This window comes from Hibiscus syriacus, unplaced genomic scaffold, assembly GCF_006381635.1.
Source record: "Hibiscus syriacus cultivar Baekdansim isolate YM2019G1 unplaced genomic scaffold, ASM638163v2 tig00112402_pilon, whole genome shotgun sequence".
Classification (NCBI taxonomy): Eukaryota; Viridiplantae; Streptophyta; class Magnoliopsida; order Malvales; family Malvaceae; genus Hibiscus; species Hibiscus syriacus.
Genome location: NW_024063323.1, coordinates 1,794,471 through 1,866,559, shown reverse-complemented (window position 1 = coordinate 1,866,559; position 72,089 = coordinate 1,794,471).

Here is a 72,089-nt window from a genome sequence, read left to right as displayed (position 1 = left end):
ATAGTCCCCCATTTGGCTCAAAATCTCTCAATCTTTCTAGACCTGATCTTGCTTACATCTGAGGATGCCACAACATTTTTAAATGTTACCTAGTAAGACGCTACGCTGGAGCCACATGATGATGTCCCAAGTAACCGGTGCCCGAGCAAACATCTGAACCCCATCCCTAGTCACATACTGAGCCCGAATAATTGAATAAGCCTTACATTTTCGAGTGAGATACCCTTCCAGATAGAAATATTGTGGCAACCTTCATTGCATAGGACAAGAAAATGTCTGAAGAAGACTGTTGGGCATATTGCGACCCAGACTTCCAAAGCTACAAAATACCTAAGTACCCCACTTGATGACCCTGAATCAGACCCTGAGTCAAGGCCTACTTTAATTAGGAAACACACCAGATGCAGTACAGCTGCCACAACACCACTACCACCTTAGATAAGTCGAGGTACCTTGCATTATATTTCTCAACATGTAGCTTAGTTTTAACTTAGTTTTCTTATTTCGTTAAGGATAATGCATCCCTCAAGTTTAAGGGAGGTAGTGTTCTTAGCAGGTCATTTGCATGATAGGGTTAGGAAAATTAATTTTCCATGGCATTAGTAAGAATTAGGATAGTTTTCTAGAATAAGTTGATGATGCTTGATGATGATGAATTCTTATGGCTATTGTGGACTGAATGTACATGACTTTGGAGTTGGATAGGATTTTCTCTAGGACTTGGTTGTTTGTGCTTTTAATTGTTACACGACTATATGCTTGCTATGCTTATAAATTTTAGATTTTTTAAGGAGGGAAATTTTGAATGCCTTAGTGTGTATTAATGAGAATGAACTTAATTACTTAAATTAAACTCACTTACATTTGTTAATTATGCTTAATTGTGAATAAATACTTCGACATAACTATAGAGGAACACTTCTCTTTGCCATGGCATTGTCGGATAACACATTTTAATAAATGGCAGTCACGGGCATACGAGTGAATGAAAGTAATCACGAAATGACTCTACTTGATCAGCTCAGGGATGGAAGGTATGCTCCTATTCATGTAGAGTGTGGGATGGTAGTTGTGATATGCTGACTCCCCTCGTAGCAATGAAATAAATTAATTAAATGTTATGGAAATGGGAGTATTGAACTTGTGCTTAAATGTGAAAACATGCTATGGCACAATAGTAGACTTTCTTTAGAATTTTTCTAACTTGACTAAGCATAGAATGGTTATAGCCACGCACACACACTCGTAAAAGATCTTGTCCTATGGTAATATTCTTGAATTCTCCACTTGTCTAGCTTGTGATGCATATACATTTCTGAGGGTTGAAATTTTATCCCTTCTGATTGTCTTGATTCTGAAAGTTGCCATGACATTTTTTTGCTAACCGCTCCATTGCTAGAGGACAAGCAATAACTTAAGTTTCGGGTGTGATAACTTTGTAAAAATGTTATATTTAGGGACATTTTACTTAAGTTATTAGTTGTTTTAAGGCATATGTAGGTTCACTTAGATGCATTTATGAGCATATAATTTCATTTGGTGGTTTAGATTTTCCATGACAAGTTATTTTGTGATTGGTTCTATTTTATGAGAATGTTTGGTTTAGACGTTGATGCGCAGGTTCTAGGAGCAAGGGTGTGCAAAGAAACTTGTCGTAGAGAAGTGAAAGAAACATGGCATGGCATTTTTTGCGAAGAAAAGAACAAAGAAATTGAAGATATTTCCACATATGATCAGCTGTCATTTTCACCACATGTTCTCTGCTGCTAACCACCTATGAGGGGCCTACAACCAGCTATTGTACCACCCCTTACGTGAGGGAAATGTGACTCAGGGTACCAATGGAATTTTGGAACAAAAACCAAATTATATTCCCCTATTATATATATAATATGATGCCACACAGAAGATAGTTTTCCCCAATTTCCATTATTGAGCTAAAAGTCGACTAAAAAACTTCTCCCTTTTGCTTCCTTTTATTTTTTTCATGGTATTCCTCCATTAAATGAGCTTGAGGGAGTCGCAAGTTTGGCGTCTAAGAGGAACAAGCGACGCTAAGGCAGTTCATGATGGCCAAGGAGCTCATGGTCATGCATTTGGGAGTTTTCCTCTACCTATTTTGCTTTATTTCTCTTTATATTCGATGGGTTGTATGGAACAAATTATTTTTATGGATGATTCAAACCCCATCATGAACTAACCTTATTTGGCGGTGCTTATGATGGATGATTAATTATTTTTCTTTAATGAATAGTTTATGCGTTTATGTTCATGACTTGTTTTGTTCATTGTTTCGAATTACTTAAGATTGTAGGAGGTATGTGAATGGCCATTTCTTAAGTATCATACTTAGTGTTCGAGAGAAACTAAGTTAAGAATCCTTAGTGTTTGAGAGAAACAAGGGGAAGATCAACATGAACAATGGGTTTTAGTTAATAAATAAAACTTAATCTAACTTAGTGTTCGAGAAAAACTAAGGTAGGATTTTAATGTTTAATAGGAGTTGAGCTTAATCGATAGGTTAGATGTTGTTGCTTAGTCCAGAGGATTTGTCGTGGCATTCTCATCTGTCTGGTTCTTTGACTAGAGATAGCATAGGAGTATTCTTAGTGAACTCTATTGAGAAAGTGAACCATATAAATTTAGACCATTATTAAAGGGAACATTAGGATTCCGTAGTAACCCCACCAATCATTCTCATAATAGCTTGTTTATGCGAGGATTACAAAGTCATTTAGTTCATTCTCAAGTTTTCATTTCACTTTGTCTTAGAATTTTTTATTCATTGTCACAACATTTCCATTTGCTACACATTCCACTACTAAACCAATTCCACCCACATACATTTCATTGTGCCTCGACATAATCATTTGTGCATACCACCACTCGAAATATACTTAGATATTTCAGTATTCGTGCTTTAATTTAACTTGCCATTTCCTTCAATCCTCATGGGAACGATACTCACTCACTATTTATTACTTGTGCGACTGTGTATACTTGGACATATTTTGAGTCCAATTTATAGTACTCACAATATGCAATAAATACATATGTCCACTAAAGCTACAATACAATACTCTATAAGGTATGTTGGCAATGCTCCCTGATCGACTCAAGCTACTGACCTACGAACGAAAAAACATCCGAAAGTTGGGCTTAGAAAGGTTAAAATTATAATTGCTAATCTAGAACAACATTACGAATCTCATAAGCATAAGCATGCTAAAGACATGGTAATAATTAGTAGGTACATGCATGGTCTTAACCAAGTGCTACCAACTTATAGTTTAATTGTTCTATCACTGAAATAAGGTTACATGTTTCCCTTAATCCTCTGCTAAGGGCCTCACCATGAGTACACCTGTATTGGGTCTCTACCCACATGAACTGTAACTACTTTATATTCTATAAATATGACACTGACACTGTTGTGCATTATCTAAATACAACACTAACTCTGTTGTGCATTATCTGAATGTCACACTAGCTAGTCTCTGGTCTCACATAGACATTAGAACTAGTTAACCGAGGGAACCTGGTGTCACATAGCATTGGTAAAATTCACACTAGGCTGCTAAATGGCCTCATTGTCTCACATAGCATCAGATAGATCATGTAGGGGGAACCCGGTGTTACATAGCATCAATATAATTCTTGCTCAACTAAAATATTGGCACGGTCTCACACAAGCATCAAGACAATCTTTAAGAATATATGTTGTACTGGATTGATACAACTACACATACATATATAAGTGCCCTAAGGTTATATTACACTGATAATGCCCCACTAGGGCAACTACGGTAGCCTAACCTACTCTTTAGCATAACTAGACACACTAAAGTAAGGTTATCCTCTCACTAGCTGCTATCTCGCTCGTTCTATTACCTAGAACATTATGCAAGAGTTTACTAGTTTGTTATTGCTATTAGTTTATTAGGCTTCTTTATTATGATTATTCATTACTTGAGGCATTTTAGTCATTTTTATCTGTAAAGAAGCATCTACACTCGTTTCATGATTTTTCGACAGTTATTGATTCTGTTGTTCATTGGAAGTAACACTAATTAGCTCATGCCTGACTTTGGTTCATTACTGGGTAACGACACTCTATTTATTCTTATTGCACTTCCCTTCAATACCTCTTGAATTAAAGGGAGGGCTTACACGTTCTCGGTTCACTAAAGTTTCTTAAGAATACAACTTCGCTATTATGTAATTTGACTTACTTATCGTACCATTTATCGATATATTCTATGCAACAGTCCCAGTTCTTAATTATTCAATATGCTCGACTAAAGATACATGATCATAATACGCTTAATATGGTTACTTTGGTTGTAACTCACTCCTATGAGTGGTTGGCCTTTTGTGTCCTTCATGGGCTAATTTTCTCCAATATGGATCATCCTTAGCTCTTACGGGACTTAAAAAGGTTAAATATAACTGTCTAAAGTGAGTAATATTGATATTTTACTTCCAGTATTGATACCATAGGGTCAAGTATCGATACCCTTATAAGTATCAATACCAAAAATGGCTTTTATTACTAAAAATTTGACCTAGTATCGATACTATATACCCTGAGTATCGATACAGTAAGGTTAGTATTAATACTCTCCCCGCAGTATCGATACTCCCAGCTAAAAATGCCTAAAATTTATCTATGTTTATCAGTATCGATATTATTCATCTAGTATCGATACTTGAACCCAGATATACCATATTTAAGCTCGAGAAAAACTAAAAATCATTTCAGAGGTCATAGTTTGGTTCTTAATCATGTTATAAAGCTTTAGGAGGTTACTTAGTGTCTTAAAGTTGTTAGAGTATGCCCAAATACCAATCATATGATGACTGTAATAATACATTATTTACTGATTTTATTGAATAAAGGCATTGCCAATATTATTTTCAGTTATATGTCTGTCATTAACATAAACTGAAGATGATAAAGTCCATATAATAACATTATTAAAAGATCAATAGTCAAGTATTATTATGGGCATGAACAATAATAATACGCTTAAGACTAACATGTTATTGATTGATGACAAGGAGTTTTCATTGACATAGAGATGTCAGAATTGATACATGATTATATTGTTAGAGAACAATGTATTGGATTGACCCATCATGAGCATATGTCTTGGATTATTATGTAACGATCATAACATTGCTCATGGTGATGACTATATGTATGATCCTCAGACTTGGGATCAATGTCGTCCCAACATATATTGTTGTATGTTTTGATACAGTTAAACATGCTTCGTAACTGGTTGCATTATAAAGACTGTTATTGAATATATGTCGATATATGTAGTGTGGTGTGTATAGTTAAGATAAGATTTGTCCTTCTACATAATAGGAAATATATCACAGGCCACTTGATTGAGTGAGACTAGAAATACATGGCCATGCTCGAATAAGTTAATATGTGATATCACAAATTATTCGTTAATTATAGTCTACTCTAGATATCCAGAAACAATAGACGGGCTATACAAGTGTGACTATTATAAGACTTGTGCCTATTCTAGATATAAAGGAAAAAAGGATGTAATACATAAAAGAGTTAATCACGAAGATGATATGTCAAAAAATTATTTCTTGTAACTTAGGTGACACTGATATATTGCTAGATGTCACTCATTGTTTGTAATATTAGAAATTTTCTAATAATTACTACTAACGTTACAAGAAACTACAAGGTCACACCCTAGGATTGAAATGAGCAAAGACGTATGATTTGTTGTATGTTACTAAATTATATCTAGAGTTAAGATATTATATTTGATATACATATGATTTTAATTATCCCAAATATAGTAAGTAAGCATTAAAAGAATGTAATTTAGATTACAACTCTTTTAATTTATTCGGAATAATTAAATCAGTTTTTTAAATAAACATTAAAGATTGTGATTCAAATTATACGTCTTTAATGTATAATTAATTTGAATTAATTAAATAATATTTTATTTATTAATTTGAAATGACTTTAAAAACCCTAAGATGTTAGGGTAATTGATATATTTAAATGAGGTAAGGTCGAGCAGCCATTTTTTACTTCAGCCGTTTTTCTCAAAACCGATTTCGGGAAAAGAAAATTATTCTCTCAATCGGGTGAACTAAGTATAGGCCGAGACGTGTTTTTGTGGAGGCTTACAATTCGAACCGTTCGTGATCACCAGTTCTCGCTGCTGTCTTTGTTGTTTTTCAAGGAACACATTGTAAGTATTCACATCATTTCCTCTCGATTTCGGTTTTACGTACTTGGATCGCTGGTGAGACCATCGAGTTTTGTTTTCGCTACGCCGTAGGGTATGCCGGTCCCAACAAAAGTGACATAAAAATACCTTTTTTACATCTTGAATGTCTTTTAATCATGAAATCAAGTAAAAACCCTAAAAGTCTCAAATACACAAATCTTAGCAATTCTTCATGCTTATGAAATCCTTAACACTCCAAAGGATTAGAAATACATCACCTTAATTAAAGAATCCCGAATTGAAGCTCCATTTTATAGTTATTACTCTCTTTCAAGGCTTGGATGACAAACCCCCATTGTTTCTAGCCAAAACATGCAAACAAGCATTTTGAATCACAAACAATGTTGTTAGAACGTTTAAGGATGGATTTGAATTATGTAAAAGGATCAACTTACCTTTAAGTGGTAGAACTTGGAGAGAAAGAAGGAAGAAACGAGAATAAAGAGAAATAAACGGAATAATATGAAATGAGATAAAAGCTCTTATCTTTATAGAAAGGTGAAATTAGTCCTTCCTTATATTTCTCTTTTTATGAACAATTGGGCACGATACAAACTTGATCAAGCTAACACTTGGCCAAAAAACTTTAATTACAAACCTATGAGGTCTACATACCTCTCGGTACACCTGAAACTACTAGCCTGGAATTTGAGGTCTTACAACTCTCCCCTCTTTAAATGAAACTTCATCCTCAAAAATTTCTTGAATTGAATAGCAACATACTCTTAGGTCATACACTTAGAAGCCTCGAAGGACCTAGACTCTCATGGGGTCTGATCCATCATGAAGGATTCCATATAATATGATATGTAACATGGAATTCATAAAATCTATCTATTATTTTTCTAAAGGGCACTACCTGCATCGAATCTTAAGCAACAATCTCCAAGAGGCCTAAGGATAAAGAATCTTATTATTGCTTTCTAATGTTGGGTGCTCAAAATGTTTCACAAGGAAAATGCTATTCCGTGACTCAATTGCTTTTGATACCCTTCACTGGCTAACCTTACTCAATCGAGTTAAAATACTACATAAAACTATAGCCTTTTTTATTTGCTGAACATAGGTAACTCGTCATGCTACACCTCGAGATCTTACAAAAAATTACAGAACACAATCTCAATGTCAAATACTAAAGATATGATGACAATTCTTAACTTCCTAATGTTGATCTCTACACTTTGGTTGTGCAAGTCTTATTCAATTCTCATCTACACTACTTGTCTGTTTCTTATTTGCCTTCTGATTTACATATGCTCTACTCATCAGATCGTGCATCTAAGGTGCTCATAATTGAAAGCCAGCCACTTGCCTAGAGAAACTAGCAACATCTGGCTTTCATGGAAAGTACACTTCACAAAGAAGAGATCTCATGCAACTGCGCTCTAACTTAAGGATTCTGAGACTCTACGTCTTACACTCACTATCACTTACCACCATTGAGTTATCGATGATGACTAACGCTAGTCAAATGACATTTAACATACTTGATTTCCTTTATTCTCATGCACTGAAATCCATTGTACTACTCAATGTTCCATATTGCTATGTGTTGTGTATAGCTCGAGCTCAAATACCAATATGAATACATCACAAATGAGGCTTGGCTAACCTAGCTAAATCACTTAATGTTCATGGATGAATACATCATGATGAAATAGGGTTCTCTATACCTCGAGCCTCGTAACTCACTATCTTACCTATAGTAACCTTAATACTTAGGGTGAAATTCTAGAACTGTTGTATCATAATGTACACCCTGCTAACTTACTCTTTGTGAGTACTTCGGGCATTCTGCTCCTAGTTAGCAATTGAAGTGCCTTCGCAGTAGCTGAATATATCCTGATATTTCTGGCAAACAAGGTGATCACTATACTGACAAGAGTAACTTGGGTATTCTTAACACTCTCATAGAGATCCTTATCTCCAATGCTGAACTTGGGATTACTAAATATCTACGGGTCAATCACAAGAAATCTCTAATGACAATACAAAATATCCTTAAAGTATCATATCTAACTTGACAACCCACACATATATTCCCCTAGGGAACACACAAGGGTGGAGGATTTTATGGCTCTAACATTCTCTTAGAGTTGACCTTCAACTCAACAATAACTACCCCTTAATCTCCTAAATTTGGACCCACAATCCTGAGGTCAAAGAAACTCTTATGCTAACAACTTCCCTTAGGTCGACTACCGAGTCTAACCCAAGCCCTCAAATAATATCTAAAGTAACCTTGTCTATTCCACTCAGACCCATCGACTAGGCACTTTTATATTTGCACTCATATCATTTACACGAATAATTTTCCTACCTAGTTCACTTGACACCACAAAGAATGCTACACTTACGCCTATTGAAGCACCACGAAAAACTGAGATAGCTAAAAACATGTCTGACATCTCATCTGCAACACCAACATCCTATTTTTTTCTCTCTACGATATGCAAGTTGGATAGTACATAGTTCAATCGAGAATAGCTTGATCAACTATTCTATTCTTGTTCCTGAGCATAGAACTATCATCTCTCTAGGTAGGCTCTCTGCCATGCTGGGCTACTAAAATCGCCTCCCTTAATTGAGTTGAAACATCATCATCTGAACTAGGGCAATCCCTTACCATATGCGCCAAGGATCCACATCTATAACACTTCCTAAAAAGTTTAAAGAACTTTACTTGATGATTTTTGCTACAATGCTCACACTTTGGATACCTAAAAACTCTATCAGAACCTTCAAAGCTCGTGATAGACAGTGAAGATAGTAGTTTTCTAAGAGACAATAAGTCTAACCTCTTACTCGATTAGAGTGACAAACTTGACGTCACTCTTCTCTACTCATATGGGCCTCTGGTTCTCTCATCCACCAACCACGATAGGTCTAATGGTATAGCCCTCAAATTTGGCTAATTCTCCAAAAAACTCTTTCTCATACTTTGCACCCTCTCCATGGCCTTATCCTAAAGTGTAAACTCTAAAAATACCCTAGGTAGGTATGCCACCAACTATGCATGGATATCAATATGGACTCCCTCAAGGAACCTCTTATACCTCAATGATTCAGTTGCAACCAACTCTAGAGTATACAAACTTAACTTGAGGAAATCTCTCTCGTACTTGTCCACTGACCAATCTCCCAGAACTATATGAGATAATTGCATCCTCAAACTATCCATGTGTGCCTCGTCGATATACTTACCTCTAAACTCACTCAGAAACTAATCCCATGTAGGCACCTCTGGCTGTAGAGTTATCTCTATAGTCTCCCACCGGTCGATAACATCACCGTTGAGTAAAGAGTTGACATGCTCTAACTTACCCTCTAGGGTAAGATGAAGCTGCCTCAAAGTTCTTATAGTCTCTCTCAACCATAGATCAGCCGAAATCAGGTCACCGTCACTTGAGCCATACTAGTCAATTGTCATGTACCTCCTTAGTCTCTCTACTAGGGACTCTATTAACACTAATATACTATAGCTAACTGGTAGAACAATCTGCACTCTAGGAATGACATCCACTATCTCCTTGAGTGTGGAAGTTAAACCTCTAAAGAAGGTTACATCTACAACTCCTATATTTAACGAGATCCTATGATCCTCTGTCCCAGGTAGGAACTCATCGCGAACGCTATCAGGATGAGAGGAATGACTCTCTATTTTTCCTTTGAGAACACGCTCGGAACTATTGACCATCAAAATTTTCTATAACACAAATAAAGAAATGAGGCACCATTAGGATTCCAGACTTATACGAGTACTTTCAAACCTATGGGCATGTATTCACTAACACCTTACTATAACTAACCACTGAGTTCTAGGACCGACTCAATCTGAAGCTCTAATACTACTAAATATAACACTATAAACCTAATGGGCTTATAGTATTACATTAGGCCACCGTGGGAACCCTTGATTTTTAAAACATATTCATTTTCTTTTTGAACCATACAACATTGTATCAAAATAAACATACATGATAGTTATAAAAACATTTTATAAATCGGAGCTCTATGACACATAATTTAAAACCAAAATAGTACAAACTCAATTATAAATTTGAATATAATATGCTAACCAAACCTAAAATATAGTACTCTAGAAGGGATGCTGGAAGTCATGGAGCAATGAAACTTTACGATCGGCTCAAGCTATTGACTTGAGAACGAAAACCATCTAAACACTTAGCTTACAAAGCTTAGTTATATAATCACTAATCTATAGTAGCATTATGAGTCTCATAAACATAAGCATGCTAAAGACATGGAACTAAGTAGTAGGTACATGCAAGATCTTATCCAAGTGCTACTAACTTAAGGTTTAACTGTTCTACCATCGAATTAGGGTCTCATACTTCCCTCAATCCTCTACTAAGGGCCTTACCATGAATACATCTCCATTGGGTCTCTACCCACACAAACTATAACTACTGTACATTATTTAAATATGACACTAACACTACTTTGTATTATCTGAATACAACATTGACTCTATTATGTATTATCTTCATGCAAACTGACTAGTATTTGGTCCCACATAGCCATTAGACACAAGTTTGCTGAGGGAACTCAGTGTCACATAGCATAATTAAAATTTTCACTAAGCTACTAAATGATATCGTAGTTTCACATAGCCATCAAGTAGATCAATGAGGGGAACCCGGTGTCACATAGTATCAGTACATTTCCTGTTCAACTGAAGTTTTGGCTTGATCTCACATAACTGTCAGGCTAGGCTTTAAGAATCTCTACTATACTGACTAATACAATAACACATGTGAATCTGAGGGCCCTAAGGCCATAAAACATTGACAATGCCCCACTAGGGCAACTAAGGTAGCATGACTTACTCTCTAGCATAGCTAAACACACTAAAGTGTTGTCATACTCTCACTAGTTGTTATCTCGAATTTTCTCTTGCTTAGAATGTTAAGTAAGGGTTTATTAGTGTAATATTGTTTTTAGTTTATTAAGCTACTCTATTCTGATCATTTGTTATTTAAGTCATTTCACTATTTTTTTGTGTCTAAAGAAGTCTCTACTATTTCATGAATTTATGATAGTTATTGATTCTACTATTCATTGGCTATAACACTAGCTATTCTATTACCTGACTTGGGTTCATTATTGGGTAGCGACACTTTAGTCGTTCTTACCACACTTCTTTTTGATGCCCCTTGAATTGAAAGAAGGACTTATACGTTCTCGATTCATTGATGTTTGCTTTGAATACAACTTTACTATTATGTAATTTAACTTACATATCATACTGTTTGTCAGTAGATCCTCATTATTAATTATTCAATATGTGCTCAAATGAAGATAAGTGGATGATTTACGTTTAGTATGATTACTTCGGTTGTTACCCACTACTACGAGTGTTATTAGACTCCCTAGGCCCTTTGTGTCCTTCACGAACTAAGTTATACCATTACGGATCATCCTTAGCTCTTATTGGCTTTAAATGAAGTCAAATTTAACCATCAAAAGTTAGTAGTATTGATACTCTACTTGTAATATCGATAATCTAGGGTCAAGTCTCGATACCCCTATGAGTATGGGTACCAAAAATGGCTTCTGTTGCAAAATTTGGCCCAATATCGATACTATATACCCTGAGTATCGATACTATAGGGGTAGTGTATCAATGCTATCCCCAGTGGTATCTATACACCAAGCTAAAAATATCTAAAATGTATCTCAATTTATTTAGTATTGATACTCTCTCTCTAGTATCGATACTCAAACCCATAAATTTCTTATTTAAGCTCGAGAAACATTCAAGAATCATCACAAAGGTGTTAGTTTGGTTTTTAATCATGTGATATCACTTTAGGAGGTTACTTAGGGTCTTAAAGTCATATTAAACACCATCTTTACTACAATATCATTTAATCATGAAATCAAACATAAACCCAAAAATGCTCAATTACACAAATCTTAGTAATTCTTCATGCTTATGAAAGCCTTAAAACTTCAAAGGATTAGAAATACACTAACTTGGTTAAAGAATCCCGAAATAAAGATTATTTTGCTAGTTATTTCTATCCTCCAAGGCTTGGATGATAAACCTCCCACTTTTTCTAGTCAAAACATGAAAGCAAGCTTTTTGAATCATAAACAACGTTGCTGTAAGGTTTAAGGAGGAATTTGAAGTAAACAAAGTGCAAGAACTTACCTATGAGATATGAAACTTGGAGACAGAAAAAGATATAATGATACTGAAAAAAAGTGAAGGGAAGAAGAATATGAAATGATAAAAAAAGCTCTCATCTTTGTAAAAAAGGTGAAATTGCTCGTTTGGTCCTTCTTCATATTTCTACTAATAAAAAATCTTATTTATTAATAATTAGGCTAAATCCAAACCTAATCAAGCCCACACAAGGTCCAACAACTTCAATTACGAACTCCACGAGGTGTACATACCTCTCAGGTAAACCTGAAACTACTAGCCTGAAATTTGGGGTAATACGTTATATGTCTCAAGAATTATATTACCCCAAATTCTGGGATAGTAGTTCCGGGTTACCCTAGAGGTAAATGGATCCATGTGAATTTTAAAAATTAAGTTTTAGGTTTAATTGGGTCGAGTTCGGACCCAATTAGTCTTAAAAAGGAGATTATTAATTAGTAGAAAAATGAGAAATGACCAAAAGTATTATTTCCCACATTTTCTCAATTTGAAGTCTTTATATATATCCTTTCATTTCATTCTCCTCATTTCTCAATTTTTCTTCTTCTTCTTCTTCTCATCTCTAAGGATTTAGCTAAGGTAAGAGTTTAAGCCTTTTCATGATCCATTTTCGTTTATATTTCCTTCATCAATATCGTTTTAGTGCATCAAGCCTTGGGTTCTATAGTTAATGAAAAAAGTGAGAGTTTTCATCACAATCATGAAGGAAAGGAGTTTGTCTTATCAAGAGGCTTCATATCGGGTTTGTAGCACCAAGGTAGTGTATTTCTAATCCTTTGGAGTATTAAGATTTCATAAATTTAAAGAGACTACTGAGATTTGAGTATTTAAGCATTTTAGGGTTTATACTTGATATTAAGATGAAATCACATTTTAAAGGTTTAAAAGACATTTTTATGGTACCTAAAGACCCCAAACAACTTCTAAAGCTTTAGAATAAGTTTAACAACCAAACCAAGCCTTTTGGGATATTTTTGAGTACTTGTGAGACTAAAACATCTTTTTGGGTTCAAATATCAATATTGGGATGAACAATATCGATACTGGATAATTTAGAGCTAAAATTAGGGTTTTGAACTGGGAGTATCGATACTGGCAAGGAGAGTATTGATATTGCCCCTGCAGTATCGATACTCAGGGTGACAATATCAATTCTAAGGCCCCATTTTCGTAACAGAATGCATTTTTGGTACTGATACTCATAGGGACATCGATAGTTGACCTTATGTTATCCATATTGCAAGTATATTATCGATACTACTCATTTTGGAAGGTCTGGTTTAATCTGGTTAAGGCCCGTAAGAGCTAGGGATGATCCTAATTAGTAAGACTTAGTCCGTGGGTGATTAAAAAGCTAAGAAGAGACCAAACACACTCGTAGGAGTGGGTTACAACTGAATTACTTTAGTAGACACAATGCATTCAAGTTTCTTCATTCGAGAACATATACAGATGGTTGGGAATGATGATCATTACAGAGGAATGTACCAACTAGTGGTACAATGAGTAAGCAAGTTTCTGAAATAGTAGAAAATGTGGGCATTGAGAACGTCGGTAAACCTAGGAGGTAAGACATCCTTTCAATCCAAAGGGTATTTAAAGGAAATTCAATAAGAGTGATCAGGGTGTCACTACTAAGAGTTGAATTGAGTCAGGTATCAGGCTAGAGAATACTGCAGCCAGTGAGTAGTAACACAAAAATCATCATAAAACCCCGAGAACGTGTAGAGGATTTACTAGAAGTAGAGAATGGCTAAAACTCCCTTAGATATCGAATGAACCGAATAGAATGACCTATTAGATAACAGTAGTAACATACCATTAAGCCTTTGCATAACCTTCTAAGAGAGAGAACAAGCGAGATAGCATCCAGAGTGAAGATGGCCTCACCTTAGTGAATACAATTGTACTAGGGTATACCCAGGTTACCTTAGATGCTCTAGTGGGTATTTTCAGTTCACGAGGCACTTCAAGTGTCAGTGAGAGCACAAATCTAGAACACTAAAGAGTCAACTAGTGATGTTAATGTCATATGACATCTGGGACTTAGGCATGCATGTATAGTTGCATCAGTCCAGTTTAAGTGGTGACGATCGTCTAGTGGTATTGGATATCCGAGAACACGTGAAGAAAGTGTGCAAGGTACTTATTTGGCTAACTATTTGGGCGTAATACCTAACATTCATAAAGGGTAGGTTGGTAGGGGTGATGCCCTTACCCGAATATACCACATTGGTTGTGCAAGGAACTTCAACGGCTAATTTGGGTGCAAGGCCTAACACTCGCTAGGGATGGGTTATCTTGACTTTGTGGGATAAGATACTAGTCAACATTGCATATTGATAGTACATAGTCGAGACAGAGTGGTAGTTGGTCTGAGTAGAGGCCTGATAGAAGCGTGCTCATAGCGAGGCCTTTATCCAATAACTAAGGGAAGTTTTAGACCCTATTTCAATGGCAAGCCAGTTAAGTTTTAAGTAGGTAATACTTGATCAAAATCATGTATATAACTACTTCCACTACTAGAAAAAACCCTTTAATGACGCTCATTGCGCGTCATCTATGGGTGCAGATGACACACAAATGTGCATCATTGAAGCCACCAACATAAATTTCAGATGACACGCAATTGTGTGTCATAAATCTGTGACACGCATTTATGACACGCATTTATGACACACATTTATGACGCACATTTATAACGCATATTGAGAGTCATTGAAGCCCCCGTCATAAATGAAGATGACACACATTTGTGTCATAAATTTATGACACGCATGTATGACTTACATTGCGTGTCATTGAAGCACACATCATTAGAAAAGATGACACACATTCGTGTGTCGTGATTGTATGTCTTAAATTATATATATATATATTTATATATATATATTTATATTGTAGATTGACAAATAATCAAACTAAATCACATTTAATGCCTCATAATACTAAATATATATATCATATTATATATAAGCAATCCATTTGCATACAATATATTCACATTAAGTTATCAAAAATATTGTAGTCATGTCGATACAAAATATCACAGCATAATAAAGTTTTCCACATACGATACCCACTCTTTGCGAATATGATCAATGTCATCATTCGTGTATTCTTCCTTCCAATCGCCAACCTAAATAAAAAATATGAAATAAGTATATAATTTATACTTATTTAAAGTGAAGTATAGAACTATCAAAGAGTACTAAAATGACCAATTTTATATATGCGTTCTTTGAAGCATATGTAAAAATAAATTTTACACATTTAATTAGTAAAACTTCTCATATAAATTATATACATTATCACGGCACGAATTCACAGTTTTCAGGCTTGCTAACAAGTACTTGCATTAATTTGTTTAGAATAGCATCCTACTTCAAGTCCATATGATAGTTGTATGACTAATGTGTATGTATGATATGACAGATGTGTATCCAAAAAGTTTGCTCACATTTTTATTGACCAGTACTTCAAGTCCGTTCTCGACTATCTCTTTCATGAACTTACAAACATAATATCCACACTCGGTACCTCACGACTGACGGGGAAACTACAAATAATTTACAATAAACGATTAGTCAAAGAAAACAAAGAAAATACGACATTGAGAAAGAACATATAACCTTTATTATAAGTTAATAAACAAACACTGAAAGTTATAAATCTCCTTAAATGAATTAAACAATAGTCCTAGTTCACATAAAATTAGTTACTGCTCCCTGCTCGGATTAGCCATGAACTATACTATCTATGATGAACAAAGAAGAATTGAAACCAAAGCCTATGTCTCTCCACCAAATGCATCTAATGTCTAGGTAAGTAGCATTAACTTTACCTTGCAACAGATGCTAGTTTAAACCCATAATACTGCAGTTTTATTTTCCTGCAACCCTCAATTACAACAACTACCCACATAGTGACTACAGTAAAAACACCTAATACAGCAAGCATGTACGTCCCCCAACTCAAGGCACTGGCTGTGGATGCAAGAAACCAATAATGATTAACTCTGAAAAAATGAATATGCGTCATATCCTGCCAATTGGTTTTAAGTTAGACACTTGATAGAGTTCAACAAGATTTTCAGGTTAAAATGAATGACATTTAGAATCTAAAATTTACAGCTAATGGACTTATTCAACTGAAAGAAAGGAAGGCTACTCACCACAGGCAGTACTAGGAGGCCCAACATGACCAGTCAAGCTATCACTTTCTTCCACCAAGGATATGATGCTACAAGTCTCTTTCATGCCATATCCTTAAACTACTATGCAGCCAAAACACCTATAAAATACACACGTCAAAGACCGAGGAATGTAAAGCTATGGTACTAAATCCGACTGATATTGCTTATCAGATGGTTTGGAGACCGATTGAGTGCTTGCTCAAATACAACAATCTTGTACGAAAAGGAAAGCTTAATTATTACCAAACATACCATTCATAATGGCTTCCTTCTTGGAATTATAGGCTACCGTAAATAGTCTCTCCTTTAGAGTGCCAGAAGCCTTTACGGTGTTGCTGATTCTATGGAAGTGAAATGAACTAAATAAAAATCGAAAAACATTAAAAGTTGCAATCAATTTATTTTATCTAACTGTCAACCTCTATTATACTCGGCATAAATTCAATTGAATAGTCGAGGCACACTGAAAAATATTGTTGGTCTAAGAGCAGCCAAATCATCCATTAGTTTCAAAGTGTCCTGCTAACAGCAGGGCAAATCATTTAGAAAATCAGCAAGGAAATAAATTTCTAAGATGAGGATAGGATTATAGGAAGAAACAATATCCGTTTTCCCTTACCGATGATGTACTCAAATTCACAAGGAAAAAATAGAGATGGTTTTAGGTAACTTTTAGATTCATTCAACAACATTGCTATTCATATTCAGGGAAATAGATACAGCCTCATATGTAGATATAAACCTTTTTTAATATCCTTTATTTAATAATAAAAAAATGAGGGAAAAAAGAATCATCATGCAAAATATTTACAAGATAATATATACATATATATATATTATCTTGTAAACAAATCAAGAGAATTATTCTGGACTATCACCCTATCAGTCTTAAAAAGCATTTATCTATGATAGATGAAGTTATCCTTTTAGCATGCCTTGACATATATTCAATTGTTCACTTGATATTGTTCATAATATCAAAAGCATAGATGGAAAAAATGAATAGAGAACATGTAAAAATTATGTTTAAGTTTTATTCCAGGAAAAGGTTGAATATGCGTCATATCCTGCCAATTTCTTTTGAGAAACAAAAGCATCAGAAATTGTTTCTTTCATGTTTATATTGCTAAAGTACCTATAACTGGATGCATAAATTGAATAAAGAAGAGAATATCAAGCAACTATAATAGTTTCTAGTATTGCAAAGCCAAGTGAAATCCACCATCTGCAATGAAAGAATAATAGCATGCTTTGTAAACATCCAAGTAACATTTTCAAGAATTATACATGTAGCAAGGACTCGTCTCACTGCTTGAGAGGAAAAAATAGAAACGCATATAACTCTTAATCTTCTCGTTACCATCCAATCCCTCCTTCCGCAACTTCACTAAGGATGGAACAATATGACAGAGTACCTGTTTTCAATCAATTCAAGAGAACACACATGAGAATGCATCAAAATTAAAATAACTCATAAAACAAAAGAAATTTAGGCTAAAAGCAAGATTCAATGGAGTATCTTTCCATTGGCAAGAAAAGGTATACACATTTTCTTTCTTTCTTTTTTTAATATAAGTTAACAAATATGTCTACAAAGATCCTAGACACTGGTTGCCAGAACTAAACGAACAAGAAAAGTTTACAACCACTCCTAAATACACTACAGAAGACCAACACCCCAAAATATGAAGTGATTCCTAGTCCCGTACATTTATCCAATAACAAGGTAGTAATTTTATTTCAACTAAAAGAATGTAACTCCATAACCCTAATTGACCATTAAACTCTAGAACATTGGCCAAAGAAGAATAACTAGACACATCATATGAGCTTTTTAATACAGGAAATAACTTTTGGCCATTTGTACAACCATATCGTCTTAAAAGAACATAGCAACCATCCTCAACATCTATCTATCTATCTCCACTTAAACATATAACATGAGGGTGTCAAATAGATTTCATAGTATGAAGTGTAGAAAAAAAATATGGAATTTAAAAGTTTACAAAATCATGTAAAACAAATCTTATATGACCAAAGAAAAATTACAAACCTGCATAATTATGGATGCAATGATCTGAGGGCTGATACCAAGCTGAAAAAATGACTGTTTAAGCTCCACAGAAAAATACCCAGATCATCTACCAAAAGCAAAATAGAAGGCCAACACTTCTTTGTCCACGTAAACATGTCTATTTCTAACAATATCAAACAAACTGCTATCACATCATTCACTTTTCTTTTTAAAATTAATTGACACGTCTTGCCAAATATTACAAAACTATTTGAGGATTAAGGTTCCACCACATTTAATGAAACTACGTTGATTATACTTGTGAAACAAAAATTAAATTGCAGTTCCTCAGTGTTTATTTCTAAAGAATGCAATTTCAAAACTGTGAAAAGTCAATTCAAAGAAGTACTTAAAAGGTTAATCATTAAATGGGTGAGAAAGTATTTCAAATGCAAGTAGTCTAATAACAACTGATTGCAGAGCTGGAAAATTAGAAAGTACATAAATTTTGAATCCATAAATAGCAAGTATAACAATACCTGGTGTTTCCCAACCTTGATCAATTTGATACGATCTCCCATGAAAAGCAATTACCGAAATGTTAAAACCCCATGAAAATGACATAAAATTGATAAAGTTTCCCAAATAATTGCATTGAGTAAGCACGGGAATCATTACTAAAAACCAAGTAAGCTATATCCAGCCAATTACCTATTCTCCACGAAGGAAATGATGGCTTGTAATGTAGCTGAGAAACCAGCTAGTTTGTGTTCATCTCCATATCTGGAAGTGAAATGTACAAAAAATTAAAAGTAAGATCCATTAGCAAGCCGTTCATTTTATTTGTGCAGATTTTGCACCATCAAGTGTTAGCATTTCTAGGAACTACTAACACACCTAGAATATATCGGTTTACCAGAATTACTCAAAATAAAGAAGTGTTTCTTCCTCTTTCTCTATGCTATCAAACCATCATCCTGCACTTCATTCCTAAATTAAACATTATACAATATAACAAAGATTGTTTGAAGTTACTTCTTTCTTTTTATTTCCAAATCAAACCATGAAAGGCTAATAATTCTTACACTCAAACAATAAAATTGTTATCGACTGATCCAAATTCCAAAACCTCATAAACATTCAAAACTTTAAATTTGCTGAATTCGGGAAAAAACAAGCTAAACCATTTTTTTTGTTCAACAAGGAAAAAAACTGGAGTGGCTAACCTCATCAACATGGCGTTTACCCGGAACCCAAGGGGAGGCCTGATTAACGGTGAATCCCATTACCTTCAATTTTACTCGCTTCATCGATCCTAGACTCGCTCGTGGCACTACTACTTCATCTCTCACCGGTATATCCAGTACTGGTAGAACTAGAGGGCCTTTCGTCGTCTAATATATCCTGATTCTCCACGATTAATTGGTCATCTTCTTCATCGCCGTTGTCTCTCTCCCAATTCAACGATGCATTGGCAAATTCATCTCCATTTCCACGACTAGGTTCAGTAAGTGTCAACAAACCGAAACGTTGGCCAACTAGTCTGAGATCAGAATTTTGCTTTAAGCAGGTAGAGTCATCAAGAGAAGACGAAGATGAGGTAGAATCCCACGACGTTTAGTTTTACCCTCTGGAAAAATCAAAATCCAGGATTCAAAATCCAAAAGCAAAATCGAAACGGCGCTCAACACTTCTTTGTTCATGTTCACTTCTTTAACTTCTAGATTTTTTCTAAAGAACCAAACATAGGAAAACTAACCTGGAATTTTTGCTAAATAATGGGGGGTGAAAAGTTTTTCTAAAGAATTTTTTCTAAATAATAGGGGATGAAAGTTTTACCCTTCGGAATTTTTTATAAAGAACCAGGATTAGAAGTCGGAAAGGATGAAAATAATGGGGAAATTAAAAGATGACTTTTACAGATGACACATAATTAAAAGTGTACTCCGTGTTTTTGCTAAATTTTTTGGATTATGATTGTTAAATATGACACACATTATTGCAAGTCATAAATCGTTCAGATTTTAAAAAACATGATATTTTTTTATGACACATTTTTTGCAAGTCATAAATTAACATGTGGCATTGTTATTGTGTCATTAAAGGTATATTTTCTTGTAGGGTGCTTAGTACCTAAACTTTAGCATGATTATGTTTATGAGACTCTTAATGCTAATCTAGATTAGAAATTGCACTGTTAGGCTTTGTAAACTCAACCTTCAGATGTTTTTTGTGGGTGGGTTAGTAGTTAGAGCAGTTCAAGGAGAATTGTCATGGCAGGACTTCCAACATTCCCCTTTAAAGTATTGTATTGTAGCTTTAATGGGCATGTTTATTCATAAAACCTTACTCGTGTTACAGATTTATAATAAATAGTTTCTAATACTTTGATTTAAATTATGTGTCATGGAGCTCTATTTTACTAAATGTTTTATTAAATATTTTTATGTTATATGATACCATTGAGTATGTTTTAAAAGAGATCGAGTAGGTTTTTGAAAATCAATGGTTACCTCGGTAGTCCAATATGGTATTTTAGGCCTAACCGGGTCTAGGGTGTTACATTTAGTGGTATCAATGCGTCAGGTTAAGTCGGCCATAGGACCTAGTGATAAATTTTAGTAAGGTCAATACTTGCCCCTAGGTACTGAAAGTACTTGTATAAGTCTAGAATCCTAATGGTGTTTCCCTTCTTAATCTGTGTTTTAGAGCTTTTGCTATGGCCGATAGTTTCAAGCATGGTTTGAGGAGACAGTTCTCTCAGCTAGTTCAGGTAGACCATTCAGTGTACGAGTACAAGAGAGAATTTTTTTGGTTGGGCTATTATGCTTGAGAGTTTGTGGCGACTAAGTCTTTGAGGTACAAGGTTTCTTGAGGGGCTTCGCATTGAGATCGTTGAGCAGTTGGCGATAGGCCCACCTAGAGTATTTTTAGAGTTGACATGATAAGCTGAGACCGTTGAGAGAATGCTAAGTTTGAGGAAGAGCTCATTGGGTGAGTTCAGTGCCCCAAGTTTGAGGACGAGTGTACAAGTAGTTAAATCCTAGTCAACTGTGAAGATGACTAGAGTTTTGAGTGAGCAAAGAAGATTGATGTTAGCTTTGGAAACTCTGGAAGAATTTTAAGGAGAATTGTGACAAGAATCATCGAGGAATGTGCTATAAGCTTTCTAAGAAATGCTATAGGTACGGATCCTTGGTGCATATGGAGAGAGATTACTCTAGTTTAGAGGGTGATCTGTCAGCTCAACCAAGGGGAGTGATCCCAGTAGCTCATCAAGGTAGAGGACATACCTAGAAGGGTTTTTGTTTGATTTTTAGTCATGAGAGTCGAGAAGTGGATCATCCTATTCTCGGTTCGACGATGTGTGATCCCGTCTCTCAGTTTGCTAGAGGATAGGTTTAGGATGTTGATGTCTTTAATGAGATGTTAGATATGTTTTCAGTTATTTTAGTTTTTCGTGTGCTTTCAGTAGGCATAAGAGCATGTATTCGTAGATGGTGTCAAGTGATGTAGGTAGGAAAAGTGTTCATGTAAGGAACCCAAGAGCAAGAATACAAGTGGTTAATGGGTGGACCTTAGTGAAATAAACCAAAGTGACCTTATAGATTCTTTGAGGACTCTAGTTAGATTTAGTAAACGAACTAAGGGAAGTTGTTAGCTTAAGTATTGTTCGACTTTGGGATTATAGTTCAGGAGATGGAAGAATAGGTGATTGTCCTATGTTGAGTTGAGGATAAACTCTATGAGAATGTCAAGCCACAGAACCTTCCACTCTTCTGTGTTTTCAAGGGGAAATATCTGTTTGAGGCTTGTCAAAGTAAGATATGAGATTATAAGGATCTTTGTAAGAGCGTTAAGAGTACCTCAGTTGCCTATCTGGTTATATCAGGATGTATCTTAGTTAGTGTTAAGGCACTTTAGTTTCTAACTAGGTGTAGATGTCCCAAGTACTCACAAGGAGTAAGTTAGTAAAGGGTATGCTCCAATGCAATAGTTTCAGAATTCCACCCTAAGTACTAAGGGTACTACAAGTAAGATATCAATTTGCGAGTCTCAAGGTGAGGTTCGCGAGGTGTAGAGAACCATCCGGTTTCATTAGTGTGCATTCGTGAAGAGTAAGAGATTTAACTATGTGAGCCAAGCCCCGTCAGTGGTTTGTTCATGTTGGTATATGAGCACGAGTCATACACAACACACAGAAGCATGCAATGTTATGTAGTATTATTGATATAGTACTTCAAGTTAAAAGAGATTGAGTGCGTTAAGAATCGTTCGACTAGCATTAGTCGTCATCAGATAGCTCTATGGTGGTAAGCGATATTGAGCGTAAGACGTAGAGTCTAAGAATTCTTAAGTTAGAGTGTGGTTATAAGATATATTAATTTGATGAGGCGTGCTATTTGGAAGAGCAAGATGTTTCTAGTTTCACTAGTAAGTGGTCGATTTTTAGTTAGGAGTACTTTCGATGTGTGATCGAGTAAGTAGAACATCGATAAACGACAGTATGTCGTTCTGATGTCAAAGTAAATTGTTCCTTAATCTCAAATAAATGAAATAAATTAAGTAGAATAGTGAGAGTAAGGTTCGATTCACAGGGACTAGGTGACTGATAAGTTCCTCGCTCTTGGTTTGACTTTGGTGTGATTTGTAGAGAATTGTGGATAAGGGGGTTTTGAGAGTTTATGTAAAATTAAGATTTGAAAGAAAAATAAGAAAGTAAAGAAATTAAATTGAGAAAATTTAAGTGAAAATCCAATTGATAAAAAAAGCCTAGGGCTAAAGTGTTTGTCTAAATTTAAATCGATCCTTGAATAGGATTTTACCTCCTGACTTATATCGATTATAGTCTATAGGCCCCAACCTTTGTAACTTGTTTTTCTCTCAAAAGTCTAAAATTAATATCTAAAACTCAACTCTTTGTGAAATAATCACGACAATCGCTTACCAATTCAATGTGTAAACCCCACAACTCGTACCTGACCCGGATACGAATCTGAGGTGTCACATTTGACTTTTCAAAACTTGACTCTTATCAAAATCATGAAAAATCTAAACTTTCATTAAAGAAAATACATTAATTTACATGAATTAGACTAAAATAATACAAAATTGATCAGAGCATGTGTAATTCATAACCAGTTACATGCCAACATACTTAATACAACAAAATACATACTTCACAAATTACTTCTGATCTTATCTTCTAATAGGGTATGTTGTCCTTGTAACTTCTAATTCTGATCTTCTTGTTTCTTGGCACCTACATGTAAACCACTTACACGCTAAGTCACAGACTTAGTGAGGCGTAAAATGAACATGTAACAATGAATTAATGAACATGTACTATTATTATTCTATCATAACATTACAATTTGCATATAATTACTAAACTATCACATATATGATCATAACATGCACAAATGGAACTTAACTTCTTATGAGAGTTTCAGTTTAATTTATATTTGATTGCCCATGTACATTATTGAGAACATAATGTACATGAGTACACTGAGGTTGTGCACAAATGTTGTCATCACAGCTCGAATAAATTCCCACTAGGGGCACTGAATATTTGTCCCGAATAACCACTATGTCCTGAAGGACCACTATATCCCGAAGGACCACTATAATCCCTCAACTCTTGGCATGCCAATTATACCTACAACTCTCATATCGTATAACATGGGCTTAATTATGAGTATCTGTCACATTTGCAAATCACTTCTATCTTTCTCATATAAATACATCACATGCACATATATGATCTTTTATTTTTTCATACATAACTTAGAATTATCCTTTGAAGATGTCATTCATCAAATATAATATCATATTAAAACATGGATGAATTATGCATGTAATCACTATAACCATAATATCTATATATGCATTTACATGAATATGAAATCATGAATTCAACTATAAGAAATAGACTTATCACAAGTCTTATCTCCATACAGCTCTATCTAGGGCATGCACTCACCTTAGCCTTGCTTGATTTGAATCGATTCTAGAACTTTATCTCTCTCTCAATCATTTCTAATTCTTCGATTTTTCCGGAACGGGATTACGTTCTATATCTACATAATCATACATTGATACATATTAGTACTCCAAATGGCATACTCTAATATTTCATTTCTTAAATTAAAGGAAAGGAGAAATTTCATTTTCTATTTAAACTAGTATCGGTACCCCATATAAGGTATCAATATATTCTTTAACTGAGGTATCGATACCTAGGCATATTGCATTCTGTAATTTTTTGTTCAAAAATGGTATCTATACCTTCCTTAAGGTATCGGTACCCTTGGTATCGATATTGTTCTTCAGGTATCGATACCCTTTGAATTTCATCCTTAATTTTACTCTTGAAGTATCAGTACCTGATGAATAGGTATTAATACCCCTATCCCAAAAATCACTTTTAAGCCCGAAAATTACTTCATTTCAACTCAAACACTTCATAATAGATCCTTTAATACCCTTAACTCAAATATTCATACTCAAACACATTCCTAAACCTTTAACACATCTTTATCCTCAAATTCTCATCCTCCATATGAAATTCAATAATCATACCAAATTTTCTTCTTGTTCTAAATTCAATTCTAATACTTCATATCCCTTAATTCAACTATTGACAAGTCAAATTTAACTTCCAATTCTACTTATTAACTCTATTCCAAGTTTTCATTCAAAAACTCCTAATCTTTAATCTCTCCTAACTCCTTCATCCTTTGATATTAAGATAACTTAAGCTTTCCTTAATCCTAATTATCATATAATGATCATAAACTAACCTTGAATTCATCAAGAAATTAACTAACAAGAAAACTCATCTTTGCTTTGGCTCTCATGTACGAAGGAAGAAGAAGAATAAGAGAACTATGGAAACTTGTTTTTCTTTCCTTCACTTCCATGTGGGTTAATATAATACCATAACCAAATTTAATTATTTCTTGCCAATGACCATTTTATCCCTCTATTCCTCCTTCTTTACATTTCAATCCTACACAATATTTCCCATATAAGCCCTTACACTATTCGATTATTCTACTTTAATCACCAAATTCTGAAGTTTTACAATTTAGTCACTAACCCGATATAGAGGATGTTACACAATGCCTTTAAACTTTGGAAAAAACCTGACTTAAAACTTGCCATCTCAATCGATAATCTAACCCAATTTCAATTTCCCTTAACATACCGTTGCAAAGTGTGTTCACAGGAAGTCGAATGTGTCAGAGTATGCCCAAAGACCAATCATATGATGATTGTAGTAATACATTTATTTACTAATTTTATTGAATAAAGGCATTACCGCTATTATTTTCAGTTATATGTATTTATTTAACATAAACTAAAAGATAATAAAGTCCATATAATGACATAATTTTTATTATTAAAAGATCACTAGTTAAGTATTATTATGGACATGGACAATAATAATACGCTTAAGACTAACATGTTATTGATTGATGACAATGAGTTGTCATTGACATAGAGATGTTAGAATTGATACATGATTATATTGTTAGAGAATAATGTATTGGATTGACCCACCATGAGCATATGTCCTAGTTTATTATGTGACAGTCAGAACATTGCTCATGGGGATGACTATATGTATGATCCTCAGACTTGAGATCAATAGTATCCCAACATATATTGTTATATATTTTAATGCAGTTAAAAAAGCTCCGTAATTGGCTTCTCTATTAAGACTATTATTTAATATATCTCAATATATGTAATGGGTGTGTATGATTAAGAAAAGATTTGTCATTCCTACATAATAGGAAATATATCACATACCACTTGATTTAGTGAGACTAGAAATGCATTGCCATGCTCGAATATGTTGATATGAGATATCATAAATTATTTGTTAATTAAAGTCTACTCTAGATATCAAGAAACAATAGATGGGCTATACAAGTGTAACTATTCCAAGACTTGTGCCTAATCTAGATATAAAGGACATAAGGATGTAATACATAAAAGAGTTAATCACCAAGATGATATGTCGAAAATTTATTTCTTGTAACTTAGGTGACAATGATATATTGCTAGATGTCACTTATTTTATGTAATATTAGAATTCTGCTAACGTTACTAGAACCTACAGGTCACACCCTAGTAATGAAACGAGCAAAGATGTACAATTTGTTGTACGTTACTAAAATATATCTAGAGTTAATATATGTATGTTTGATATACATATGTTTTAATAATTTTGAATATTTAATTCCAATTAATTAAATAAAGATTTAATTAACTTGAAATAATAAAATGCCAAATATGATTAGGGTAACTTGGATATAAAAGGAGGTGTAGGGTCTAGCAGTCATTTTTTAACACGTAATCTTCAGCCATTTTCTCAAAAATAGTTATGAGGAAAACAAATATTGCAGGCAATCAGGTGAACTGAGTAGTGGTCGAGACGTGGTTTCATGGAGGCTTATGATTTGAGCTGGTCGACACCAACATTAGCTGCTGCTGTCCTTGCTATTTTTCAAGGAAACTACTGGAAGTATTCGCATCATTTCCTCCTAATTTTGGTTTATCGTACTTGGATCGCGGTGGAGACCATCAAATTTTATTTCCGTTGCACCATGGGGTTAGTCGACGGTCCCAACAGAATGTGCCATAAATCGATTCTTCCTCCCAATGATTAATCGAAATCTAAATTCATTTGAAACGTGCACTTTTTGAAATTAAATCGCTTTGATTGTAAAAGGATGGTCGATTACATATACTTGATTTTCGAAAACTGAAAATATAGCCCTTAATAGTATGATGTGCTTTTCTATTCTCACGATTTAAAATTGAGTCATTGTTTTAACATTTAGCTATAGAAACTTAGCTAAGAATGGTAGAAACCTTACTTAGCATTTTAAAGAAAATAAAGTAAACTTGAAAAGAAAATAAAGTAAATATAAAACAAAAAAAAAGAGAACTTTTGTAAAAACTAAAGAAAGAAAGTAACAAAGAGTTCAAGAGAAAATGATTCAAAGATCCCAATGATCATTTGAGGCTAATCCCAATTGAGTATTTATAGTCCTCAAAAACCCTAAGAAATCTCATTTAAAATTAAAAAGATAATTCCTAAAAAATAAAAAATAAAATAATCCTAATTTTGAATTAAAAAATTTGGTTGGGTCTTCTTCTCCACTCAATCTGTTAACTAACCTTCTAGAAGCTACTGACTGGACATCATGTCAGCGAAGTCATACCCCAAGTCACGCCTACTAATGCGTGAAAATGAATATATTGCACAATTTCATCAGTTTTAGCTACATTTCTAGAATATATTGTCCTGCATTGAAAATGAATGAAAAGGTCTAACTCAACAATTTAAACTAACTAATTAAGGAGTAATCACAAAATAATGTATAATTTAAGCACTAATCAAATTCCCCTCACTTATTCGATGCTTTTCCTCAAGCATTTCTCAATTGTCATGTCAAAAATCTCAAGTTGCAAACTCCAATTTCATAAAACTTTCAAGATTTCTATGCAAACTCACTCAAGTAAATGTTGAAATTCAAGATCAATCAAGCAATGCATAATCAATTAAGTTTATACTAATCATGGTATTTCAATCATTCATCAATATCAAAGTATACAAGACTTAGTTCCTAACATGGGTTCACTCATTTCGCTCAAGTGTTTCGGGTGAAAGAATCATTCAACCCTAAACCAATCAACACATTACCATATGCTTGTAACTAAATCTTATCTCCACTACTTAATATGAAAATAATACAATAATTAAGAGATCTTTAAAACGAGTTGTAATGGGGCTAAGGTTCGTGTAGGATAAAGGCTGAAAATAGGGTTTAAAAATTTCAAGACAAAGTAGAGATTGTTCCAAAGATTTATTTAAAGGAAAGAAAAATTAAATAAAGGAGAAACGAGAAGTCTAACAATCAAAGTTTATTCACTCTCTTTTCTCTTCTCTTTCAAATGTTTCTGTTTGTTTTTGAAACTTTCTACTTTTTTCCTTTTTCTGTTGTTCGAATCTCTTTTTTTGTGCACTGAATTTTCTACACTATTCGATTTTTTGCATTTTTTTCCGTTGTTCAAACAGTGTAATTTCTATACTGTTTTGCTTGATTCTATATTGTTTCGAACATTTTTTATGGGTTTTCGGAATAAACTCACATTTGTCCTAAAAAAGGGTAACAAAAAGAGAGGAAAACAAAATAAGCTCGGGTTTAAAAATGTGGTGAATCAAATAAAAGGATAAGGCTCAAAATGATTCATTAGGGAAAATAAAAATGGTATGTTATTATGTTTGGGAAGAGAAATGGGCTTAATCCTAATGCCTATATCACATCAAAGCATCATAATCAAAATGTGTTGTCTCAGCAATCATCGAGTTACAAATTCTAGAATGCAATCAATTAGTTCGACACACTCAATTGAAAAAAAGATAAAGAATAAAATATATGCTTATTAAGCTCAAAACTCACATGAAAGGTTTATTGAACTAAGTCATGCACATAATTCAATCAGCAAATTCATGAAATTACCACGAAAAGTTTGCATCATTTAATCATACCATGCTATCTTGCATCCTACTCTCAACAAGAACAAGAATGAATTTACAAAGAAACACGTGGAAATTAAATCAAACAAGATATCGGCAACAAAGATTATCAACAATTGTAACTAAAAAATAACTCAATTTCAAACACAAAGAATAAGAAAAAGTTAACTTGATTTCTAATTCCACCCCTCACTTAAAATCACACTGCCCTAATATGAACAAGAATTAAAAAGCAAAAGAGACAAGGTGAAAATATTCCCTGATTATTGTCAGCTGTGGCCACGGCCACGTCGTGAAGGTTGTGGGCGCAGAAGAGAGAATCTCGACAATGTTGGTCTCGATGGTGTCAAGTCGGCTATGTACCTCATGAATATCATTGTACACATCCGATGGTGGGTTCTTTTCCGGTGTCACGAGTTGTACGGTCCTCCAAATAAATATGCGCTCAATGCACAGGGTAATCGTGCCTGGAGGGACAATGTGTGGTGCACTGGGAGTTACAATGAGGAGTCCCATCGAGTCTAAACACCTAACATCCAAGGATCTCTTGCAAAGGCATAAGTGAATTTATTAGAATCAAACATCAATGGAAATAAACGAGGCACAAGGCAAGTAATGTAAGGATCGAGAATTAATGGGCGACCGGAAGGTACAACACACTCGAAAGCGAGCTTGAACCAAAAACCTAAATTAACCTTCATAACGGTTTCCACACACCATAAGAAAAATATTTCAACCTTAATCATTTAAAACGTAGTGTCATTACGTTTGAAATAGTTATATGCAAGGAACTGGGTGTATGTAGAGAAGAGTAAGATCATGACTGTGCCATCCCTTGGTGTTGTACGCATTATAGGTAGCACCAGGTGAACTGGTGAGTCCTTCATAAGCCATGTCTACGTTAAATTCCTACAAAATCTCACGTAAAACGATTAGAAAACCATGCTTCATGACATCCATCATGAACCCCATAGAAAAATTAAAATCCGCTTTATGCAAGTAATCTAAAGGAAATCACTTCTGGCATTGCATTAGACGCAATATGATTTGGGAAAAATGTAAAAGTCGTATAAAATTCAAAAAATCAATTCATAATAAGTAGCATATCTAATTTCAGTGTAAGAATGCCAACCAATTACATCAAAATAATTCATGACAGAATCATGCAAATGTAAGTATTCGAAAGTGTGATCGAGAATATACTTATAAACTTGGAACCTAGAGTGTCAGATACTGTCGAATCGCCAAGCCCCTTTATCCTCAAAGTCGAGATAACCTTGAAGTACTTCCTCAGTCGGTACAAAAAAGTACATCATCTTCGATGACGCTCGTGATAATGGTCGTGCTCGGGTGCATGATCATCGTGGGTCGATGCTTCCTCGTAACTCGTGGAAAATGATGGTGAACGTGGTTACTGATCGTGGGTTTGGCGAGAGGAAAATATATGATTGGGTCTTAGTTGTTGCGGCATATTCTAAAATCTGAAAAAGAATTCATAAAAAACTATAAATAGGTTGCCACATAAGTAACAGTCCAATATCGACAAGATTAGAGTTTACCTCGGATTATTCAGGAACTGCCGAATGAGCGTCAGATGAGTGGATGGCATCCGACATCGATTGAGAATGCATTGTGGATGGCATTGAATAAAAAGTTAGAGTGGCCAAAGAGGATGGTCGGTTCTGCCGTCGTCTAGATGGACTGGTAGAACCTTACAGTGGGACTATAAAATCGGATGATGATAAATTAACAGAAGCGGATGATATCAGCTCGGGTGTGAGAGAGTGAGTGAGCGTTTGTTGCGCATGTATCCCTCCACGTTGACTGGCAAGTTGAGGCACATAAGTGAACTGTGATAGTGATTCAGAGCTCCTTGGAATTTTGATCACTGAATATGCGGTGAAACGGGGTCGATCACCACCGAGATTAATTAGTGGATGAGATAGATTGCTCGATTGGTTTCTTGTTCTCACCATGGTTCTTGATCAGTTAAAGAAGAGAAGAAAAAAGCTGCAAAATAGTGTGCTCGGTGGTGGGGCACAATAAAAGATGTGAAACCTATCAAAGCAAAGGAGATGGTGCAAGGGAACCGGTGATGATGTTTGATGATGGAGGTTTCAGTCGATGAATAAAATAAGGGGAGGAGGCTAATTTTTTAAGTGATTTATGTGGGGTAGGCTTGATTTGGTATGGGGTTTTGGTGATAAGGTTATTGGGTTATTTTAATTTTAAAAAATGAGTGATAAGGAGAGAGGTTTATCAAATCAAAAAGAATATGATAGTGATTAAGAACTAGGGGCGGCCGAATTTCCAAAGAAATTGGGGGGGGGGGGAAGATGGTGGGAATATGGATGACAAGTTGACATTGTTTAATTGGGTTAAGCTAACTTGCGCTGGCCTCATAATTTGGGTGCTAATGTGCACTGATCTCCTCCCTTGGCATTAATGAAACAAAGCGTTTAAAGCACGGGAAAATTTTTGTTGTCATTCACGTGTTTGGCTCTAAAATTAACCATCAATTCGTGCGATTTGTAGTCCTTACTCGGCCATTTTTTTTTTTACTTCAATCAATTCTCAGTTTCGACTTCGTTTGAACTCATTTAAAATGCACGGGGTACCTATAAAATTCAAATTAAAGATCAAAAACGTAAAATAAACAAGGAAAAATTAACGAATGAAAATTAAAAATTAAAATTGAAAACAAATTAATAGAAATGAAATAAAATAAAACAAAATGTGTTGCCACCCATCGAGTGCTATTGTTTAATGTCATTAGCTCGACGACCAGATTTTTAAAGCGTGGGTTCTTCTAATTCAATCTCCTCGACTAATTCAACCGGAGTATTTTCATAGTACGACTTCAATCTTTGGTCATTCACTTTGAATTTAACTCTCGAATTATCTTCTATTTCTACTGTCCCATAAGGAAAAATCTGAATCACCTTAAATGGTTTTAGCCACTTTGATAAAACTTACCTACAAAAGGTTTAAATTTAGAATTAAATAGCAAAACATTTTTATTAACATTAAAATATTTAAAGGATATTCTTTGATCGTGGAATTCTCTCATATTCTCTTTAAAAATTTGAGCACTATCATAAGATTTTGTCAGATTTCTTCTAACTCTTGAATGTGTAGCTTCTGCGCTTCTCCGATCGCTTCCATTTCCATGTTTCACTGCTTCATCACCCAGTAGGCTCGATGCTCAAGTTCAAATGGTAAATGGCATGATTTACCAAAAACTAGGCAGTATGTAGACATTCCAATCAGCACTTTATAAGTTGTTTTTTACTGTCTTGACGATATTCTCTAGAATCTCATTAATTTCACGATTTGACACCTCTGCTTGCCCATTTATTTGTGGATGGTAAGTCATGTCGATTCTTTGTGTCATGCCAAACTTATTCATGAGCGCCTCGATAATTCGATTGATGAAATGAGTTCCTCTATCACTAATAATCGCCCTTAGTGTGCCAAACCTGGAAATAAAATTTTTCAGAAAATTTATAGTTGTTCTCGCATCGTTATTAAGGGTTGTTTTAGCTTCAACCCATTTAGAAACGTAGTTAACAGCGAGAATAATATAAGTATTACCAAAAGACGAAACAAAAGGACCCATATAATCAAAAACCCATACCTAAAAAATTTCATAAATATGGATCGGATTTAAAGGCATTTTGTTTCTACAACTCAGATCACCTTCTCGGTGACACTTTTCACAAGATTTACAATAAAAATAAGCATCTCTAAATATATTTGGCAAAAAACTGCATTCTAAGCTCTTGTGAGCAGTTCAATTTTATCCAAAATGACCTCCATACGAATATGAATGATAGAAATTAAGGATCGAGTTTACCTCTTCTTTCATGACACATCGCCAGATTACCTAATCAAAGCAGTGTTTCTAGATATAAGGGTCATCTCAAATGTAAAACTGGGATTCCCTCTTAATTTGATTAATCATTGCTCTAAGTAGATGTACCAAAATTTTACCAATAGCTAGATTGTTCACCATGTCAGCAAACCATGGTGAAGTTCTTTTCTACGCCAACATCAAGTTTTCTTTGGGAAATTATTCTTTGATTGATGGGTTAGATAAAGTGAGGGAATTTGGCTCAAGTGATCGGCCACCAGATTACCTCACTTGATTGTTGCAAATTCTTCAACATATTGGTGATGGCAGAAAGTTGGGCGGACATGGAATTCGTAGTATCCAACTCAAATGTCCCAGGTGCTTTTCGTCCGGCTCTAAGCCTTGAAGATGAAATCTGATAATCATTGTTGGTAATCCTATCCATAATGTCAAATGCCTCTGCAAGTTATTTATCGAGCAATGTCCCATTTGTCGAGGCATCTAGCATCATCCTCATGAGTGCATTGACTCTATTGTAGAACATCACAACATGAGTCCAGTCGTGGAATCCATGTGTGGGGTACTTGCGAAGCAAACTTTTGTATCGGTCCCAACACTCATACATAGACTCTTCATCACCTTGGCGAAAAGATGTTATGGCATTCCTAAGATGGTTGCTCATATTCGGTGGATTATGCCATAGCAAAATTTTGTTGCACAAGTCTACCTCGTAACTTTATCGAGCTAGAAGGTACTCCATTAAGCCATGCCCTAGCGTGATCTTTTAAAGGATATGGAAATAACTTTAATTTCAGCACATCTTCATGCATACCTTGTTGTCTAAAGGAGTCTTAGACCTCCAAAAATTGCCCGAACATGTTGCTCTGCATCCTCATGAGGAGCACCACCAAATTTTCCAATCAAGTTCAACATGTCGAACATAACCAGTTTGAGCTCAAAGTGGGCTGCTTGAATCTTAGGTGCCACAATTACAAGATTTAGGTCATTCAGTATAGGGTTTAAATGATCTCGAATAGTCAGAGGCCTAGCTACATTCCTTGCATTCGGAATTGCCTTAGTATTCTATCATCCTCTTGACCAATTCCTTGATTTCCAATCTGATACATGTTTGCTTGAGCATGTTGAATACGTAAAATAAAAATCTGAAAAAGGCAAGGAAAATAACAAGTAAAACTATACAAAAAAATGAACAAGAAAAATAAAAATGCTATGAAAAAACTAATTAACTTCCAGTTTCCAATCCCTGACAACAGTGCCAAAAACTTGTCCGTGAATTGTGACTACTAAATATGGTCGTGAAATATGTGCAAGTATACACAATCGAACAAGTAATACAATGATGAGTGAGTATTGCATCCACAAGGATTGGAGGAAATTTATAAGTTCAGTCAAAGCAATTTACTATTTCACTTAAGTATAGATAGTAATGGTATGTACAAATGAGAATGTTACGACAAAAATAAATGGATGTTGGTGGGAATGAAATGATAGAGTGATGTGGAAGCAGATGGAGATGTCGTGGCAAAATGAATGGAAATGTCGTGACAAATTAAATTCTGTTTAGTGCAATCAAATGAAAATGTAAAGGCAAAACAAAATGTAAATACTAGACTTGAATAAAATGACTTGACAATCCTCACACGACAAGCTACTATATTAATGAGTTATAGGAGTCACTTTCCAAAAGCATGTACAAGCCTTTCGGTCGATACACTCTGAAATTTCAGAAGTCCATTTGTATTTTGTTTTAAGGACTTTAACCCAAAGTTTTTCCTTTCTATGAACAAGGTTGTATGCAACCTTCATAGGAAAAGCAACATTCTGAAATTTCAAAATTTTGAAGCCGAAACCACCTTGGAAAGTGGGTTTACAAGCTTCATTCCAATTTACAAGATTGACTCCACCTCTCGATTCCATATAACCACACACAACAAAGCCGTGAATTAACTTCTCAATCTCTTCACAGGTTCCTTTCAGAGAATTAACGTGGATTGCATAGAGTAATAGCGGATGGTAGAAAGAACCTCTTTAGCAAGTGTGATTCTACCCGACAAAGATAGGATTTTGCCTTCCAACCAAAAAGTTTGCCTCGAACTCTCGAAACAATATAACTATAAGAATCCTTCGTAACCCGGGAGTGAAGAAGAGGGACCCCAAGATACTCTCTCAGGTTTGAAACCTCTTGAAATCCAAACTTCATGCTTATCAAATGTCATAAATTAGAATTAACATTTGCAGAGAAGAAAATTGTAGTCTTCGGTATACTCACATTATGTCCGAGGTCAAACAAATTATTCCAAAACATCTCTACTAATACGAAATTGATCCAAGGAAGCTTAAGCAAATAATACCATGTCATTATTCCAAAACATCTCTACTAATACGAAATTGACCATTTTTGCTTAGACGGACAGGTTTCCACTCCCCATTTCGCCCCTTCCACTGATCGGTTGGGCTAACTTCTCCATACACAACATAAAAAGATACGGTGATAGTGGATCACTTTGGCGTATCCCTCTAGATGGTTAAAAATATTTAGACATGGAGCCATTTCATAACACTTGAGTTCACGCACCGCATAATTAGTTCTCGAAAATTATCCGGAAAATTGAGGTCCCTTAATGTATCGTCAATGAGTGACCATTCAAGGCTGTCATACGCTTTCTCCAGGTCGATTTTAATAGTCATCCAACCAACCTTGCCCTTGTTCAAACAAATCGAATAAATCACTTCCTAAGCAATAACGATATTATCAGTTATTGAATGATTTGACACAGCTTGTTTGGTTTTCTAAAACCCAGTCAACTAAAAAAGGCTTCAGTATGTTTACAATTAACTTCATTACCATCTTGTAAAGAACCGAGAACAAGATAATAGGCTAAAATTGATTAATTGACTCCGGGTTTTTGACCTTTGGGATCAAGACCAAGAGATTTTTGCTAAGGACTTCATGAAAGCATTCACCAACAAAAATACTCTTCACCATATGACACACCGATTCACCCGCAGTTTCCCAATTCCGTTGGTAGAAAAAAACATGGATGTCATCTACCTGAGAGCTTTCCAAAGATTGATACTAAACAAAACATCATGAATCTCATCATTTATTACGGTTCTAGAAAGCCCTTTCAAAAGTTAAATTGGTGCAGAAGGAAATAACCCTCTTTTGGTAAAACAATAGCCATTCCCATTCCTGTGAGAAAATAAGTTTTTTAAAATAGCCCACTGCCATCAATTGAAGTGCTCCTTGATCGAAAATCCAAGTATCATAAGAAGATTTAAAAGCAACATCATAATTAGATATTCGTTTTTGTAACGTGCAAGCACGCAAGTATTTTGTATTTTTATCACCATGTAGCACCCATTGATTCATAGCTTTTTGAAACCAAAACTTCTCCTCCTGCTGAAAAGTGCATCCAATTCTTCCTTTAGTTTACATTGAATATCAATCAACTGATTAGAGTAAGAAGATCGAAGAGCCTTATCGACATCCCTCAAACGAGCATATAACTCATGCTTTTTCTTCCATATGTGACCAAAGACGTTCATCTTCCAATCCTTAACTTTAGTTTGAAAGGATTCCACATAGATAAAACATCCACATCAGAATTCCAAGTATCCGATAAGAACTTCCTAAACTGAAGTTGGTCATGCCAAGCGCCGATAAAACGAAAAGGCCTATTAATACTAAGTAAATACTATAGCAAAAGTGCAAGCATATACTATCGTCCAAGTAATAAAGTGGTAACAATAACGTTACAAGTGTCAAATCCCACAAGGAGCAAAACTTGTTGTAAATAGTCTAAGTATAAAAGAAATAGTTGGTAACACTCAAATTCTGGGCTACTAGTTTCGGGTTTACCCGAAAGGTAAGTGGACTCTGTAGATTTCATGGTTTAAGTTGTTGGGTTAAATTGGGTTGGATTTCGGCTCAATTAGCCACAAAAAGGGAATTTTTAAATAACAGACAATTTGCTAAGGATCAAATGAGTAATTAGACCATAGATGGAATTTGAAGATAAATTTTGGGATTTTATTTCATTTTGGACGTGGGTGTCCCATTTTCTTCTTCGTTTTCTTCCTTTCTCTTCTTCTTCCACTCTCCAAGTCTCCATAGCATCAAGTGGTGTAAGAACTCATTTTCTCAACTTTAATAAGTTGAAAATTCGTCCCTCTTACTCCCTATAACATTCTTATGTTAAGAAATCCTTGAATCTTTGTTGGTCAGAGGAAAAAGGGTGAAAAATCAACCAAGTTCAAAACAGAGAGTTTTTGCTAGCTAAATGAGGTTAATTTCTGGATTCAAACATAAAGGTAGTGTATTTCTAATCCTTTGGAGTATTAAACTTTCATAAATTTCAAGTATTTGTTAAGATTTGGTGATTTGAGCATTTTAGGGTTTATCTTTCATTTATCAAGAAAATCATGTATTACGTGTTAATAACACATTTTTTATGATACCTTAAGACCATAAACATCTTACTAAAGATTCAAAATAAGTTTAAAAACAAAACCAAGTCATTTAGGATAAATTTTGAGTATTTTTAGCGTAAATAAACCATTTTAGGGTTTAAGTGCCATTACCAGGATGAACAATATCGATACTGGTTAAATTGGGGAAAAAATTAGGGATTTAGGCTGGGAGTATCGATACTTCCATGGGGAGTATCGATACTGCAAGTGATAGCATCGATACCAAGGCCCCATTTTCACAATAGAATGCATTTTTGGTACCGATACTCATAGGGGTATCGATACTTGACCCCAGGGTATCGATACTTGACCCCAGGGTATCGATACGACTCACTTTGGATGGTCTGTTTTGACCCGTTTAATGCCCGTAAGAGCTAAGTACAATCTATAATAGTAGGACTTAGTCCATGAGGGACATAAATGACCAAGCGTACCTAGAAACACTCGTAAGAGCAAGTTACATCAGGTGTAACAATATTAATCGTAATACACTAAAGTATCTTCAATCGATGACGTAAATGGGTAGCTGGGATCGAGGATTATTACATGAGACACTCGATAAGTAGTACGATTATTATGTCAGATTTAGTGGTAGCGAAAAACATGAGTTTCGAGTATTTGAGTGAACCCAAGAAAAGTAAGTTATAATTTCCAAATTAAGAGGTTTTGAAGGGTAGTACGATAAGGTCAAATAGAGTATTGCTACTCAGAAATGATCTTGAGCTAGAAATAAGACTAGTTAGTTCCACGGTTAATAAATAAGCCTTTGCATAATTTTCTAGATGAGAGGACGGTTGAGACAACAGTTAGTGTGACGTTAACTTCATTTTAGTTAGTCCAACTATGTTAAGGTATACCCAGGTTACCTTGGTTACCCTAGTGGGGCATTACCAGTGCGTGAGGTACTTCAAGAGCTAACTAGGATTCAAGGCACAAACACTCGTAATGAGTGTGTTAGCGATGTGAGTGTTATATGGCTTGTGGACCTTAGATATGCATGGGTAGTTATGTTAATTCAGTTCAGTTGGGTAAGCTTCCAATGCACATAAATTATGGTTTTTACCACTCGGTTATTATTTATTCATAGTAGGTTGGGGTGTTAGTACGAGATACATGCAAAATATATCATATATGTTAAAGCTTGGCTTGAAGGCTATGTGAGAACGAGCCAATGCTTCAGTTAGACTGAAATTTATCGATGTTGTGTGACACCGGGTTCCCCTAAGTGATCTACATGATGCCTATGTGAGAACCAAGAGATAATTCAATATGTTATATGGGAATTGTATTGATTCTATATGACACCTTGTTCCCTCAGTTAACTAGTTTATGATGGCTATGTGAGACCAGATACTAGTCAGGTTTACATGCAAATAATGCACAATATGTCATGTTGCATTCAAATAATGCACAATATGTAAGGTTCACATTTAGATAATGTGTAGCAGTTTAGGTATTACGATTAGAGAACTTTTAGAGGTGTATTGAGGCCCCTAGCATATATTAAGGGATTCAATGATAGAGGAATAAAGCCTTAAGTAGGTAGCACTTGATATATGTTATGCATGTACCTACTGCTTAGTACCTTGTGTTCAGTATGCTTATGTTTAGGAAATTCTTATTTTTCTCTAGATTAGAAATTATATTGATGGACTTTGTAAGCTCAGCCTTCAGATGTTTTCCATTAGCAGCACAGTAGCTTGGGCAGTTCATGGAGCACTGTCGCCACAGGATTTCCATCATCTCCATTAGATTACTATACTGTAGCTTTAGTGGGCATTTGTATTCATAGAACCTTACTCATGTATTCAATTTACTAAACTCAATGTTGTATTGTTTTGGTTGTAAATTATATGTCACAGAGCTCCAGTTTCGTAAAATGTTTTTACAATAGTTATTTATGTTTTATTATGATACCATTCAATCTGTTTGAAAAAAATACACGTTTTGAAAATCAGGGGTTGCCTCGGTGGCCTAGTGTGGCACTTTAGGCCTAATCGGGTTTAAAGTGTTACAGAGTGATTTGATAATTGATGAAGATGATGAAAGTAGAGGAATGTTGTAGCACTATAGTTATGAGTCATGCAATAATTAACACTTAACCTAATGATTTTTTAACTCTCATTAAAGTCATATATTAAGGGTTAACAATGCATAACATTGGTTTCCTATATCTCTATACAAAATTGTTTACTCTCGTAAAACACCAATGCTGGGGAAAAGATATAATGAAAATATCAATATTTTTATCTCTAAAAACAACTAAGATCAACATATAATAAGATGAAAGATATCTCTAATAAAACATCTATTAAGAACGTAACTAATAAAATATAGTTTAAAAAAAAAGTCATCGTCCAAACATTTAACCGAACACCTTATGTTTGGTACCAAATAAAAATAGTAAAATTAAACATTCAACTTCCAAATAGTGTTTCTCCCTTCTCAAGCTAAGAACACAACAACAAGGTTGAACCCCGATCGACCATTGCTACTACACGACTGCTCTGAATTTGTTGGCGCACTACCAGACAATAGGACTAAGCTGTCATCGCAGATTGAGTACGGTGGAGAAAAGTTTTGGAGGTGAATGATTGATGATCCAATGGTGTATGAAACACTCCTATTTATAGGTTAAGGGAATGGATCCACAACCAACCAATAATTCTTCTCCACATTTCAGGTGATTCTAGAACCATTTACAGCTGTCCCTTCCAAGAAATTCTTGAACCGCCTGATGAGTCATCGGTTTCTACAGCATCCCTTCAGCAATCTAGCACAACATCACATGCGACTTCAATCAATGTCCTCGCATCAATGTAGCAAATTCCATCATAAAAACACAAAAATCAAGCCAACTTTTCTCATAATGTAAATGATAAAATATGTAAAAATGTTCCTAAAATGTTCCTAATAATGCTAACGTTCAAGCCTCAACCTAGGTAAAAAGACCTTTAAAAGTGTGCATGCTAAATGTGTCAGATCAATACTTAGCTAGGTTAGAAAAAATTGTTCCTACTCAGTTAAGGATTTTTAATGTTGCGGTAATATGTCTAATTCTATTTTAGAGCAATTACCATCTTTCCAACTTATTTCCTAATACTATGTTGGAGCTATTACTAGCTTTCCAACTTATTTCCTAATTTTTATTTTGTGATAATGCAATTAAATACAACATCTATTAAGGATATGATACTTACAGTTAAAAAATTTCAAACCTTTTTAAGTATTGGTAACATACACCTATGATGTTAAAGAGTTTCTATGAATTCTAATTCTTCTAAGTCTTTACATCATTCCCCTAGCATTTCAAAGAATTGATTTTTCATCATCAGGAATCATCAAATTTTCTTAAGAGAAAATATACATCATTGGCTTTTTAGTACTAATCCTGGGACATTACAAACAAATTTCCTATATGCTAAAACAACGTATACAATTACTTTTAAATATGAATTTCTAAAAACAAATCACACAAAACAACCAAACAAGGTATAACTAAAACAGACTAGACAATACACCTTCAAACCTAAGGAATGCATTATCCTCAATGCATGCAAAAGAAAAATAAAAAAATTATGAGTTAAGGAGAACGAAACTCCCCTAGGTTGGCTTTCTTGGGCTCTTTCTCGGGATAATGGTGGATGTTCGAACTCACTTGGTAGTGACTTTAGGCTTTGAAGAACTCTTTCATTTTTGGCTCGTCGACGTTGTCGTGACCTTGGCCACAACAACATCAGGAGCAGAAGTAGTCGATGCTAGATCAACATCATTTTCTTTTGGTGTAGGGGTTTTGAGTTTGGGCTCCTTCGATGCTTCCTTAGCGTCACCAACAATTCTAATGGTTGAGTCTATTAGGAAAATGATTTTAGTAGCTGTTACTTCTTCAATTTCATTGTTGATAATTTTAACAGTGTCGCGAGTTTTTTGTTACGTTGTTGCTGCATCATTCATCAGTGCATTAGAATTTAAGTCCAACAACTTTTTGGCATCTTGATCCTACTTGCTTGGATCTTCTCGGTGGTTGGGAATATCCTCATCAACCACATTGATGTCCTCAGATTCGGCAACAAGAATATCGGTCGATGCCATCAAATCAGCCAAGCGTCCTCCCCATCCTCATATTTCTCTTCGAAAACACTATCTTCTTCCTTTTCCTAAGTTGTTGCATCTTTTACTTTAGCAATGTCTTCATTATCCTCTCCAAATTCAAAGCTAGCAAGACTTGCTGCAGCATCTGACATTGCTGGTGGGGCTATATCGTTCAACACCAACATTAAAATAGAGGGAGTAGGATATCAACCTTCTAAAACTACTTGCTGGTGATTTCCTGAAATGCTTTGTCATGGTCGTTGGCATATTACCAATACTGCACTTATGCATTGTGTATTTTTGATTGGTTTTGTAGCACATGTGTTGAACTATATTTTGATATAACAATTTATAGTAAAATATTTTTTAGACTTGAATTGAATTTATTAAAAGTTTTCAAAAGATTTCAAAATTATTCAAAGTCCATTAAATTCATATTTGAGCAAAAATATTAAGAGATACTGATACCCCTATGAATGGGTATCAATACCCCCTATGAATGGGTACCAATACCCCTATGAAAGGGTATCAATACCCCCATAAAGGCTCAAATTACATAATGCAAAATGGGTACCGATACCCTAAGGCTCCAACGGCTAGTAAACGACTAGTTGATTTGAATTTAATGAAGGGGTACCGATACCCTATCAATACCGCCTTCTTTGGACAACCTTCTTGTTATGTATGGCTCATAAAAAGTCTCATTGTGGGGTTATGAATTATGTGGGTTGGGGGTGTGGGGGCGCAGCCCCCGCGGTACGGTACAGGGTTGATTTTGTAATTATGTACCAGGGTTTTCTATTATAAATAGAGATGTAACCTAGACCTAAAATATCATTGAATAAAACTTCTAGCGCCGCCTAGGCACCGAGGACGTAAGCACATTGCCGAACCTCGTAAAATTCTCGTGTTCTTTCGTTTTCTTTACCCGTTTTCGTCAACAATTGGTATCAGAGCTCAGGAGCAAAATTCGAAGTCACGAAATTCGATGGTCAGGGTAACTTCGGATTATGGCAAACGAGGGTGAAGGATCTATTGGCGCAGCAAGGGATCTTGAAGGCTTTGCGATCTACAAAGCCGGCGTCGATGGATGAGGAAGATTGGGAAGAATTGCAGCAGCGAGCGGCAGGAACCATACGATTATGCTTGGCGGACGAGGTCATGTATCACGTCATGCATCTATCGTCTCCAGACGAAATTTGGGGGAAGTTGGAAAGTCAGTTTATGTCCAAATCCTTAACGACAAAACTGTACCTGAAGCAGCGGCTGTATGGGCTGAAGATGCAGGACGATCACGATTTGGCGCAACACGTGAATGTCTTCAATCAAATCGTTTCTGATCTGGCTCGGCTTGATGTGAAAATTGAGGATGAAGACAGAGCGATGATTCTGTTGTGTTCGTTGCCTTCCTCTTACGAACACATGGTGACTACTCTTACATATGGGAAAGAGACTATCAACGTTGAGGAGATTACTGCAGCCTTGTTGGCTCACAACCAGCGGAAGCAGAATGCAGGGGAAAGCTCTCAAGCCGATAGCTTATATGTCAAGGGTAATCGAGATCGTGGACGGAAGCCAGAGAAGGCAGGGTCCGGGAAGCGGAATTCCAGATCCAATCCAGGGATAAGAAGACGATTCACTGTTACAAGTGCAAGGAGGCGGACATATGAAGCGAGACTGTCCGAAGTTGAAAAAGCAGACCGATGAGAAGCGTGATGGCTCATCCAAGTCTGTGAACGTGGTCGAGGATGATACTTCTGATTGAAGTGAGGGTGATATGCTTTCTATTTCAACGACACAATTGACGGATGCTTGGATTCTTGATTCTGGATGTTCTTATCACATCACGCCAAATAGGGAATGGTTTTCGACATACAGGCCGGTTAATTCTAGTTCGGTTTATTTGGGTGATGATCGATGTTGCAATATTGTTGGTATTGGTGATGTCAGAATTAAGATGCACGATGGCTCCGTTCGGACGTTGAGTGGTGTTCGACATATCCCATACTTGAAGAAGAATTTGATTTCCTTGGGCACTTTGCACAAGAATGGTTTTATCCCTAAGGCTGACGAGGATAGGGAAACCATTCGGATTGTTAAAGGAGCATTGACTGTGATGAAAGGCAAGATGACTGCAGGGAATATCTACAGATTGTTAGGGAGTACCGTTGCAGGTGGAGTTCACTCTGTTGAGTCCTGTGATGATACGACAAAATTGTGGCATATGCGCCTTGCTCATCTTAGTGAACGTGGTATGGCAGAATTACACAAGAGAAACTTGTTGCATGGTGTCAAAAGCTGTAAGATCGATTTTTGCAAGTATTGTGTTCTTGGTAAACAGACTAAAGTCCGTTTCAAGACTGCGAAGCACACAACTCAAGTGATTCTTGATTATGTGCATTCTGATGTATGGGGGCCTTCCACGACATCGTCTTTGGGTGGATCTAGGTACTATGTTACTTTTATTGATGATTTTTCACGGAAAGTTTGGGTGTATTTTTGAAACAGAAATCTGAAGTTTTTGAGAAGTTCAAGCTGTGGAAAGCTGAGGTAGAAAACCAAACAGGACGAAAAATCAAGTGTTTGCGGTCTGATAATGGTACGGAGTACACAGATTCACAGTTCCTACAATTCTGTAAGGAGCATGGGATTCAGAGGCATTTTACAGTGCGCAAGACACCACAACAGAATGGTGTTGCGGAACGAATGAACAGGTCGTTGAATGAAAGAGCCAGATGTTTGCGGTTGAATGCGGGGCTTCCCAAACACTTCTGGGCTGAGGCTGTTAACATGGCGTGTTACCTTATCAACAGATCGCCAAGGGCATCGCTGGCTGGGAAAGTTGCAGAAGAGGTATGGACTGGTCATGATGTTAGTTTTGATAACTTACGGATTTTTGGTTGTCCTGCTTATGTGCATGTACCTGCTGATGAGAGATCCAAACTTGATGCAAAATCGAAGGAGTGCATTTTTCTGGGTTACAAGAAAGGTGTCAAAGGATTCAAGTTCTGGGATCCAGTTGCGAAGAAAGTTGTGATTAGTAGAGATGTCGTTTTTGATGAACAATCCATGTTGCAGCAGAAGCAAGACACGACAGTGGTGGATTTCGAGCAGTTTCCAGTTGAGAAACCAGAAACTTCTCAACCGACTTCTGGTGGTTCCACTACGGATGATTTGCAGGATTATAGTCTCGCCAGAGACAGGGTGAGACGGACGAATATAAAGCCTCCGAACAGATTGGGTTTTGAAGACTTGGTATCTTTTGCACTTATTGTTAGCAGTGATGATCCGGTTACTTTTCATGATGCCGTTACTAGTCAGGAAAACGACAAGTGGATGGCAGCCATGGTTGAGGAGATGGAGTCTTTGAATCACAATCGCACATGGAGTTAGTTCCCCTTCCTGGGGTAAGAAGCCGATTGGTTGCAAATGGGTGTATAAGAAGAAACCAGTAGTAACAGAAAAGAGGGGAGAAGTTCAAGGCTCGTTTGGTAGCGAAGGGTTTTTCACAGCAGAAAGGAGTTGATTATGATGAAATCTTTTCTCTTGTGGTCAGGCACACTTCAATCCGAGCAGTACTTGCATTGGTGGCTAGTTGGGATTTGCATTTAGAGCAGATGGATGTTAAAACTGCTTTTTTGCATGGTGATTTAGAGAAGCAGATCTACATGCGGCAACCTGAAGGTTTCACTCAACCTGGAAACGAGCATTTAGTTTGCAGATTGAAGAAATCTTTGTACGGGTTGAAACAGTCTCCAAGACAGTGGTATAAACGGTTTGACTCCTATATGATCAAGATTGGCTACAACCGATGTGAGTATGATTGTTGTGTCTATGTTAAGAGCCTTGATGATGGTTCTTTTATTTTTCTATTACTGTATGTTGATGATATGTTGATTGATGCGAAGAACATGGATGATGTTATCGGTTTGAAAACTTTATTGAGTCAGGAATTTGATATGAAAGATTTAGGTGCTGCAAAGAAAATTCTTGGAATGGAAATTTGCAGGGACAGAGACTCAAGGAAACTGCGGCTATCTCAACGGGGTTATGTTGAGAAAATGCTAGAAAGGTTTGCGATGAGCAGCGCGAAACCAGTTAGCACTCCATTGGCGAATCACTTTAAGCTCTCATCAGAACAGTGCCCCAAGACAGATAAGGAAGCTGAAGATATGGCAAAGGTTCCGTATTCTAATGCTGTTGGCTGCTTGATGTATGCGATGGTATGTACTCGTCCTGATTTAGCTCATGCTGTTAGTCAAGTTTGTAAGTACATGTCTAAACCTGGTAAGCAACATTGGGAAGCAGTCAAGTGGATCTTTCGGTACTTAAAGGGTACTGTGAGACATGGAATTGTTTTTGGGAGTCAGCGGGATAATCCTTTGGTTGTAGGATATGTGGATTCAGACTATGCAGGTGACTTGGATAATAGAAGATCTACGACAGGGTATGTCTTTACTCTTGGTGGAGGGCCTATTTGTTGGAAGTCTACTGTTCAATCTATTGTGGCTCTATCTACAACTGAAGCTGAGTACATGGCAGCGGCTGAAGCTGCAAAAGAAGCTTTATGGCTTACTGGTTTAGTGAAGGAGTTGGGTGTTCAACAAGGTGGAGTTCAGTTGCTTTGTGATAATCAAAGTGCTATTCACTTGGCTAAGAATCAGGTGTATCGTGCTTGAACTAAACATATTGATGTAATGTTCCACAAGATCAGAGAGTTGGTTGCATCTGGAGAGGTTTTGTTTCACAAGGTACATACTGATGAGAATGCCGCTGATATTTTCACTAAGCCAGTTACGACAGACAAGTTCAAGCATTGCTTGGACTTGTTGAATGTTTCGAGTTGTTAAAGAATCAAGGTAACCCAACCCACATTGAAGTTTCCAAGGGGCAGGATATTCGCCAAGGTGGAGATTTGTTATGTATGGCTCATAAAAAGTCTCGTTGTGGGGTTATGAATTATGTGGGTTGGGGGTGTGGGGGCGCAGCCCCCGCGGTACGGTACATGGTTGATTTTGTAATTATGTACCAGGGTTTTCTATTATAAATAGAGATGTAACCTAGACCTAAAATATCATTGAATAAAACTTCTAGCGCCGCCTAGGCACCGAGGACGTAAGCACATTGCCGAACCTCGTAAAATTCTCGTGTTCTTTCGTTTTCTTTACCCGTTTTCGTCAACACTTCTTTTACAGAAAAATAATCTCCAAACGGCTCGAAATCATCCCCAACGACTATATACGACTTCAAACTCATTTTAAGCTATAAAAACAAGATGATGACACTTGAAGAAAATAGAGAAACCTATCCAAGCATTCAAACACAAGAGAAGAATTTTTCAATCTTATTTTTCTATTATCTTGTAAATATTGTGTTCTTGTGAGCTTAAATTTTTTAAACACCGTAACTCTGAGAGGTTTTCTTGTTTACTTATTTTATCATTTTGTAAAAGGAAAGGTTCTAGCTGAGCCCTTGAAAAGCTAGGGATAAGGTTCTAGTTTAGCTCGTGAAAAACTAGACAGTTGTAAAGGTCATCTCTTTGTCCTGTAAAAAGAAAGAACAAATTAGTAAATTTGTTGGAAAATCCTTATTGAGGAGTTGTAAATTTGTTGGAATAAATCGTTGTGCAATTTTCTATTTTTCAATCTCCTTACTCCCTAAACACAAGAACCGTACCGACCCTTCTTGCCGAACTCTTTCGATTATCGATTCGAGCTTCCATAAATCCTATCAACATGACTCGGCATTGATAGGATATTATCTTTTTTGGATGCCAACGATGACGTGGAATTCTATAATTCCAACATAACATGATTTGCTGGTGGCCTTATGCCCTGAGCAGTATCCCTAGTAGTTTCACCCAATATTTACTTTTCACGCCGATCAACTTTAAGGCTTTTATATAACAATGTTCTACTGATATAACTGGATATGATCTCGTGTAATTGGTGAAGACTTGATCAGAAGACATTATAGGCACTTGTGCTTGCTGACAGAGTGAAGTGATTACTGAAAGAAAAAATAGGTAATTAGAAATTTTTTGAGCACGTTTAAAATGTTCATCTGATATTATTTTTCTGACATCAAAATGTTAACTAGACAGAATTGAATACAAAAATAAAATCTTATCTTTAGTAATTGAAGAATAGTGCATTTTAGGCATCAAACGAGTACTCACAAAAGCTCTCCCAAATGGAGAGTAGTGATAGTGTCCATGATGTAATCAAATTGCTGAAAGTCCTTCATTGTTGATAGAACGAACCCTTGTTCATAGCAAAAAACCTGGTTGGAAAATTTTTCATTTTAAAGACGTTGCTACTTGGGTTCCATGAACCTTATCGGACCGTCGTTTGAAATGGCTAACTGCTGCAACTCCTTCGGCGGTGGTGTTGGTGGTCGGCGGAAGCTCTTAGCAGCACTTTTATTCTTTGGGGCTATGGGAAAAGATTAGACAATTGAGGAAAAAGAGTATGAGAATGAGAATAAAAATAGAGGCTTGAAGATTTGGAATAATAATCAACTGAAGAGAATAGCGATGGTGAAAATGTAGACTTGGTTAAGAAGTCGAGCCACTATAAATCGTTGTGCAATTTTCTATCTTTCAATCTCATTACTCACTAAACACAAGAACCATCCCGACCCCTCTTGGCAAACCGTTTCGGTTGTCGATTCGAGATTCCGCAAAATTCCTTTGAAAAATTCAATTTCTTAATGAAAAGGGGGAGCTGAACATTTTCATATCTTTTTAACAATTGGTATCCTTTTGTAATGGGTATCCTTTTGTCAAAAATTGGCATCATAACCTAACTCGTTAGAAGGTTTAAGTGCCTTGAGACGATCTTAGAAGTAGCTCTACCAATTTCCAAAACAACCAACAAGAAATGGCTTCCACATCCGGCTCGTTCTAAATAGAAGACTCCCAACCGATTGACAAGCCTTCACTTTTCAATGGAGCAAACTATCGTCATTGGAAGATATTAATGAAGCTATTCATACAATCCAATGATCTTGATGCATGTGGGATGATCGAGAACGGCTACACTTCTCCAAAGAATAAGGATAAGAAGTGGAGTGACCAAGAATGGAAGAAAACTCAACTTAATGCTAAGGTCATGCATGTTGTTTTGTGCATTTGGTCTAGATATATATGAAGGAGTTTCTTCTTGTTCAAGTGCCACGGAGCTTTGGAATAAGCTCGAAAAGCTTCATGGAAACAATAAAGAAGAACTAACAAATGTGGTGTCTCTAATGGCTCATGAAGAGCTTGAGGTATCTTCTAACTCAAATGAATTAAATTTTTATTCTTTTAATGAGTTACAAGATGCATTCAATGAATTATTTTTGGAGTTTGAGACCATGAACTCCAAATATAAGAAAATAATTTCAAAATTAAAAATTGAAAACGATTTTCATTTTAAAACTAAAATTGATTTTGAAAAACAAAATGAAATTTTAAAAAATGATTAAGAGCTTTCAAAAATGAAAATTGAAAGTTTTGAAAAAGAATGTTTTAATTTAAAAGTTAAGCTTGAACTTTTAAATAATTCATCTAGTTTCATAATGGCAAAATGCTCACATTGCCATTATCATGGTCATAAGGGACATATTTTTCCTTTAAAGAAAGGAAAACGTTTTAAAATTAGACAATTATGGGTTCTCATGAGAACAAGGGGCATTGAAACTAACGTTCAAGGATCCAAAGCAATCTGGATACCAAAATCTACTTAAATGTCTCTTGTAGGTGTGTAGGAATAATGATGATGAAAGTGATGATATTCAAGATGCTCTAGCCAGACATGAAAAAAGAATGGGTAACCTCTAAGCTTAATGCTTTTAATTTTTATTATTTGGTTGCTCATTTGATTTTAATCATGCATGAGTTTTTGTTTTAAATGATTATGCATTATTGTTTTAATCTCATGTATGATAAAAATATTTTATGATGAACATTTTAAAGTTTTAATGATTTTTCAGAATTTTTAGTTTATCATAATAAAATTTTGGTCAAAATTGGTTTTAATGCAAATTATATCTCTATAACAATTGATATCAACTTTTTAAATACTTTGATTTTACAAATTTTAAAATTTTGACCTAAATTTAAATGTTTATGCATGTGTTTTAAATGTAATAGATATCTCTCTAACAATTGATATCAAATTTTTCAAATGCATAACATTTTTTGGAAAACTTTATGCATATAAACTTAATTTCAATAATTGGTATTGCATAAAGTATTTTAGACTTGAATATATTGAATTTCATGTGCTACTAACATTTTGTTATTCTTTGTTGAAATTCAATTTTTGTTATAAGTGTCAAGTTCTTAAAGCTAAATTTTGTTTGAAATGCATTTATTGAGAGGGAGCATTTGATTTTTCAAATAAATTTTAAATGTCAAATTTATCACTTACTCTCCAATGTTATTTTAGAACTTCAAAGATTGAATTATTTTTTATATAACAAAAAAGGGAAGAAGTATGGTTTGAAAAAAATCAATTTCTTAATTAAAAATGAGAGTTGGACATTTTCATATATTTTCCAACAATTAATAACAATTGATATTTTTTTCATTAAACATTTTATTAAGGGGGAGTTTTACAAAAAAAAAATCAAAATTTCATTTTGATTTTCAAAAAGGGGGAGATTGTTGAACTATATTTTGATATAACAATTTATGGCAAAATGATTTTGGACATGAATTGAATTTATTTAAAGTTTTCAAAAGATTTCAAAAATAATTCAAAGTCCATTAAATTCGGATTTGAGCAAAAATATTAAGAGGTACCGATACCCCTATGAATGGGTATCAATACCCCCAAGAATGGGTACCGATACCCCTATGAAAGGGTATCAATACCCATGAAGGCTAAAATTACAGAATGCAAAATGGGTACCGATACCCCAAGGCTCCAAGGGCTAGTAAACAACTAGTTGATTTGAATTTAATGAAGGGGTACCGATACCCCTATCAATACCCCTGTTATGGACAACATTGTTTTACAGAAAAATAATCCCCAAACGGCTCCAAAACATCTCTAACAACTATATACGACTTCAAACTCATTTTAAGATATAAATACAAGCTAAGGACACTTGAAGAAAATAGATAACACCTATCCAAGTATTCAAACACAATAGAAGAGCTTTTCAATCTTATTTTTCTATTCTCTTGTAAATATTGTGTTCTTGTGAGTTTAAATTTTATAAACACCATACCTTTGAGAGGTTTTCTTGTTTACTTCTTTTATCTTTTGTAAAAGGAAAGGTTCTAGCTGAGCCCTTGAAAAGTTAGGGATAAGGTTATAGTTTAACCCGTGAAAAACTAGATAGTTGTAAAGGTTATCTCTTTGTCCTATAAAAAGAAAGAACAAATTAGGAAATTTGTTGAAAAATCCTTAGTGAGGAGTTGTAAATTTGTTGGAATAAATCGTTGTGCAATTTTTTATCTTTCAATATCCTTACTCCCTAAACACAAGAACCGTCCCGACCCCTCTTGACAAACTCTTTCGATTGTCGATTCGAGCTTCTGTAAATCCTATCAACTTGACTCAACATTGATAGGATATTATCTTTTTTTTGATGTCAGTGATGACGTGGCATTCTATAATTCCAACAAAACATGATTTGTTGGTGGCCTTATGCCCTGAGCAGTATCCCTAGTAGTTTCACCCAATATTTACTCTTCACGCTGATCAACTTTAAGCCTTTTATATAACAATGTTCTACTGATATAACTGGATGTGATGCCGTGTAATTGGTGAAGACTTGATCAGAAGACATTATAGGCACTTGTGCTTGCTGACAGAGTGAAGTGATTACTGAAAGAAAAAATAGGTAATTAGAAATTTTTTGAGCACGTGCAAAATGTTCATCTGATATGATTTTTCTAACATCAAAATGTTGGCTAGACAGAATTGAATACAAAAATAAAATCTTATCTTTAGTAATTGAAGAATAGTGCATTTTAGGCATCAAACGAGTACTCACAAAACCTCTCCCAATGGAGAGTAGCGATAGTGTCCATGATGTAATCAAATTGCTGAAAGTCCTTCATTGTTGATTGAACGAACCCTTGTTCATAGAAAAAAACCTGGTTGGAAAATTTTTCATTTTAAAGACGTTACTTGGGTTCCATGAACCTTATCGGACCGTCGCTTGAAATGGCTAACTGCTGCAACTCCTTCGGCGGTGGTGTTGGTGGTCGGCGGAAGCTCTTAGCAGTATTTTTCTTCTTTGGGGCTATGGGAAAAGATTAGGCAATTGAGGACAAAGAGTATGAGAATGAGAATAAAAATAGAGGCTTAAAGATTTGGAATAATAATCAACTGAAGAGAATAGCGATGGTGAAAATGTGTGTGAGGGTTGCGTGTGAAAGAATAAGTATTTTAATTAAAAAAATAAATATAGAAAAAAGGATATTGATAAAAAAATTTAGATGGATGGCTCTGATTGGATGATATGGACAATTATGATGTGATTGAGAGGAAGTGTGTTACAACTCATAAAACTTTACAACCCAAAATTTACCCTAGCCAACTGTCTGATGCTATTAGCAATGCTCGCAGTATTTACTGCCCAAAACTGAATCAATGGCTTAATAGAAACCATAAAATATATTAAAAAAACTGTATATCTAGTTCCAACGAAGACGTGTACAGAAAAAAAAATCAAAATGAATGCAATAAACTAAAACTAAATTAAATGTCATAAATGACTTATTTAATGCTAAAATAAATCAAGTTTCGGGAGGTTCACTTAGTATGATGGAAGAAATGTGCAAGCCTTGTTGTTGATAATAAGGCTTCAAGCGTTTCCTATTAACTTTGAATGTACTTTCACGCACTAAGTTCTTTATTTGCACAATACCATGAGGAATGACTTCAAATGGACCAAACCATCTAGATTGTAGCTTCCAAGGAAATAACTTTAAATCGAGAGTTAAATAGTAAAACTTGTTGTCCAGCATGTGATAACTCCGTAAAAAGGTTATATTTGGAACCTTTTCACTTAAGTTATTGACTGTCTAAGAGGCCATTTAGGATCATATAGATGCATTTAGCAGCATATAGTTGCATGTGGTGGAATTCTGTTTGTCGCTGCATTTTATTTTGTAATCAGTGCTTCTTTATGGAGAAGGTGTTTGTTTGGTGATGTGTAGGATTTGGGAGCAAGGAAAAGAATAAGGGAAATGTCATGACATGATGAGACTACTAAGCATAATACAAATATCGATTCAGTTGGCATTTCGAGAGTAAACAAAACCAAAGAAGATATTTTTAGAGCCAATTGTCCCTATCTTCACGTGAATTGTCCCTATACTTGTGCTCAGATTGAATGCGACAAAATTGTCATAACAATTTAAGATGTTTCGAAAAGAACAAACTCCCAAACATGTGGAAAAGGGTAAAGCCCCTACAAAAACTTTATCCATTTAGAAACAAGACTCAATTGGTGTTAGCACAAATGCTGACATTGCTGATAATGACCACCCATATGCACAAATGCTACGGTAAATTGCAACACTTATGGCCAAGCAGACCTAGGACCAAGTGGTGAATCCGACCAACAGCCTGACAACCTTCATTACCTATGTCAAGCAAAGGAATGAGGATATGGCAACAATCTTCATGGAGCTCCTTCCGTATGAAGATCTTGATCTTCTAGTCTTTACTGATACACTTTTACGAACATCTGTGAATGCCACGACATCAACAGATGCTCAACAGCTAGATAATAAGGATAAGGAGAAGATGTTAACTCAATCCACACTGTGCCTACAATTGAGCGACAAGAGGCTGAGCCCCAACTACTAGCCCTGAAAGCACCACCGCAGCCCACGGAGCCACATGATGCAGCACAATCAAAAATATCGCAACAATTCCCTTTGTACATGAGTCAATTTTGTTTGAAAAAAGTGTCTGAACATGAGGAACCTCAATTCACCCCGATCCCAAAAGGCCTTAGGACAACCCTTGCTGCACCAGCATAAGATTCTGAACATTCCAGCTCCACACAATTGCGCAAACGCCCACGTCACATGGCTTCCGCACCACCACCCGCATAAAAAACAAGGTACCTTGTATTACATTGCATTACATTGCTTGTAGTCTAGTTTTAACATAGTTTTTTATTAAGCATTAAGGAAAATGCTTCTCTCAAGTTTGGGGGAGGTAGGGTTCCCAAATCATTACATGATAGTATTAGTATAATGAATATTCGATGACATTAGTAAGTGTTAGAATAGTTTTCTGGAATAAATTAAGGATGCCTGATGATGATGAACTTTTTATGGCTAGAATTGAGTGTACATGACTTTTGAGGATGATAGAACCAACTCTAGGACTTGCTTCTTTGAAATCTTTCAATGCAAGATTATATGTTTTCCATGCTTAAGGAACTTAGAAATTTTTATAAGAGAATTCTTGAAACCCGTGGCATAAAAATTTGTTAATGAATGATGAAAAGCCTACACTGAAAAAAAAGAATAAAATTGAATAAATTCTTTGGCATATATGTAGAGGGACACTCTGCTATGCCATGGCATTGCCTCGAAACTACATATTAATAAATGGTAGCTATGGTATATGAGTGAATGAAAGTAGTCACGGGATGACTCTACCTGACTAGCTCGGGGGTGGAAGGTATGCTCCTTATCACCTATAGTGTGGGATGGTAGGTGTGATAGACTGACTCCCCTCGTACCAGAATTAATGAAAGAAGAAAATAATGTGGAATTAAAATTTGTAAATGTCGTTGCAAAACAAGAAAGCTTGCTTAAAAAAATTTTAGGTTTGTTAAGCATGGACTGGATAAAAACACGCACACACCCACACAAAGGATCTTACCCGAGGGGATAGTACTTGATTTCTCAAATTAGTCTAGCATGTTGAACCCAAATGTTCTGAGGGCTGAAATTTTATCCCATATAACTATTTTGCTTCTGAACTTGCCATGGTATTTTTATTTTTCTTAATACTATCTATTGCTTGAGGACAATCAATAGCTTAAGTTTGGGGGTGTGATAACTCCATAAAAAGGTCATATTTGGGACCTTTTCCCTTAAGTTATTGACTGTCTAAGAGCCTATTTAGGATCATATAGATGTATTTAGCAGCATCGAGTTGCATGTGGTGGAATTCTATTTATCGCGGCATTTTATTTTGTAATCGGTGATGCTTTATGGGGAAGGTGTTTATTTGGTGATGTGCAGGATTTGAGAGCAAGGAAAAGATAAAGGGAAATGTCGTGACATGATGAAACTACTTAGCAGAATGCAAATATCGATTCGGTTGGCATTTCGAGAGCAAACAAAACCAAAAAAGATATTTTTAGAGCCAATTGTCCCTATCTTCACATGAATTATACCTGTGAGGAGATAAATGCCTGGAGGGGACCACGCACTGCTGCAACTGATTCTACTTGACCTCAACCTGCTACAGCTGATTCTGGTACTGTATTCTGATCTTGTCGAGTACTCAGCCAGCCACCCAAGCTGGATCATTGCTAGCTGCCCAAGGGGACCACTGCCACCTCTGCTCATTCTCACGTGAATGAAGCATGATTTGGGGTATCCTAAGAATTTCAACACGCATTCCTAGGTTTATTCTTTCCCTATAAATAGGAGATGAAACCACCTTGTAAAGGGACTTTTAGACACGTAGTTTTGAGCTTAAATTCAAAGAGAAAAATGTATCTCCTTTTTCCGTCAATCTTTTTTGTCGTGGCATTCCTCCGTTGACAAGCTAGAGGGAGTGGCAAAATAGGCGTCTGAGAGGAGTTAATTCGTTGAGTGGTTGTCGAGGGAAGCTCTGAAAATGTATGTCAAAGGCTTTTCCTCCTTCTCTTTGCTCTTTGCTTTCATTTTTATCATTTGGGTTATAAAAAATGGATTAACTTCGTACTTTGTGCTTGAAACATTCGAACCCCAGCACGAACTAGTCTTATTTGGTGGGAGTTCATTTTGGATATTTAAGATTTACTTTAATGAATGGTTGTTTTTGCATGTTATTATTTGTTTTGTTTATGGAGTTTAACGCCTTAAGATTTTAGGAGCTATGAGAGTAGCCATTCCTTAGGAGATTACTTAGTGTTCGAGAGAATGTCTAAGTAGCACATCCTTAGTGTTCAAGACAAACTAGGGAGGAACCAGATAAGCACTAATCCACCTTAGAGATAAGGCTAGGATTTCAGTCGACTAAAAAGAGTTGTGCATGAATGAGAGTTTAGATGTTAATACTACCGCAAAAAGGTATTACTGAGACATATCCTGTTATCTGGACCAATAGGATCATTGCAGTGGCTAACGCCAAGCGGTTTGCCAATGCATCTTCAATCTGTCGAGTCCCTTAACTAGAGATAACATAGGACACCCTTAGTAAACTCTCTCGGGCAGATAATGCATAGAAGTAAGACCATTCTGAAAAGTATACTTAAATTGCCCTAGTGACTCCTATCATTAATTCCCATAGTAGCTCGTCGTGTGAGGAAGTCTAAAGTCCTGATAATCAAATCCAGTATTTACATTTTGTTTTGATTTTACATTTTCATTTGATTGCACTAAACACCATTTAATTTGTCACGACATCTCCATCCATTTTGCCACAACATCTCCATTTGTTGCCACATTACATTACACCAACATTCTACTCCCACCAACATCCATTTCATTTTGCCACAACATTCTCATTTGTGAATTCCATTAGCTATACTTAGTTACTTTAGAATAGTGCATAAACTTTATTCAAGATCTCTCCAATCCCTATGGATACGATACTCACTCATCACTGTATTACTTGTTCGATTGTGTATACTTGAATATATTTCGCGTCAATATTTAGAACTCACAAAACACGGACAGTATGAACTTGTCGTGGCATGATGTATGTGTTATGCCACTTTTTTCTCTTGTCTTTATAAATCCAGACACTTTCATAAGCATTTTTCCTTAGCTCCTCTAGCTCATTGATGTCCAGCATTCATTTTTCATCAGCAACATCATGATCAAAGTTCAACTTCTTCAAGGCCCACAATGCTTTATGCTCTAACTCTATGGGTAAATGACAAGCTTTTCCATAAATAAGGTGATAGGGAGACATACCCAATGGTGTTTGTAAGTTTTCATATAAGCCCATAAAGCATCGTCTAAACGTAAAGACTAATCCTTCTTAGAAGGGTTTACCACATTCTCTAAAATTTGTTTTATCTCACGGTTTGAAACTTCAACTTGGCCCGTTGGTCTATTGATGGTATGTTGTAGTAATTTTATGTTTTACTCCATATCAATTCAATGCTCAAGAAACTTGTGTACCAATGAATTGAGAACCTTCATAACTGATAAACGCTCAGGGCGTTACAAAATGAGTTAAAATATTATTGTGAATAAACCTTAGCACTGCTTTAGTAGTTTTGTTGGCAACGCTATAACTTCCACCCATTTGGAAACATAACCAACAACAACCAAGATAAAAAGATTCCTACATGAAGAAGGAAATGGTCCCATAAAATCCAACTGCCAGACATCAAAGAGTTCAATCTCTCAAATAGGTTGCATTGTCATTTTATTATGTCAAGAAATACTACATGTTCACTGGCAGCAATCACATTGCTTGACATAATCATTAGCATCATTAAACAATAAATGCTAATAATAATCACATTTTAAAACTTTTGCTGTTGTAGGCTTACCACCAAAAAGGCCTCCATAAGGAGCGATGTGGCAATGCTGCAGAATGCTTTGTTGCTAACATTGAGGGACACATCTCCTTAGAATTTGATCATTGTTTGCTTAAAAAGGTAGGCTCTTTTTAATGGTATTCACTAATATCTTTCATGAACTTATTTTGTTCTTGATAATTAAGATCAGATGGTAGTAAAATAATTGACATACCATGGTAATGATTCTGCAACGAGTAATATTTTATCGAGAAAGGTATCTGAAATTGTTAGTATTTTTCCATCTTCATTACCAGCTTCCAATAGTGATAAGTGATCAATAACTTGATTTTAGAATCCTTTGTAATCCCTTACTTCAATGTTAAACTCTTCAAGTAACAAAACCCATCTCATAAGCCTCGACTTAGTATACTTCTTCGTAAACAAATGCTTCAAAGTTGAATGGTCAGTATACACAATGACCTTAGTCCCAACCAAGTAAGTGATCGCTTGTAAATGTATATGCTAAGGCAAGCAAAACTGTGCAAGTATTCACAATCGATGCAAGTAATATAGTAATGAATGAGTATCGTCACCACAATAATTGGATTATAAATTTATTTTCACCACAACCAAAACTAGTGTCACAAACTAATTCTTACTAAGTTGTAAACTTAAGGACTGATATTAATAAAACAATAACTAATGTAGAAAAGTTTGTTCGAGGCAAAATAAGTATGTAGAATGCTGGAATAAAATAAAACAAGTGTTGGTTTAAATATGATGTAAACAACCTCACATATTCAGACTTATCACAGCACTTATGCTAAACTTTTGTATTGACAACAATTATTCTAAGTCTAGAATGAATTATTTTAACTTGCTAAAGCTGCCCGACAGGATTACAAGGTATTCTTAGACGGTTACTATGGTAATACTCCTCAACGTTAACTACAACCCTTGGTTTGTCAAACTGTTGTTGTAGCATACCTCTCAGCATAAACTATAGGTGTTGTCTATCCTACTCTAGCATCTATCCCTTTTAGTCATTTGAAACTCACTCCTTATCTCTAAGGTAGACAAGTTAGAACTTCACCATCCTTGATTCATTCCATTGTTCATGTGGATCTATCTTAATTCTCTCAAATTTAAGAATCATTATCTAGACAAAAGGATATCTATCGATGCTCTTATGTTGCCAAGAAATGTTTTACCAAAACCCTAGGCGATTTCTCAATGCTCTTACAGTGTAAGGTAAAATATTTAAACAATGAGCAAAACAGTCATAAGCAAAACAAAATTCATCATTCATAAAACATAAAAATATTGTTCATGCAAAACAAAGTTTAACACCAAGTAAGACAGTCATGGTGCTATAAAAAATCATCCAAGTTTCAACTTTTAATACAACCCTAAATAAATAAAGAGTTTAAAAACAAAGGAAGATCGACTCCCAAAATCAGGGGCTCTGTCGCGATAATTCTGATCAGCACCGCGCCTACCTTGGTGATCAGCCTCTCTCAAGACCTGATCACCTCTCTGCTACAGTCCGGGCTATGGAGGAAACCAAGGAAGGTTGGTTGGGAAACGGTGAGAAAGCACTACAATTGCTCGCTCACGCCTTGAGTAAAGCTCTTCTCTCTTCTTTCTTGCCTCCTTTCTTTAGCGGTTACGACTGGTTATTTATAAGGAAAGATCTCTTAGGGCTTTGCATGCTTTTGGAGTTTCCTTAAATAGCCGTTATTAAATGCCCAGACTTAAAAAAAGGAAAGGTAGCTGGTGGCTGTCAGAATAATTAAGGCTTGCTTGCACGTGAAGTAGGTCATCCAGCTGGAGTGTGACATAGGCGGTTTCGTCACACCTACTTCAGACTTCTTCAGATAAACTTTTCCTCGATGAGATAAATCTGCTCCTCACGTTCTTATCTGTTCTATTGGCCTTTGCAAATTTACGTTGTCACGACTGAAATATTTTTCCTCTGTAAGTTTCCTGCACAAACACAATCCAAACAACCCTATCTCCTTAGAAGCATCAGTCAGATCAAATAAATCTTGCCTAAGCAAAACTCATCTACCACAAGCTAACATAACCTATATGCAACTAAAATGATGTGCATACTTTGTTTAGACGAGCAATAACTTAAGTGAAAAGAATGGAAATTGAGTCTTTTTACGGATTTGTCACACCCCAAACTTAAGCTATTGCTTGTCCTCAAGTAATGTATAATAATTATAAGAAAATTAAAATTTCCATGGTAAAGTAGTGTTAACAAAATCATATGGTTTGAGATTTCAGCCCTCACCAAAAATATTTGGCCTCAACATGTTCGACAGTCATATCAGTCAAGCCCCTTCCCTAGTCAAGATTTGTTGCTATTGTGTGTGCGTGATTGTAACCAGTCTATGCATAAAGGTAATTAGAAAACGTAAAGTAAGCACTTCTAGATTGTCAAGGCATTAAATTATTTGTCAGACTTAGTTTATACTCCTAGTTATTTATCAACTTTTATTTTTTTAATCAAAGGGGAGTCAGCTCATCACACCTATCGTCCCACACTCTAGGTAAAAGGGAGAATAACTTCCACCCCCAAGCTAGAGGAGTGTCCCTTTTTATTTTTCAAGTTTTTAAACACCGGGGAGCTTTTCTTTACCCTTAAAATATTTTTGAAGTCTCGGCAAATAGAAAGTTCTTTCCTAAAAATTTTGCAGATTACCTTAAACAGGGACAACTTACAATCGTGTTTTTAAATTTTAAAGAATCAAGCCTAGGGTTGGTTCTCTTCCTTAGACAGTCCTACAATAATTCTGGCCTAGGCAATCAAATTATGCATTCATTATTGGGCATGCCTAATTCATTCCTAACAATAATTTTAACCTACTTATCTCATGACAACCAAGATTTTCAACCAATCATCATCAATTGCTTTTAAACAAAGTATGGAAAACTATGGCACAATACCTCCCCAAACTTGAGGGATGCATTGTCCTCAATGCATGAAAACTAAAACTACATGATACTATTTGTTAATGCAAAGAATAAATAAAAAAAACTAAAACTAAAATGGAAACTTACCATGGTGGGGTGGCTTGACTGAACACCCTCGTTTGGCGACATTTGGGAGGGGATGTGCTCTCAGACCCCGAGTCTATTGCTATTATCATCGAGAGAGACGGCTGAAGTATACAACATGTCGTTCTCTTGTAGCACTTCTTGCTGGTCGAGGCTCATGCTGGAGTTGGTTACTCGGCAGTATGAGTCGGTTATGCTGGAACTGGTGCTGGTCTAGGAGCTGCTGCTGGGACTGGCGTTGCTTGACGGACAGGGGACTGAATGGGATCATGTTTGGGTTATTTTGGTTATGGGGTTAAATATTCATCTAAGAAAAAGTTGGGTGGGGTATCTTCACTGCTATCGAAGGTGGAGAAAGATGAGGAGCTGAGGAACTCTTATGTGTCACCTTGGTCTTCCTCTGGTACGGCCGAGACATGGGTTGGTTGTGGTGGCACATCAGTTAGTACTCCTGGGGGAACCTCTGGAGGGACATTCTATGTCGAGGCGTGGAATGTTCTGCCACCAATAGTGTATTTGAGGATGACACTGAGGAAGGGTGGTATATTGGCATTTCTATTCGGGAGCAACTCTTTGAAGAAGATGTTGAGATGCGCGTCCCTTGCCTTAACATACTCAAAATAGATCTCCATGTTATCCTCTAGGTGCCCGATCGTTTCACGCATTTCTCGCATATGCATAACCATAGTGGCCATTCTAACCATGACAACTGATTTTACTCCCCGCTTTAAGCATTTATGTGGGGTTTTGTCATCGAAACTCATCAGTTCGGGCACCTTCTTCTTGGTGATACCCTCATTGGATTTAATAAAATCCTCAAAGGGCTTCTCGGGGACCTTCTTTTTCCTTCACAGTGCGGTAATCAAGTTGGGAAACAATAGATTTCCCCGGTTCCTCTTGGCACACTCATGGATTTGCTCAAAGATTAATTCGCCAACGTCGATCTTCCTCCCGTATATGATCAAGTGCAAGAGCATCAATCTTTTCACGAGTATAGTGGTGTTATGAGACGTGGGCATAAGCTTGCCCTTGATAAAGTGGTTCCACAATTTTACGATTGATTTGAGCGCTCGACGATCGACTCTCTTCCTCGTTGGGGCATTTCTTTCAAACTTGGCCCACCCGAAGCCTAAATCTTCCAACACTCCATTGTTTGTTTCTTGATCCACCTCAGCCACGAATCGCTTATGTTTCTACTCCACTTTCCCCAACTTAAAGTACCTGTTGAGTGCTGAAGGGGAAAATCAAAGGAACTTCCATTAGACGTACACCTTGTGGTTTGATGGGTCCTCGAGGTGGGCGTAGAACTCCCTCACCATCGCTAGTGCTACGACTTTGGGATGACGAGAAAACTTCTCCTAGTTGTGTTTCCTTATCACGTCCATCACCTCTTGTCCAAACGGCTCCTTATCCTCAGCTGGAAAGAAGAATCCATCTTCCAAATATACTTGTCATTTTTGAAGGATTTTGAAGCTTGCTTCTACTTCGGCTGTTTAGAAATGTTCAAAACCCTGTGTTAAGGCTGGGGTTTTCCTTGATCTTACCATTGTACTTGGTTGGTTTGGTGAAATCAGTTGTGGCGATGGGGAGGATTTCGTTGAGAAAAAGAAAATTTTTCTTATTTGGTAGAGAGAGTGAGGCACGATGAAGAAGAAGAAGTTGGGCAGTTTTTTTCTTTAGAAAGTAATGGGTGGTTTCGGGGTAGTTTTATCCTTACACGAAGGGAAAAGATTTTTGCATTCAATGAGAAATATATGATTGGACATAAAGTGGGAGAAAATATATATTTCCCTCTTTATTCTGCCGTCAAAACCATGCATCTTAGGTTTTCCTTTCTTTTCATGCATGCTCTAACTCCCCATGCTGCCACGTGTTCTTTCTATGCCTACAATAAATAAACAAAATAAAATAAAACGGATAATGAAAGAAGAAAATAACTCAATTTATTTATGTACAAGATTCAAATTTTTGTTGCCTAGGCAATGCATTTTGTTTAAGTAAGTACACCAAACTCTTGGGCATCATGTGCCAACGATGCCGATTTGTCGTGCATGACTGGGGGTGTTTTGTACTCCTTGAGTCTCTACCTGTTCACCTTGAAGATGGAACCATCGTTTTGGTCTGTATTTCAATTACTCCATTATCATGGACTTGGTGTACGATGAATGGTCCTGGCCATAGTGATTTTAACTTTCCTGGAAATAACTTAAGACGTGAATTATAGAGAAGTACTTGTTGTCCAGAATAAAATTGCCTCAGCAATATTTTTATGTCATTCCATCATTTTGTTTTTTCCTTGTATAGGCGAGCATTCTCGTATGTGTGTTCTCTCAATTCATCCATCTCGTTCAGTTCCAAGAGTCTTCTTTTTCCAGCAAGTTGAGCATTCATGTTTAACTTTTTGATGGCCCAATAGGCTTTATTTTCTAGTTCAACAGGCAGATGACATTCTTTTTCGTAGATTAGTTTAAACAGTGACATTCCCAATAGTGTTTTGAATGCAATGTGATAAGCCCATAGTTCTTCATCTAGCTTCGACGACCAGTCCTTTTGACTTGGGTTGACCACTTTCTAAGGATCTGTTTAATTTCACGGTTAGACACTTCGACTTGTCCATTTGTTTGAGGGTGATACGCCATAGCGATCCTATGTCATACTCCATATCGTTTTAGTGCCTTAGCAATCAGTTTGTTGTCGAAATGTGTGCCTTTATCGCTGATGATAACTCTTGGTTTTTTGTGCAAAAATTTTAACACTGTTTTGGAATCATTTTTAGGTGTTGTGTTGTCTTCAACCAATTTGGATACATAATCCACTGCCAATAGAATGTACAAATCTCTAAATGATTTGGGAAAAGGTCCCATGAAGTCTATTCCCCATATGTCGAAGAGTTCGATTTCCATAATATATTTTGATGGCATTTCATTCCGTTTCGATATGTTTCCTGTTCGTTGGCATCTATCACATGACTTATAGAATTCATGTGCATCTTTGAACAAGGTTTGCCAATAAAATCTAGACTGAAGCACTTTTGTTGTTGTTCTCATTCCACCAAAGTGACCTCCATATGGTGACGAGTGGCATTGGTGTAGAATATCTTTCTGTTCTTCTACTGGAATGTATCTTCGAATTATTTGGTCTCCACATTGCTTGAATAGAAAGGGTTTATCCAAGTAGTAATGTCGCACATCATGTCGAAACTTCTTTCGGCCCTGGATAGATAAATCAAGATGAACTATACCACTAACAAGAAAGTTAACTATGTCAGCATACCATGGTGCAGCCGTGACAAATAATATTTTCTCATCAGGGAAATCCTCTTTAATTTCTATTATGTCAGGACAATCAGGTTTGTTATCTAGCCTAGAAAAATGGTATGTCACTTGATTTTTTATACATTCTCTGTCCTTGATCTCTAAATCGAACTCTTGTAGTAATAATATCCACCGAATTAGTCTAGGCTTTACATTTTTTTATTAATCAGATATTTAATGGCAGAGTGATCTGTATGCACAATTATCTTAGTGCCTATTAGATATGGCCTAAACTTATCGAATTGAAATACTACTGCTAAGAGTTCTTTTTCAGTTGTGGTACAGTTTACTTGTGCATCATTAAAAGTACGGCTTGCACAGTATATAACATGAAAGATTTTACTTTTTTACTACCCTAGCACTGCTCCGACTACATAGTCACTAGCGTCGTACATGAGCTCAAATGGTTCGTTCCAATCTGGTGGGATAACAATTAGTATTGCTGAAAGCTTTTTCTTCAAATCTGTGAAGGAATTCAAACAATCATTAGTAAATTCAAATGGATGATTTTGTTGAAGCAAAAGACATAAGGGTTTAGAGACCTAAGAAAAATCTTTTATGAACCACCTCTAGAAGCATGCATGTCCAAGGAAACTACGTACACCTCGCACGTTGGTGGGTGGGGGAAGGTTTGCAATCACGTCCACCTTGGCTTTATTGACTTCAATGCCTCAATATTAAATTTTGTGACCCAACACTATTCCTTTGGTTACCATAAAATGGCATTTCTCCCAATTCAGCACTAGGTTGGCTTCTTCACATCGTTTCAGTACATTGGATAAATTACCGAGACATCAGTCAAAATCATCACCCGAGATGGAGAAATCGTCCATAAATATTTCCATACATTCTTCCACCATATCTGAAAAGATTGCTATCATGCATCTTCGGAATATAGTTAGAGCGTTACACAATCCAAACGATATTCGTCTAAATGCATAGGTACCATATGGGCATGTGAAAGTGGTTTTCTCTTGATCCTCAAATGCTATGGCTATTTGGTTATACCCTGAGTATCCATCGAGGAAACATTAAAATGTTTTTCTCGCTAACCTATCAAGCATTTGGTCGATAAAAGAGAGGGGTAAATGGTTATTCTTTGTGTCTTTGTTGAGCTTCCTGTAATCTATGAATATGCGCCAGTCCGTGACTATTCTTGTGGTGAGGAGTTCGTCATGTTCGCTTTTAATCACGGTCACAACACCCTTCTTTGGTACACACTGCACCGGGCTGACCTATGAACTATCCGATATAGGATAAATTACTCCCCATCCAACCATTTTATAACTTTCTTCATGACTACCTTCTTCATGATTGGGTTGAGCCTTCTTTGGGTTCCACCGAAGTGCTATGGCTATCTTCCAGATTGATTTTGTGCATGCATATAGTCGGATTGATTCCTTTTAAGTCTGTTATTGTCCATCCGAGAGCTTTTCTGTGCTGCGACAAAATATTCAACAAGCTATTATCATGTTAGGAGGTTAGGTTGACAGAAATTATTATTGGTAAGGTTTCATCATCTCCTAGATATGCATACTTCAAATGTGACGGCAAAGTTTTAAGTTCCAGTTTCGGTGCAAATTGTAAGGATGACTCTTGAGACTTAACTGCATCATAATCTAAGGGTTCGAATCTCATACCTGATTTATTATGAAGAAGCCTTGGTTTATCCTTTGTATTCCCTCCGTATCCTGCATTGGTATCGTTTTCAGGGCGCTCATTGTTCAAATTTCCGTTGTCAGGGCCCTAATTTTCAGAATTGTCTTCTGAAAATAATTCGCCTAAGCCACAAATGTCTTTTCTATGCATCTCGGTTGTAGGGTCATGGTACAAAGCGTCGTATTCATCGAGTCTTAAAGATTTACCTCATCCAAGGATTGCCTTTTCCTCTACTTCTCTAATGCATTGGCACTCCTCTGAATCGTCCACATATTTCATGGAGTTGAATACATTGATGATGACTCTTTGCTCTCCTACTCGCATTATGAACTCTCCCTTTTCACAATCTATTAGGATTCTTCCAATAGCTAAGAAGGGTCGTCCCAGAATGATCGGGGATTTTTCATCGGCTTCGTAATCTAAGATGAGAAAATCCACTGGAAATACAAATTTATCCACCTTCACTATGACGTTTTCTATTCTTCCCTCGGGCCGCACATAAGACCGATCGGCCAGCTGTAGGAAGATTGAGGTTGGACAGGCGTGATGCCCTTTTAGTTTCATAAATATGGACTTTGGTATCAAGTTTACACTTAATCTCAGATCAACAAGGGCTCGTCCTATGAAGTCATTACCAATTGAGCATGATATTATAAAGCTACCAGGGTCTTTTTATTTTGGTGGGAGTTTGCTTACTACCGAACAGATTTATGTTGCTGTGGCAACACGTTCTACCTTCCGTTTCTTTGTAACAATGTCTTTAAGAAACTTGGCATAGGAAGGCATATGTTCAGTGGCTTCAAGTAAGGGACATTAATACACAACGGATCCAGAACATCAATAACATTTTTTGAACTGGATGTCCTCATCATGCTTCTTCAACCGTTGAGGGAACGGTGGTAGAGGTCTCACATTGTCTGTTGTTGATGCTGAAGGAAACGCAGGCCTTCGATATGAATTTCTCATTGTTTGAGCGATGTTTTTCTAAGCCTTTAGTTCTTTTCTTCTCTTTAGGCGCTTCCTTTTGTTCAACATTTTCAGCTCGATCCTCTGATTGTGTTATGCCATGGCGAAAACTGTTTGGGTGTTCTCCCCTAAACGTTTCATCTTGGTTTACCTGTTTTCCACTCCTTAATGTAAGTACATTGCATTGCTCTTTCCCATGATGTTTAGTGATTTCAGTATCAATAGAAAGATTTCCTTGTGGGTGAGAATGTAATGTTGTAGCAATTTGTCCCACTTGATTCTCCAATGCTCTTAGAGATGAACTATGGGGTCGTAACCGTATTTCGGTTGGGCCCAGGGATTGGGCTTCGACTTGAAAAATGTAGATTAGAGTCGCCACCGATCTTTTATTTTAAAACAAATAGGTAGATCGGATACCTTATTTTTTACCTGATCTGCGTTTTACCAAAGATGTGTCGGGTTCGGGAGTCGGTTACGGTTAAGGAAGGATTAGCACCCTTGAACCGCCCTTTCGATACTATGTAATTTCCAGTTGTCTTTAGTTAATAAAATGTAAATTTAAATCAAAAGGTAAAATAACGATCCAAATTACTTACTTTTAATTGTTTTGACAACATACCCTTGAAGAATCAAGAAAAGCGTTAGAAAAATAAAGGTGTTGAAGATTAACTGGAAATAGAGAAAGTAAAATAGAGAAGAGAAAATAAGTAAATAACAATAACTAAAATAAAGAAAAAAACAAACGACATAATTAATATAGAGATAATGAAACCGAAATGAATAAGATAAGGACAGAATAAAATAAGATAAATGAAGAAACAAAGATAAATAAATAAAATATGGAAAAAAACATAAAAATATATGTATATAAATACAAAATAAATGAAAATGAAAGGAAAAAAGGGAAAAATATATATTTATATACGTATATTAATTTGTAGACTATAAAAAATATTAAGAAATAAAATGATAGACATATAATATATAAATAAAAAAATATTAATAAATAAAGTAAAATATACACATATATACATATATAACATATAAATAAAACAATAAAATAATAAATTACTAATGATATAAGTAGGTAAAAATAAAATACAAAGAAAACTAAAAAAAAGTTAATGATAATACTATAATATATATATATATATATTATAATTAGTATAAAAATTAATAAAGGAATATATATATATGATATCAAATAAAAATAGAGAAGTAAAATTACAATTAAAGAATAAAAAGGACTAAATTATAAAGGAAGGAAAAATCGAGTGACAAATTAAAAGAGAATTCGGTTCAAAAATTAGGAGTAAAGGTCAAAATATAAGGATTCAGGCAACGAGGGACTAAAACACAATTTTCCTTTTTTAAAGCCAAAACGCGCGGATCTAACCGTTGATGGGTCGGGCCGTGCGGGTCAGATGGATCAACTATAAATGCCAATATTTTTTTTATCTTCATTTTCTCATTCTCTTTCACCAAAAAGCCTCCCCTTATCTCTCTTTTTCTCTCAATTGTTCTTGAGAGATGAAGAAAAACGCCTGGGTTTTCCAGATTCCGGGGGTGGCGCCGCCTCACCACTGCCGTTGATTGGCGACGGCCGTCGGTCATCGGCGGTAAAATCAAAAAGTTTTCATTTTTAAAAAGCTCTCAGTGTCCTCGTTTTGATAATCTAGATAGTTTCCTCAAAAACAAAGCCTCGGGGGGGGGGGTAGATCTGGGTCGAATATTTCGAACCATACCCCCCCGTTCATCGGCCAATAAGACATTTTTTGGGTTTTAAATCAAATGATAACACGATAGGAACGACATACATGTCACCAAACAAAGAAAGGTATGTATTTTACCCTTTTGATATTCCCGAAAGCTCGAAAAAGTTTCGATTTTGCTTCGCTATTGCTAGTAGTTTCTGCTTTTTATTTCATATCTGAATGTGTTACAATGGTGTTGATTTACATATATTTATACTGAAAAAAAACCTATTCTTAGATTACATATTTGAGTCCTAATGGAATTCTAATGTTGGGTCGTTGTTTTCCAAATGTACACGTTGTTGGTGTGTGGCCGAGGAGCACGGAGGAGAGGCGTGAATGGTGAAGACTCATGAGGCGTGGGGACTGGCTGGCTCGGTTCTGGAAACGACGCTGACACGAGGGATGAGCATGCGGCGCTAGGGTTTCTGGAAACCCTAGGGAAGCTTGCATCATAAATAAATGGATATGTACATTATGTAATATAATGTAGTATATATTATATGAATAATATCCATGGTCAAAATTTAATGACTTCAGCTGCCCCTCTTTGCTCAGTTTCGTGTAACGAAAATAGAGCAAAGATTAAAAGACATGAATTTTGACCATATTGAATATCCTCTGCGGTTGAGATCCGATGTTCAAATTGGTTTGTCAATAGGAACCACGAAATGACTCCTTCGTTGTGATGTTGATTTTAAACTGAGCAAGAAATCCTTCATTGTAAAGTTGAAAACGAGCTCAAAGCTTTTGGCAAGTGGTCTCTGAATCGTCTTCTGGCTCAAGATACTTCATCGCGAAGGTGAAACTTGACCTGAAGACTTTGGTGTTGTGGTGTTACAGATGACTCCTTCGTCGTGAAGTTGGGTCAATCTGTTTATGAAGTTGGAATTGTATATGGCTCCTTCGTCGTGAAGTTGAGCCTGAGAATTGGATATCATGAAGTTGAAATCCAAGTATTGTTCCGAGTCCAATATCCTCCACTGTGAAGCTGAATTTTGTTTTGGAACTGGGAAATTGTTTGTTGGCAGTCAGCCGCCCCTTCGCTGTGAAGTTAAGTTTGTGCTGTCTCGAGTCTAATATCCTTCACTGTGAAGTTAAAATTGACTCTGAATGAAACTTTGTTAACAACCAGCAGTCCCTTCGTCATGAAGTTGAACTTGCGTTGTCTGAAGTCCAATATCCTTCGCTGGGAAGTTGAAATTAGCTCTGAAATTGGGAAGTTGTTGTTGACAACCAGCGGTCCCTTCGTCGTGAAGTTGAACTTGCGTTGTCTGGAATCCAATATCTTTCGCTGTGAAGTTGAAATTGGCTCTGAAATTGGGAAGTTGTTGTTGACAACCAGCGGTCCCTTCGTCGTGAAGTTGAACTTGCGTTGCCTGGAGTCCGATATTCTTTGCTGTGAAGTTGAAATCGGCTCCAAAATTGGGAAGTTGTTATTGACAACCAACGGTCCCTTCGTCGTGAAGTTGAACTTGCGTTGTCTGGAGTCCAATATCCTTCGCTGTGAAGTTGAAATTGGCTCTGAAATTGGGAAGTTGTTGTTGACAACCAGCGGTCCCTTCGTCGTGAAGTTAAACTTGCGTTGTCTGGAGTCCAATATCCTTCGCTGTGAAGTTGAAATCGGCTCCGAAATTGGGAAGTTGTTGACAACCAGCGGTCCCTTCATCGTGAAGTTGAACTTACGTTGTCTGGAGTCCAATATCTTTTGCTGTGAAGTTGAAATCGGCTCTAAAATTGGGAAGTTGTTGTTGACAACTAGCTGTCCCTTCGTCGTGAAGTTGAACTTGCGTTGTCTGGAGTCCAATATCCTTCGCTGTGAAGTTGAAATTGGCCCCGAAATTGGGAATTTGTTGTTGACAACCAACGGTCCCTTCGTCGTGAAGTTGAACTTGCGTTGTCTGGAGTGATATCCTCCGTCGTGGAGTTGAAATCGTGGATGTTTGGCTTCGAGCTAGATATCCTTCGTTGTGAGATTGAAATCTACTCTCGAGCAAATTGTGAGTTCAATACCCTTCGTCGCGAAGTTGAAATTGACTCTGGCTAAAACTTGAAAAAGTTATGGGGATCTGGAGAGAAATCTCGATCTTTGGTTGTATGTATGGAATTTTGAAGATTTTGACCCTTGGTCTTGAATTCTTCAAATGTTCAAATCTGATTTTTTTTATCCTTGATCCGAGAATCGCCTCTCGACCATCTCAAGTATATGCATGAGCCCTAATCAGCTTCCGAGTACCTGTGTTTTTCAATGACTCTTTGTGCAGTAATATAGGAATATCTTTTGAATGAGTGAATAAATCATTAAGTTTAAGCTCAATCCAAGATGCTCAAAAGGAATTGGTGTAGAGAAAAGGATTGTCTTTTATTCATGAGGGAAAAAGAACAAATAATACATGACAAATATTTTGGAAGATGAAGACATGATGAGGTATAAATGAATGTCTTAGATTTCAATAATGTGGGTACTTCTGAACTGAAAAGCCGTTAGGTGACCTTGAATACAGCCTTTGCCAAAGGATCTTTGAAAAATACGACAATCTTCAGGAGAGTGCAACCTTTCTCTAACTCGTTGAACCTGTAGAAATTCAGATGCCGGGGAATATGGGTTTCTTGAATTATCCAAATCTCCCTTTCGGGTTTTCAACTTGGATCCATCCTTGGTTGCAAGATGCCCTTTGCGGATTTTCACCTTGAACCCACCTTTTTGCCTTTTTATATCTAGGGTGCCCTTTCGGGTTTTCACCCTAAACGTTTTTTTTTCTCGACTTAGGATGCCCTTTCAGGTTTTCATCCTAAGTGTAGTATTTCTTGACTGCATCTGAGTTGATGGGATGTGGCAGGTCCGGTCCTTCTTCACGACATAGGATCCTTCCCAATTTGGCGTCCATTTTCCTCGGAAATCTTTCTGAACTGGCAAAATTTTCTTTAGCACCAGATCTCCTTCATGGAATATTCTTGGGCGTACCTTCTTGTCATGTGCTCGAATCATTCGTTTCTGATAGATTTGACCATGGTGAATGGCTTTCAGTATTTTTTCATCTATCAGATTAAGCTGATCGTATCTGGATTGCACCCATTCTACGTCATCTAGTTTAACTTCTGTCAAGACTCGTAATGACGGAATTTCTACTTCAATGGGCAGTACTGCTTCCATTCCATATGCTAGTGAAAATGGAGTTGCCCCAGTCGAGGTTCGTACTGAGGTTCGATAAGCGAAAGGCAACTTCTCATGCCAGTTCTTGTAGGTCTCGGTTGTTTTCTCTACTATCTTTTTAATGTTTTTGTTTGCTGCTTCTACTGCATCATTCATCTTTGGTCTGTAGGTAGTAGAATTGTGATGTTTTATGTTGAATTGCTCACAAGCAGCTTTCATCATTTTATTGTTCAAGTTTGTAGCATTATCGATAATGATCCTTTCAGGTAATCCATACCGACATATGATCTCTTTCTTCAAAAACTTACAGATAACAGATTGAGTGACACTGACATAGGAAGCAGTCTCTACCCACTTAGTGAAATAATCAATAGCTACAAGGATTAAACGATGACCATTTGAAGCCTTTGGATGGATTTGTCCAATTACATCCATGCCCCACATAGAAAAAGGCCATGGTGACGTCATGACATGAAGCGGATGTGGTGGAACATTTACTTTATCTCCGTAAATCTGACATTTATGACACTTTCTAGCATAGTTGATGCAATCACTTTCCAGTGTGGACCAGAAATATCCACATCTCATTATCTGTCTTGCCATCATATGTCCATTTGCATGTGCTCCACAAACTCCGTCATGTACTTCTTCCACTATCATCTTTGCCTCTTCAGCATCGACGCACCTTAACAGAACTTGATTATGGCTTTTCTTGTACAAGACTTTTCCGTCAAGGATGTACCCAGCTGCCATCCTTCTAATGGTTCTTTTATTGGTTTCAGTGGCCTCCTCTGGGTAGCTTCGATGTTTGATATACTGCAAAATGTCGTCGTACCAAG